General features: G+C 41.6%; 2 protein-coding genes across 3 annotated transcripts in view; one reads left to right on the forward strand and one right to left on the reverse strand.

Annotated features, from left to right (window-relative positions):
• Positions 1 to 5,177, reverse strand: part of dldh (dihydrolipoamide dehydrogenase) — an 8,380-nt gene extending 3,203 nt beyond the window's left edge. Inside the window, exons 1-8 of the mRNA XM_028015508.1 lie at positions 4,636 to 5,177; positions 4,225 to 4,527; positions 3,586 to 3,646; positions 3,010 to 3,267; positions 1,218 to 1,278; positions 454 to 584; positions 169 to 338; positions 1 to 82 (exon numbers count right to left, since the gene is read on the reverse strand). The exon at positions 1 to 82 is cut by the window's left edge and continues 135 nt beyond it. Of these exons, the coding sequence (XP_027871309.1) occupies positions 1 to 82; positions 169 to 338; positions 454 to 584; positions 1,218 to 1,278; positions 3,010 to 3,267; positions 3,586 to 3,646; positions 4,225 to 4,527; positions 4,636 to 4,689 (1,120 nt within the window). The 5' untranslated portion in view covers positions 4,690 to 5,177. The remainder of the gene's footprint in view (positions 83 to 168; positions 339 to 453; positions 585 to 1,217; positions 1,279 to 3,009; positions 3,268 to 3,585; positions 3,647 to 4,224; positions 4,528 to 4,635) is intronic.
• A 10,829-nt stretch (positions 5,178 to 16,006) lies between these two features.
• fam120b (family with sequence similarity 120 member B) lies at positions 16,007 to 49,747 on the forward strand. 2 transcript variants are annotated; one of them, XM_028015510.1, is made up of 15 exons: positions 16,007 to 16,114; positions 16,435 to 16,566; positions 17,198 to 17,388; positions 17,461 to 17,594; positions 17,693 to 17,815; positions 18,006 to 18,197; positions 19,090 to 19,354; positions 19,461 to 19,644; positions 19,796 to 19,897; positions 20,029 to 20,201; positions 24,265 to 24,357; positions 42,090 to 42,296; positions 43,269 to 43,395; positions 48,054 to 48,333; positions 48,422 to 49,747. In XM_028015510.1, exons 2-15 carry the CDS (start codon positions 16,437 to 16,439, stop codon positions 48,444 to 48,446), a joined length of 2,226 nt encoding a protein of 741 aa, XP_027871311.1. In that variant the 5' UTR covers positions 16,007 to 16,114; positions 16,435 to 16,436; the 3' UTR covers positions 48,447 to 49,747. The 2 variants fall into 2 exon arrangements, with proteins under 2 accessions (XP_027871311.1, XP_027871312.1); XM_028015511.1 differs by lacking the exon at positions 16,007 to 16,114 and having other exon boundaries at positions 17,198 to 17,384.
• Positions 49,748 to 55,695: the final 5,948 nt, after the last annotated feature.

A 55,695-nucleotide genomic window follows, 5' to 3' on the forward strand; every position in this document is an offset into this window, starting at 1 on the left:
CTGCACACGTATTGGCGCTTAGCTCACAGTTGTTTCCATAAAAACCAGGTGGACATGTGCACTTATAGCCATTGTCATTGTCCTGTGGACAACAATTCTTGGTTAGGCACAAGTTTAAGGCCGTTGCTGTACCCAAAGACATTCTCATGTCATTAAAGTGGTACTCACAATGCAGCTGCCTCCATTTCGACAGGGATTTCCTGAGCATTCATTGACTTGGATCTCACAGTTAGCACCGGTGTGTCCAGGAGGGCAAGAGCATGTGTAGCTGCCCTGACCCGTGTTGGTGCAGGTGGCTCCGTTAAGACAAGGCTTATGGTGTGTACAGTAATTCAGGTCTGAAAATACAAACAGTTGCACTTATGAGCCAAACGGATTAAATACAAAACAAGCAAGGACAGAAGGAATTCAAAGAGCAACGCAGCATTTTAGTGAACTTGTCTACAAACTCACCCTGGTTGCAGAAGAGCCCACCCCACCCCTCCTGACAGTTGCACTGCCAGGGTTGTTGGCAGGTGCCGTGGAGGCAACCTGGGTAACGGATGCAGTCATCACAGTAACGCCCACTGAATCCCACGCGACACCTGGGAACACACCAACCGGTTAATATCAAACTAAAGGAGACGGAGGTCAGGTAGCTTAGGTTAGAGAAGGGCTGGACAAGATGGCTGATAAACGTATTATGATATAAGCATTTCATATCAGTCGATATCGGTAATTATTGATCATTTCATTGCTTTAAATATCTGAAATGCTACCAGACTAGTGATATGACATTTACTCTTTTATTCACAGCTTTTACTCCAGGCTGTAGTTTTATTATTTTTAAGTAGTTATGAGGCACAGTGGCGAAACCTTAAACTGCTGCTGGGCAAGTTACTCAACGGGTTGTTGCTAGGTAACCAAACGTTCCTCAGCAAGTTGTTGCTAGGTAACCAAAGAGTGAGTGAGTTAGTTGAAGCCACCAATTCAATTCAAAAATACTTTATTGATCCCAAAGAGAAATTGCTTTGGTAAGTTTGAGAGGCTGAGTGGCTAAAGCCTTTAATCTGCCTACGTCTCCCAGAATGCTGTGCAGTTCTGGAGTTCAGTGAATATTCTATTAGATGTAATATCTATTTAAAGTTGATCATGAGTCTATCGCAGTATATATTGTTATTGATTTACTGTCCAGCCCTGGTTTAGAGACGCATAAAAGCAGCTTGTTTTGAACTTACTTGCATTCTCCTGGTTTGTCACAGAATCCATGTTCTTCATCACATCCGGGAAGACAAATAGCTGTAAAAAGAAAACAAACAGATCAGCCAAACCATGAAAAACAAGATTTTCAAACAGCAACCCTGAAAAAAACAGCAACATTTACATTGCTTCTTGCTTGTCTGCCTTCTGAATTGTGTGTTTACTCATCTGACTCCTCTTTCAGTCTCTCTGGTTCACGTTTTAGCATGTTGAAGGGAATCATTGTCATCGGGCCATGTGTGACCACCCTTAGGTTTTAGGTGTTTTGATGAAATACTACCTTTCAGCCAAGCTGGAAGCTATCACAGTTTGGGTCTCAAAGAAGGAGAACCAGCCAAGAAGCCCCTCTTTTAACAGGCTAGCTCCACAACAAAAAGCCCCCCACACAAAGCCCCCTTTCTCCCCTTGACTGTGGGTCAGAAGTCTCCTTTTCTCACCCCTTGCCTCTGTCCTCCTCCTTTTTATTTCCTTCATCCTCCATCCCCTCCCCTACTCCTTATCTCCTCTTCCTCCTCCTCTCCCCTTCTTTCCCTCTCTCCTCATCCCCCTCCACCTTTCCCCCCCAGGGCCAGCTGGTCTGTGAGGAGCTAACCACCAGACAGCTGCTCCATTGTCTCCTCTCACTGAGCAGCTGCCCCCTCCACAACAATACCCGACCCGGCTCGGCCAATCACCGGCCCCAGCCGCAACAATATAGGACCCCCACTTGGCCAATCGGGGAGGAGGTTTGGGGGCGAGGAGGCCCCAGCGGTCTAATGGAAGGCACGCGGCGTGTGAATTACTGAGGAGCCACCGCGGCTCATTAGAACCGAGGCCTCTGGTGCAATGGGATAACTGACTGACGCCTGTTGCACACGGGCCCTCCATTATGAGCTGGAAAAAGTCTCCGAGAATAAAGAGAGGCAAACGACTGCTGGAGAAATAAACTTCAGATTGAAAACACTGTTGTTCAAACTGTGCAGGAAAAAGAAAAACCCCAAAATCTTGATGATGATTGAAAGACAATTCCTTTAAAATGGAAGCGATTAGGTAGCAACTAATCAGAGTTTGGTGGTAACTACTTACATTTACCTCTGTAGGTTTTTGGAAAAAAATTACTTTTATAAGTATTTTTGCTATGCTTTTAATTCAGTATTATTAAGTATCTCTGCTCTTACTTCAGTAAAATCTCCGGATCTTTTATCCAACGAATGAAAAACAAGCATATTTTAACCAAACACTTAGTAAATACAAACACTTGGAGTTTTTGTTAAAGTTTTCTAAAGAAATAAGATTTTTAAAATTTGTGATTTTGTTATATGAGCAGGTTTCATTCTGGTCCTTAACAAAATGTACACATAACTTATATTTTGATCCGTCTGATGATGTATTTTTTAAATATTAAAATATTGATCAGTTACTCTGTACTTGAATAGACTTTTACCAAATACTTTTTTGAGTAATTTCTTGGCTGCTTTTTACTTTTACTGGAGTGAAAACATGTTGAAATAGTGCTACTTTTACTTAAGTACAACTTTTTGGGAACTCTACTCACCTCTGCATCTGACGTATGTGCTATTGTTGTGTTAGTCAATAATATACAGACTACAAGACACTGTGAGCTTGATGCACACATCAGCATCCTCTGCATGAGATCCAAATATTAGCCACTGCTTCACCACTAAGTTGGAAAAGCCTCCCTTCACTTTTTATCCCTCCTTCCTGCTCTTTCATTTAGCTTCCCTGCACCGGCGTAATGAAAGAGTTCGATCAATGAGCAAACCCACTCACGTTCAGTGCAGTACTGGCCCTTCCAGCCAGAGTTGCATATGATTTCCCCTCGCTCTCCGCAGGTAAAGTGTCCAAAGGCATCATCCCGGGGCCGGCAGAAGACGGAGCAGCCGTCGCCGTAGTAGTGCTCATCGCACAGGAAGCGGTAGGAGAAGCGCAGCTCCGTCCTGCTGGCCGTCTGCATGTCCTTGGACCATTCCTCTCCTACGGTCAGGTGTCGCTGCGTGGTGAACCTGCTGATCAGCCGCTCTGGGTTGTCTGCAGAAGAAGTGAATCACAGTTTGAACAAGGTCATTTGTTGTCACTCTGAAGGTTAAGATGCAATAGAACAATTTCTACTGTCATTGACTGTAACTCCAGAGCAATAAATGATGGGAAGATGCTAAGAGAGCAAAGGGCGACTTTAAAATAAAACCCAAAATAAGAGTCAAAATGACACACAAATGACCTTATTTTAGGTGAAATGTTGAAATGTAAAAAGCATGAGTGTATCCTGATGATATCTGAGTGGGAAACATGCCTCTGCACACCAACAAGACCACCCCTTCACACACACACCCCTATCCTGTCACCCACCTGTTGTCAGGTCGTCCAGGGAATCCGTGTGCAGAGCTTCAATGATCAGTGAAAACGTCCCCTGAGGAAAGACAGACAGACAGACAGAGTCAACAGCTGCTCTGCTTGCAGATAAACCTCCCCCTTACCTTTAGCCTCCAGAGCCACAGAGGGCCATTAGGAGCCCTCATAAACTTCACAGTCTAATTCTAATACTGATTAGAGGCCTAATAAGGCCAGGCTACCTGCTTCTTCTTTTTCTCACACCCCTGCTACTATCGCACTCACCGCTGTGAAACCCAAAATGAGGTGGAATTTCACGCTGTGCTGCAAATGATGTGCCAACTCAGAGGATGTTAGATTTCCCACCACGGCTGATCGGAGGGGGAAATCTTTTTGGCGACACCGCCCCTCTCTCCCTCTTTCTCACCCGCATCCCCTCCCTGTTTTATCCCACCAAAGAGCGCAGAGTTACTACAATAGCCCCTCTCACACGCTGCTGACAAAGACCCTCACAAGTGTTGAGTCTGGGAGCATCTGTTAGGGCTTTTTTCCCCCCCTTCATAAAATCCATCACAAAAGTCCAATTCCAACGCCAGTAACATAAAACGTGACGATAAGTGATGTGGAGGATAACAACTGTCATCTCCGGTTACTCACCGGCCACGTGAAGCCGAAGGAAAAGCGGATCGGGTTGGTGAAGCTGTCCGCGTTGGTCTCCGGCACCTGGAAGGAGTTGGAGCCGAGCACGGGAGTCACCGCGCCGCCGTAGGTGCAGGGAGGCTCCGGAGAGACGCTGGCCTGGTAGTGCTTCAGGCAGACCCGAAAGAAAGTCTTGCACTCGCACTGCTGGTGGCCCTGCGGGTGCGCGGCGCCTCCCGGGCAACAGTTGGTGTTCCCAGCTATTCCCTTCTTGTTGAGAAACTCCTGCAGTTTGAGCTCGAACACGCCTGAGCACAAAACCTACAACACAGGGGGGGAAAACAGTCATATGGGATCGATCTGAGATAAGAATCTCAAGAGTGAGGAAATTGGAATGAGATTTTAGGAGCCCTGGGTGTTGGGACGTACCTGGCAGGTGAGTGAGGACAGACTGACCATGAGGAGCAGACGCAGGCGTCCCATTGTGATGACAGCCTCCTCAACAAGCAGTGAAAGCTCCGCGGGTCCGAGTCTCACCACTCAAACACTCATGGAGAAAGTTTTCAAAGCTGCGCTCACGGTCAAGGCGACGCTTTTACGCACAAGGCTGAAAATTAGGAGACACTTTTCCTGGAGCGCGTCAGTCACCTGTCCATCTGCTCACTCCCTCAAAAGTGTCGGATTTTCCCCCCCGTTTCGTTTCTCAAAACGAATCGGACTTTCACAGATTCAAGTAAGATCCAGCGGAATAGTCCCCCTTAGAGAAATCCAGCGCGGAAATATGGGAGTTAATTCCAACTAGGTTGTAGAAAAGATGATCTTCTTCATTTGTTCCAGTTTATTTCTTTGTTTTCAGGATGTTTTCATCCTAAACACAGAAAACAACCTCCGCTCCTCTCCTTTGATGACATGTATCAGTGAGTAAGTCTGATAGGTTTTCTGCCCTGCGCAGGGTTTTATACAGGGCCAGCAAGCGAAGGGTAATAAGATGCAAATGAGGCCCTCTGCCTCTCTTCTTCCCCTCCTTCCACCACCACCACAAGTCCGCCCCGGGGCCATTACAAAGAAACAGGAGGAAGAGGAGGGTAGGAGTCCCCCCTCCAAAAAAAAAACAGGAGCCCCCCCCCCTCTCTTTTTCTCTCAAGGGGACAGACCAAATGGCTACTGAGCTGTTAAATGTACAACAACCCCTCGCTTCCCCTGATGGCTCCCTCCTCCACAGCGCGGAGCCTATTTACATTCCGACAAATTCTTTTACCTCCGCACGAAATCCTCAACTCTACCGGGAGATTTCTTATTTGCGCAGCGGCGGCAGCAGCCAGTTAGACGGTGGGTTCTCATATCTGAGCTGACTATGGTGAAGTCTTGGCTGGCCTGATGCTGGCTGGCTGGCCGCGCAAGCCAGCCGCTAACGACCATCTGCTCCATCGCATTCCTATGGTGTTACCCCGTTTTTTTGAACGTTCCCACCCAAAACCAGTCAATCTGTTCCTGTTGAAGTAATTTATTGACGAGTAGATCTGCTCCGTGCAGGCTAACAAAACTAAAATGTGCGTCCATAATCGTTAAATTTATTATATTTTTGCTGGCAGATGAACTATTTTGGTTAATTAATAAATAGTTCCCTAAGTATCTGTGACAACATCTTAAAAAGAGCGTATCTACTAGTTAAATCACAGCTTTCTATAAATGTTTACTGGGCATTTGTGTTTATCTTGAGTCGCGTAAGGCCAGTAAACATCAATTTCGCGTTCTCCAAACAAAAACAGCACGTCGGTGCGCAAATATCCCCCAAATTACGCACAAGGATCACAGATCAGCGCACCTCAAACGTTAATTTTTCTTCATGTCTGTATTTTCCTTACACGCTCTTTGGTATAGGCAGCAAAAAAAAAAAAAAGTACACGGTGGTGTGTCACTCGCGTGGCTGTCATTAAGGGACTTTGTGAGGAGAGGGCGGAGGGAGGATGAGGAGGAGGGGACTCACAGAGGGAGTAAACTTTTTTCTCTTTGAGCTTTCAGCTGTATGTTAATTGGGCCGGCAGCACCTGCTCTCTCACAATAATACAACACCAGAGACACACACACACGCACACAGACACGAAAAGCACGGCCAGTTTTATAAACGGTAATCTGAACGTGTGTTTATACTTATAAATAAATATTTTATCATCTAGAGACGCGAGCATGAGCTGGTTTTTACAGTCTGCTGCTAAAAAAGTGACCTGCAGGCCTGTTTGTCTCAGCCGGATGGCATCAGCTCACATGAATTCACAGGCTCATTTGCATATGTGTGTGTTGTTGTTTCTTTTTTATCCGCAGAAAAATGCGGGGAAGAATGCGCACCTGTTGCCTTGAAGTTATCATGAGCTGGCCTCTGGCCCTAAAGCAGCTTTAGATGCTAATGGTTCTTTGATCAAACTTTAAGTAAATCCCTCAGCATGCCACTCTTCTTCTGCTGTGTCACATTTGTAAAATATCTTAAGGCTTTCTCATTTCAGCCATCGGTTACAGCTAAAATATGCTAGCTGTGAATACGCGGGCTATGTTCACAAAAAGTAAATGAAAGGCTTTAAAGAGAGTTGCTGATTGGCCAGAACAGTTAATTGGTGTTTGGTGCCACACTTGTCAATCACCTCAGGCGTAAAGCTTTGCAGCAGAGACCGGAGAGACGGCCTCCTTTCTCAATTATTTATTTATTACTGTGTTGGCACAGCAGCAGCGGAGCAGGCGCGCTGCATCACAGCGCTATATGCCACTTCTTATGTCTATCAACATGCACGCAGGTTGGTGAGGAGGAGGAGGAAAAGGAGGAAGGAAGAAGGAGGGGCCTTAATTATCATCTCCAGTAGAAGCTGCGCTGCATAGCATCAGTGTTTTGGTCCACAAAAAAGGAGCTAATTCACAATCTACAGCTAACATATGGCTGGCTTTCAGCCATGTCAACACATACAGGGCTAATGCCTTTCAAGGTTTATAGGAAAGAGCAACAGAGTGTTCCCACAGCATGATGCTGCCTCCTCCATGTCTGGGACAGTGAGTACAATGAAAAGGAACATTGTGTAGCCTCAGCCTGTGTCACATGCACAGGTTAGAGTTTACTAACGACCACTCACATTTAGTCTTTTACATTTATTTAAGTAAAACTTTCAAAAAAATTGACTTTTATGACTATTTCTACTTTTACTTTTACCTAAGTGATTTTATTATTAAGTATTTCTACTCTTACCTGAGTAAAATTTCGAGATTCTCTCCCCACTTTGACCAAAATGTGAAGTTTGTTATAATCAAAAAATCACCAGAAATCACCTAACCTAAAACTAACCCCCCAGACCTGCAGCTTTATACTGAAAGAAATTTATTTTTCTTTTCTTTTGCCTGATTTCATTGTTTAGTGATGTTATTTATATGAATTAGTTTCATTTTTCCCCTTAAAATACCAACATTTACACATAACGTTATATTTTGTAATTTCCTTAAAGCAGTTTTATTAGTTTTGTGTTTTCACAAACAAACTAAAGAACACAGAATTGTGCACCAAGCTTTTATATCACATTTACTAAGTGGAGGAGAAGAAAAAAGGGGTAAAACTACCACTGCACTACGTCACAGTCATATCATTTTGTATCTTCTTTGGTCTTATGAATTACCTGCTGCAATAATGATCAATGATGTAACTTTTAAATGAATAATGTTTTGATCAGATATTATTAATTGAGTCGCCTTTTTATTTTTACTCCTACTTAGTTATGTTGAAGTAATGCTACTTTTACTTGACGACATGTTTTTGGCAGTCTACCCGCCTCTTTAGTCTCTTGGTGTTTTAAAAGTTATGTTGTACTTTAGAAATTGCAATGACAGTTATTGCAATTTTGCATTACACTTTTACACTAATTTCACAGCCTAGCATATTATTACCCATATGAACCAACGTTGACTGCACTTCTCTCTGTTAAAAATGCAAATAAATAAAAATAAGTTTAAGCTAAAGATATGTTGAAGCAGTGCTACTCTTCCTTGCAGGGCCGGCCCAAGGAAAATGCGAATTAAGCGGGTGATTAAGGCCCCTAGTGCTCCACTGTATAGCATTATAACATACATATTTAAAATGGCATTGAATAATACAAGCTGAATGCTGTTACACATGGAAAAACGATTTCTTTCTATCACTTTTATGATAAAAGGTTGCTGCCACTCTTGGGAAGATATCAAACTTGCTAACTGTAAATTTGGTGTTTATCCGCTGATCTAACTTTCAAATAGATAAAATAATATGGCACACTTAAATTCCACTCTGCTTTCCAAAACCCAAGTTTTGTTTTGTTTGTTTGCTACTCCTCTAGGGTTAAAATAACACTGGGTGATGTAATCCAATGACAAACAACGATACACAGCAGCGTAGCAACGATAAAGCATCTGGTGTTGACATGTTGGCGTGGGGGCCCCCCAAATAAGAATCTGCTTAGGGCCTCAAAAAGGTTCGGACCAGCCCTGCTTCCTTGAGCATAATGTTTGGGTACTGTGCAGTTTTGTTGCAGCATAAGCTTGTTTTGGTGTCTGTGGATTGCCTGACTGAAAGGCCTTTAACCTAAGAGCTGATGCCATTATGTTGCTGCCTGCCTCAGTTTTTCCACATTTACCCCCTGAGCTGCAGGACGCTGCTGATCTCTGATTTCAGCCCACAGTGTTGCTGCCACCGGTGCTCGTTTGGCATGCCGTAAAATCTGTGTCTTGAAGGCTTTTATTCAAACTCATCCCGACTTTCAGAGGTCCTCTGTGGTCTCTCTGTATCTACTATCAGTCACTCATCTCCATGACGTGGCGCACATTTCCTGATTATGGCAGCAAAGCGTGACTGAAAGGCATGTGAGATGAGCCCCCTCAGCTCAGCAACATCAAGACGACACTTCTCCCCCCCAAAGCATAATTTATGTCAGGAGATTGAGTGTCTTAAGGAAACAGCAGAAACTCCTCCCCTCTGATCCCTCTTCTTTTGCGTGCGTGCATGTAGATGCGTGGACGCGCGTGAGTGGGAGTGGGGGCGGGGTAAAAATTGTTTAAGTGGAGGTCTGATTGTTTAATTGAAGTGCTTTCCTGTTGTCTATCTGTGTGTGCGCGCGTGTGAGACAGAATAGCTGCATGTGAGCGCGTGCTTGTCGGTGCACGCGCGCTCGCTCAGCGGGAACAACAAAGGGAGAGGTCTCGCGCCCCGCCGCCCATTCATCTCTTTCTCTGGTGAAGTAATTCCCATTGATTCCTATTGAACGGCGAGTCGTGAGCCCCTCAGGGGAGAACTTGTGATTTGTGAAGGGTCGCGAGGACAGGACACGCCCCTCCTCGAGCCCCGGCCATCTGCTCACCAAACACCACAACACCGACCGAGCCGCCACCAAATGTCCTCTCATCACTGACTGCCTATACTGGCTCCTATAACGCATCATTTTCTGTGCCATCGTTTTTATTTCTCGGCCTAATCTGCAGCAGCAGCAGCAGCAGAAGAAGAAGAAGAAGAAGAAGAAGAAGAAGAAGAAGAAGAAGCCACGCCGAGCTGTGGATGAAGCTGCTGGCCTCCGGAGCCAAATCACAGTGGTGGCATGCAGGGGCTGTGAGGTGGCCATATGGCCTGTGAGCGTGTGTGTATGTGCGTGCCAAGAAATGGATGGATGGCCATCGTGGGAACCTCCACATCATCACCATCACACCAGCTACACACACACATGCACATTGTTGCACATAGCGTGATGGCCTTTGCTTCAGTCAGCTGTAGAAATCAAAGTTCAAAAGGACTCTGGACTGCATGGGTCAGCATAGCGCTGGTTCTGGTTTACATGGAAGAATACTCATTCAGATTAGCATCACTGCTAGGTGAGATAAAGCTCAACTGAGATGGATATTCAGTCATGCAGAAGTCTAGCTGTTAGAGAACATTGATAGATTGTAAAGGCCAACTGAGTGTAGCTACTTTTGTTTATTGTAACTACGACCTTTAGCACGTGACGTCACGCTCTTCAGAACTCTGCCCGCTCCGCCATGATGGACGTCAAAGCAACCAATGAGCTCCTGTAAAGCCTGTCAACAAACAGACATCTGGTGGCAAAATATTGCTTTGATTTAGTTGATTTCACTTTTAAAATGGTCACAGGGTATGTTTGTCGGCTGCACAAACAGACAAGGATGCAACCCAACACTTGTCATTGTATTTTATAGCTTTTAATGAGGATAAATATGGCGGCGACGGATAGCAGTCGTCAATAATAATGACTGGCAGCCCTCGGCGTAACTGCGGATCTGCAGTGAACATTTTTACAAGGTAAGAGTATTACCGTTAATATACTTTATAAGTATAATTAGAAAAATATCAAACATTGTGTTATGGAGAAGGTACGTGTGTAACCATTGGGAACCATGGAAACAATGCCGCACCATCATAGCAAGGGGAAACGCTGTTTATGACATAGTGACGTCACGTGGTGTGAATTCAGGCAAAGTCGGTAATTTGATGAACACATCAGAAGGGAGGAGGTACGGGTCGGTTTCCAAGCTAGCTGTTCTGTAAATACCGCCATCTATGAGCCTCAACCAGGTGTGTTACGTTCACAGACAAATTAGCTCGATCCAAACAAGTAGAATCTGTGAACAAACTGGCAAAAACAACTTTGGAAAACAACTTCAGTCGCTCTGTTCAGTACTGAAGTCTCTGACTTCCGACGTCCATCATGGCGCTTCGAATGATTAAGTGACGTAGTTGCACAGGGTCAATGCTTTTATTTTGGTAACTTCCTAGTTAAGGTAGCTATGGTAACAGAACACAGTTATACCGTAATAAAAAACCCCGGAAAAACTAATAAAAAGCAACTTAAAATTTTAGCTCCAGTCAATAAGGGAACAAGGCGATAGAAGTTTATTTGAGTAATTTCACATGTTTATGAAAATTAAGTTAGTGCTTGCATTAATGAATAAATTGTACCGATGTTTTATTTGTTCATGTCTAGCTCTTACAGTGGTTGATGGGTTTAATAAATCTTTATTTAACCATCAGTTCCGGCCTTCTCAAAATTGACTGGATGCCACAAAGAGATAGATAGACAATTATTTAACACTGGTGTCATACTATAACTCATATTAATCAATCAAGTTTGTTTGTATAGCATATTTCAGCAACAAGGAAGTTCAAAGTGTTTCACGTCATTAAAGAACAAAAATAAAATCTTAAAAACATCATATAGTCAAACCAGTAACAAACATATATTATAAGTTAAGATGGTTTCTTCCACTGGCAGATTATTTCTCTTATAACTAGAACTTTTTCATCAAGATTAAGGAATTACTGACTAAAAACAAACTCATATTTCTTGCTGAAAAGTTACTTGTAAATTAGTTTTTCTTATTTCAAGTGTACTTTGCTCTAGAAACTAGAAACAGACCCTCAGTTTAAAGTATTAATCTAATGTTTCCTCTAAGGTTTTGTTTTTTTGCAGTGCAAATATTATTTAATTTTAAGAAGTACTCATTGAATCCACAGAAAAGGTGTAACATTTTAACAGCTTGTTAATAGGAAGCTTTAGCAACACGTTTTGCCACAACTGGTAATCAAAAAAATAAAGTATAAAAAATCAGTGTGAATTTTGATACTGGATACGAACTAAAAACAACCAGACAAATCCGTCTCCCCTGGATTATGAACAAATCACAGAGAAGCTGCCCCTGGAGATGCCTGACCCGCCGCTCTCCAGGACTCCTTGGCCTTTAGCTTGAGAAGCAGCGGTCTCCAGCAGCTGGATTAGCCGGGCCAGCTGCCCGCAGAGACGCTGGACCCTGACACCAGGCCCGACCCCCAGTGTTCCTGCTATCAGGAGACCTGAGGGGATCTGGACAGGGCTTGGTGTGTGTGACTGCGTATCTGTGTGTGCTGCTCATTCAATCGGACAACTGTTGAGCTCTTACAGATTTGGGCAGCAGCGCTCTTTGTGTGAGTGTGTGCGTGCTTGTATGGCCGATTCTTTCCGGGGGTTAACTGCTGATCCAGTACAAATGGGAGGTGCTGGGGGTGGGTGGGGGCTTTCAGCGGGGCTGAGGGCAGTCGTGTGCTCCTGGAACATCTGCCTCTGTTACCCCCGAGTCAAGCTTTGGTCAGGACAGGAGAAGAGGGGGGGCTGCTGCAGGGAGACGGGAATCAAAGGGGATGCCATCGAAGAGGAGAAAGAAGAGCAAGTGTAGGAGGAGGAGGAAGCTGAAAAGATATAACGTGAATAGGCAGCAGACCCAAACTATGAGAAATGAGAATGAGATGCAGGATTATAGAGTTTAAGCCCCACTCTGGACTGGCCACTGTGTAGCACTTTGTGGGGGGTTGTGTATGAATGTATGCATGCAGATGTGTGCAAAAGCAGGTGTTCAGTTCACTGGAGCAAACACGTATTTTACGAGCAGGTGTTTATTTATAGGCTGGTGTTTTGATAAGACTCAACATTAAAGCTGCAGTAACTTTTATAAAGAATGTTTTTTTTTTACATATTTGTAAAACTGTCAGCATGTTGTGACAGTTTGAGACAGATAATCTGTGAAAAGATCAATCTCTCCCTGAGCTACTGTTGCCGTCTGATGAAATGCACTGATCCCAACCAATAACAACCAATAACCGCAGAGAGGAGGGTCTAAATGCTGTCAATCATCCTCATGTATTGGCTGCTAAATGTGGTGGGAGTGGAAAAACAGGTTACAGTTACAGGAAAACCGTCATTGGTGGCTATGCTAATTAGCATGAACATCCATAACAGGCAATGCAAGCTGCAGTGTAGCAGAGAGCAAGGGAGGAAGCAAGAGAGAGGATGAGTAGCACCTCATAGAAGGTGATTGACAGCGCTAAGACCCTCCTCCTGGCTCTGATTGGTTGTTTCGAGTTTGCACTGGAAGAAGGCAGAAGAGCTCGTTTTTCACAGATTATCTGTTTCGTACCAACATGTAACAACAAAGTGACGGTTTCAACAAATATGTAAAAAAAATACATTTTTATAAGTTACATACTGCAAATTTAAGACATTTTATGACATTATTAAACTGAAAAATGGATTAGCTCTTATAGTTTAAATATGAATGTCAGCCAGCTCTAGTCTACTTTTTTTAAAACAAAATTAAGAATGCATTGGTTCTCTAATGTTATATTATTTCAATAAAAAAAATGTAATGCAAATTTATTTCTCTTCTTGCCTTATAAATGAATAAAAAGTTTCAATTCATTTTCACCCAACTTAGAAATTTCCAATCTTAAAACTGAGAGGAGGAGGAGGAGTCCTGCTGCTTCCTCTCTCTCTTGTTTGTGACTAAAATTTACAACGCTGCTCCTCCTTCCTTGGATAAAGTGTTTGAGAAGAATACTGGTTGTTTGGGAGGATTGTCCACTCAGCCCATGCAGCATCTGGCTGAGAAACAACAGATGCTGACAGCTGGACTGACTGCCAGCATATGTTCCCTTCCTTATTATTGCTCAGTGCGGACAATAGAATGGACGGGATGGGGTTGCTTTGTGTTGGGAAGGTAGACCTAATAGCTTGTGACTCCAGAGAGGAGGACCACCCCCCTCCCATTCTCTTTGAGTGCAATTAGACCCTTACTTACTCTTGCCTGGAGAGGTATTATGAGGTCTGACTGAACCCACAAAACCACAATTGTTCATTCTCATTCATGACATTTTAGAAAGTGTATTTGTAATTACGGTAGAACCAGAGCACTGGCAACCTCGGTTACGTTTTCTAAAAGCCTGCATATTCATTAACCTTCTGTTTTGGACATATTATTTCACAAAGATGTACTCTTAAACATTAAACATTGAAATTCAGTGCAAGAAATGACTAAAAACTTCCACAAACATTTAGGATTCAGACAGTAGACTTTATTTATTGTACAGGAGTTATTCACTAGTTTGGCCCAGTAGTTAAATGGACCATTGGAGACGACAGAGAAATAATTCAGAGTCCACTGCAACAACAATGAAAACTTCCTGGTTATTCCACCAAATATTGATTTCTGAACTCTTCCTGAGTTAAAACATCAGCATTGTTGTTTCTAAATGAACATAAACTTGTCTTCTTTGCTTTATTTGAGAAAGCTCTGCATCTTTTTGTTATTTTGACTATTTCTCATTTTCTGCAAATAAAAACAAAACTTTTGCTTGGATTTTCAGATACATGTTGTTAGTAATTTATAGAATAAAATAACAATCTTCATTTTACTCAAACATATACCTATAAAGAGTAAAATCAGAGAAACTGATCATTTTAAGTGGTATTTTTTTCCAGAGCTGTGTATATGTGAATATATTGTAGAGTAATTTAAACATGGATTTCTGCAGGATGATTTCATTTTTTGTCTGTGGAAAAAAACATAAACAACAGAATTAAAAATGACTATTACACAGCAAAAACACAAAATCTTACTAAGTATTTTTGGTCTAGATTCTTGTGCAAGCAAATCTAACTTAGAAGTAACGTTTCAACCAGAAATATGAGCTTGTTTTAAGCTATTAATTCCTTAATATTGATGAAAATGTACTAATTCCATTGGCAGATTATTTCACTTATACCATGGTACAAATGACATGGCAAGGAAGTACTTTCAGCCTTTGTATTCTGCTCTCCTTGTGTGTTTGCCAACACAATTTAGCAGTAAGCTCAACTCCAATGAAATGAACACTTGAGTCCGGATGCAGGTTCTTGACTCCCACTTTATTTTTGGTGACCCAAGTACTCGTATGACATGGAGTAAACTGTAACATAAATAAAATAGCTGCATTTATTATGAGCACAAAAAAGTCACAACAAAGAACACACTCCTGACTAATAAGGCATTAAATAAAATCTACTCTTAAATACTAAATGAAAACTTACAGACGGTGATGTCGATGGCATAAACAAAAGGCGGATTGTGATAGATTCACCTCCTCATGTGTGACTGAGCAAAACAATCCCAACAAAATGGCTGACTTCCTGTCCCAGACCCACCTTGACCTTCAAAATAAAAGCCTTACTACTCCAACACAAAAACCAAACTCAGAACCTACTTCACAACAAATTAAAGAGCAGAACACTTTGTTTGTTTGTAGTTTTCAAGAGTTGCAAGATAGTTGCAGTCGAGGACTGGCGATTCAGATCCCTGATTTAGAATATATAAATGCCAGAATGTGCTTTTATTTACGTCCCAAATCTATTAGTTTAGGTCAAGTACTACTACTTGAGAAAAAAGGTGCAGGATTGTAAATACCTGTTAACCAGGACAACAGGCTGGACTAGACCTGCAACAGTAAGGGCATCTACAAGAAGAGACAGAGTAGAGTCCTTCAGTGTTTGATGAAGATTCAGCAAATCTTCTACAAGTCTATTATGGAGAATGTAGTCTCTTACTTGTTGTGGTAGCATCGTGAGACCCAGGGACTTAACAACACCAACTTAGCAACTCTTTATTGTGTAAAATAAAAATTAAAACCATGTGCTCTTCATGAGACAACAACAGATTGTCTTCAGTCAGAGGCTTCTTCAGATTCCCTGTGATACAGATACCTACAGGAGATCCATTCTGCCTTCGGTCACCAACATCTCTAGTAACTCTTTGAAGAAAACTGCATGAGTTACAACAACATTTAATTTCCTCTCTGAGATTAATGAAAATTTTTTAAAAATAAATGCAAATACTTTCAAGAAAATATTTTATATTCGAACACATTATGTACAAAGAAATAAATTAAACCTTTCCAGAAACTTACCTACGTTTTGTTTCGAAACTGCAGATTCGTTCCTCGCCTTGGAATGGAACGCGATGACGTCACGCGCACACCACCGGAAGTAATTTGAATTTTCGTCACGTAAACAGCGCACCGATAAAAAAAACCCCCTGATAATCACCCAGAGGTTTCATAGTAAGTTTAACCTTTTGGCGACAGCAGATAATTAAATATTTCTCGCAGATTCTTAAGTGTTGTAAAGACGTGACACGCAATTGTGAACAGTTCTGTGACTGGTAAAAATAAAAATATCCGTATTTTTATGTAAGGAAACTGCAATACTATCTGTTGTGACAGCTTCAGCAGATATACGCATGCTTCGGTTTCAAAAACCTGTTATAAATAACATATCAACAAAAACAATGTTATTTTAACGCTACTCAGTAAAGTTTCGACTTATTCAGAGGACATATTTATTCATCTACTTTATGGAGGTGTTTGTTTGCGCTCTGCAGAAATGGGTGTGAAAGGTCTGCAGAGCTTCGTGGAGCGATGCTGTCCAGAGGCGTGTGTTACCGTGAACCTGAGAGACATGGCCAGGCAGCATGTCACCAAAAACCAGCAGCGCTGCTCTTCTAACATCACCAGCTGAGTTTCTCTGGGTTTCAATGTGGCGTTGTACCGTAACGCTGAAACGATTTTGACCTTGTTTTCACTAATAAAAACTGAGGGGTGATGCATCTCTCTGGACATGTGTCAAGCCTACTCTTTAAATATTTCTTCAACACATAACCTTTAGATACTGTTAAGGTGGACACTTTCTCTTCTGTTTGTTTCTTGTTTTAGTTTATTTCCAGGCAATGCAAATCTCACTGAGATATGCCAGGTTTTAAATTAATCTATCACTGAAAGTAACATTGTTTTGTCCAAAAAAAACTATTTTACATCCACCAGCCTTTGACTTGTTTGTAGAAACAAATAAGAAAAATTCCAACAAAAATAATAAAAAATGCTGCTTATGCATGGAAGCATGGGAATTAATTATTTAACCACTGATTAGGCTTTTCCTGGCTCACATTAGTTTATGATATTTATTTTCAAATAAAGAAGAAAAAATGGACTTCTGATGTTTTGATATGGATTTCTTATAATGTTAACTATTATTATTGAATAAATGTTTTTCCAAATCATGCACTTATCCAGCTAAACATTTCTTCCCTGCTGGACTTTACTTTGGGTTTGCACTTTGTTTTATTTTCCTGTTTTGTTGTTGTGCAGGTCCCACACTTGTTGTTGACGGCATGTCCTGCCTCTGCCACTGGTACTCATGTATGAACTGGGTGTGTGGAGGCCAGTGGACGGAGTATATGGAGGTTCTGAAGAAATGGGTGGAGGCTTTTACCTCTGCAGGCATCAAATTGGTTTTTTTCTTCGATGGAGTCGTGGAAGAACAGAAGAGACCAGAGTGGGTGAGGAGAGACACAGATTTATTTGTTCTGCTTGTTAGGCATAGCAAACATGTCCTGCTTGTGTTTTCATAGGTGAAAAGGCGACTCAGGGTGAACAAGGATATTCTAAAAATATTCAACCACATTAAGCAACATGGAGAACAGCCGGGTCAACAGTTCTCTTGTCTGCCATCCGCTCTGGCAACATTCACTCCTTTTGCTCTCAGGTTAGCGTTTCCCTAACTGAAGTTGATTTAGCTTTTTAATTGAAATCTTAATAGAGTTTTGTTGGATGAAGTTTGATTAGGTGTTGCTTGGTCCACAGGTCACTGGGTCAGGACGTGTTCTGCTCAGTGAGAGAGGCGGACTATGAAATTGCCAGCTATGCTTGTTGCCATGGTAGCATGGGGATTCTGGGACAAGACACAGACTTCATCATATATGACAGGTCTGTAAAAAAAATTATTACATTGGTGTAGCTGGATATTAAAAGTGCTTTGTAATGGCTGCAAAATGGCAGGTGCAGCCTAAATTGCTGTGTTGGACTACATGCTGATCTTACACGAAGATGATAATAATAAGTGATGCAAAACGTGGACAAACTGATCTGAACACCTAGTTTTATCTCATCTCTTAAGTGCCCCCTACTTGTCCGTGGCAAAGCTGCGAATAAATGGCCTAACGACAGTCATGTATGACCGGCAGAGGCTCTGCAGAAACATCGGGCTGAGCGTGACCCAGCTGCCTCTGCTGGCCTGTCTGCTGGGTAATGATGTGGTTTCAGAGGAGCTCATGCAGCACATCAGGAGTAGTGCTGTGGCAGCATACAGGTATCAGTCGCAAACCTGTAATGTACTGTGAAAAAATGTCTTTGTATTCAATTTAAATCCAAATAAATCTAGTTATTTTATTTAAAGTTGTTTTTATTTACAGAGAGGAATGCAGTCAATATTGGTTCATATGTATAACATATACAAGCCTTTTGAATAAGCATAAAAGTTATAAAAAATTGTAACTGCAGCTACTGAAATACAACATAAATAACTAAAATATTAATAGACTAAAGTGATTTGCAGGAGTAGTGTAGCAAGTAAGAGCAGCTCTGCTTCAACATATTTTTACTCAGGTGAAAGTAAGAAGTAGCCGTCCAAGAAATTACTCAAGAGTAAAAAACTATTTGGTAAAAAGTACCTAGTAACTTATCAAAACATCAATCATTTAATATTTAAAAATTACATAATCAGACAGATCAAAATATAAAGTTAAGTGGAAAGGTTGACATTTTAAGGACCAAAATGAAAAACTTACAAAATCAGGCAAAAGAGAAAAAAATCCAAATCAATTTCTTTCAATATAGAACTTATAAAACTTTTTAAAAAAACATCCAAGCCTGTGTCTTTGTCTAGTTAAGTTTTGGTTTAAATGAGCTACTCACTCACAGTGAGTAGAGGATTCAGAAATTATTCTCAAGTGAGAATAGCTATACTTTATAGTAAAATTACTCAAGTAAAAAGTACTGTGTAGTAAAAATACTCCCAAAAGTAATTTTTGTCCAAATATTACTCAAGTAAATTAAACTAGTTACTAAATAACTCTGGTAATTTACACTTAACAAATGTAGGAAGCTGTGCATTCACTTGGGATTTTCTGGAAACAGTTGAGTGATGAATATAAATTTGTTGGTGATGTTTGAAAACGAGCTAAGATCTTTATCATTCGCAGGAGAACAAATCCAGCACCGTATTCTGGTCCTCCTCAGGGTGAGGTAGTCCTGGCTGTAGCCCAGTTTGTGAGCTCTTTGTCTGCTTCTGCAGAGGAAAAAACTGGACTTATCCCACATTCCCTGAATGTAGCATCTTCCCAAAGAGAGCTACTAAAGAAGGGAATCTGTTCCTACTTACTTCCTGGACACAAAGATTATGAACTGGTTGGCATTTCTGTTCCACCCTCTGCCTTTGAGAAATATGTTAGTCCTGAGATTTTAAAGGTATGTTATGATTCATAATGTGCGTTTTAGCTGTAAATCTCCCTGCAGCTTGTAACATACTGAATGCCAGAAGAGCTAAATATTTTTGCTGTGTGGTTTTCCGCAGGCATGTAGAGAGAAACATGTAGCGGCGGAGGGTTTCATGGTTTACAGTGTTGTGTGCGCTGGAGTCACCGAATGCAGCAACTCTCTGGAGGACGAAGAGGACGAGGAATTGCTGCCTCAGGCCCTCGTCTTCAAGCCGTGCAGACAGCGCATCTATGGTTTGCTGCTGCTGCTAGGAAAAGATGGTACGATAGCAAAAACACATAAAGGTTTAAGAGGATTCATAAAAATGCGCCGAAGACACTGATTCACTTTAAGCTGCGTCTGGAGAAGAATGGTTTGATGTCACCAAACAGTAAATTTGTTTGAGACATGTAATTTTCTGTGTGTTCTCAGGCAGCTCTGTGGATGCTCCAGCCATCAGGGAATGGTTCGTCTTCCCTGGAAACCCTTTGAAAGAAGCTGACACGGTCCATCCTGTCCCCATTAACATCCCATGTACGCTTCACTCCTGCTTATTTACTGGAAACGACTGTCTGAAACCGGCCTAAAAACAAAAACATCTGTTATCTTTTAAATGGTGTGTTGCGTCTATCTCATATTGTGTTCTCTTCTGTCTTAATTTGTAGGTGGTCAACCCAGTCTTGACCTGTTATGGTTTAGCTCTGGTCCTGAGGTTTCTGCTCTTCGCCTTGCAGCCTTCCTTACAGTCTTTGACTGCCTTCACTATTCTGACTTGCATGGCGAGATTGGAGACTCTCTCCTGGCGGCTCTTTGTCTCGTCACATACATCGTCCTTCAGGTACCGGCATCTTGCTTCACTGATGATAAAACACTGCTTTTGTTCTGTCCATCTTAAAGGGGACTTATTACACTTCCCTGAATAGATTAGCATCAGTCAATGAGTGATACAGAACGTGTTTGTTACATTTTTTGCACAAAATTATTCTGAGATAATGATATTTTAGTCTGCTCGGTTCTGCCTATTTTGAGCTGTTCTAGGGTCTCTTGTCACTTTAAATCCAAATAAGTCACTGATGGCCACCCCTCCACCCCCTACTCAATGTTTACACTGACACATAAAAATGACTGCAAAGAGATGCACAATTATACAACCGTACATATTTGAAAAGCAGAAGTGGAGCCTCCTGCACAACCAGCAAGAATGCAGCGAGTGTTTTCTGGATGGTAAGTCAACAACAAAACACTTGTCTTTTCCAGCAGCCATTATGCAGCGCATATAGCAGTAAAACCAGCTGACCAAATGTGCTGGAGCTCATCTTGGGTTGCTAGGTGACAGGCTGGGCTCAGCTGAGGTTTCTAGGTAACGGTGCAGTTCCTGTCGCATATGACGTGACAGTCTGGAGGTTTGTTAGACACTAAAAAACATTAACTTACTGCCAAAAACCAGCTGGGTGTTTTTTTTTAAGTGCTTGGTCTGAAACTAAAATGGAAATATAAAAACATCCAAAATGTGAATTTTACATAAAAGGTCCCCTGTAACCTTTGTTAATAGTAGAGAAAATCAGTGAAGCATATCAGTTGTATTCTCTGATTCTTTGTCTAAGTCACATTAATCATTAATCAATGGCAACTATACTACTTTCATTAATCTGCTTTGTAAAAATGTTCATAATCTTTTCAAGGTTTTTGTACATTATTGGGATTTCATGAGGCAGACCAACACAGAATAGGCCATTATTAAGTGTAAGGGGACGGATACATGATTTTAAAAAGTTTTTCAATTAAAACACAGAGATGTATTGTCTCATTCAACCCACTTTACTCTGTTACCTCTAAGTAAAGTCCAGTCCAGGTTGGTGAATACAGTTCACCTGTTAATCTCAGTAGGAACGCAGCAAAGAGGTTTGTTAGAGAACATTAGAGAATAAACTGTCATTCAGACCAAGGAACACAAAAGAACAGTCAGAAATAAAGTTGTGGAGAAGTTTAAATGTGGTGTTAAGTTATGAAAACAATATTCTTTGAACATTTTCACAGAGAACTGCTCAATGTATCAGCTGGAAATGGGAAGAGTGCAGCAAACATACCAAACTACCGTCCATGCAGGGGTTGGACACAAATTCCTGTCACACTTTTAAGATTTTTAATTGTAAAAAATTAAGAACCATGTATCATTTTCTTCTCTGTGCTGCCATGTATTGATCTATACGTAAAATCCCAATAACAACTCAGGTCAGTTTTCATGCACTCATCATAATTCATGATTTGTTCACTTACATAAAACACGGAGACATTGTGATTGAGCGGCGCTTCTAAGTGCTTACGTCTCCACCTTGATTAATACGTCTGTTGTGGGTTTCCGTGGTCAGGCCTGCATGTTTGGCGTAGCCTCCACAGAATACATTCTGCTGGTAATGAATGGGTGGTAAAGCTACACCTGCTGATTTACGTAAACAGTAAATGAAAGACCAAATTTATTTGGTGACATGTAAACAGACAAGTTGGCTTTGGATTTGGGATTCACATCACTAACATACACAACAATTATTCTGCTCTTTTGTCAGCATGTGATGTGAAATTAAACACTGCTTGTTGACACGAAGCGTTGTGTTGCACTCCTATTGGCTGAGGGCCGCTTTCATCACCCACAGAGTCCGGAGTTAAGCTGCAGACACCGGTCTTTGTAACTTCCGCTCTTACGTCAGCAGCAAGTCTTCAGAGCATCAGAAAGCTTTGAATATCTAATGTCAAAATGGCCGTAAGTTGTAAACAAATTCATAATATGTGAAAGTGGAAGACTTTGTGTGTTTTGAGTCTGCAACAACGTCATCTGGTTATCTGAAGGATCACGGCATCAAACCACCTGGATTAACTTGCGTGCATCATGATGAAGAAGCAAAATAAAAATTAGAAAGCAGTTTGATGCTTTGTTAGTCCTAAAAGACATATAATTATGTCCCTCATTATGAGGTTTTAATTAAACTGCTGTAGTTAATCAAACATGTATACCATTTGATGTTGAGTTTAGTTTGTTATGTGTTCAATTAAATTCCATTTAAAACTACTTTATTTATCCCAAAAGGAAATTATATGTCATCATAACTCATATTCAGATATACAGCTCTGGAAAAAAAATGAAGAGTCCACTTAAAACGATCAGTTTCTCTTTATAGGTGTATGTTTGGTTAAATGAACATTGTTATTTTATTCTATGAACTACTGACAACATGTCTCTCAAATGCCAAGCAAAAATTTAGTTTTTATTAGCAGAAAATGAGAAATTGTCAAAATAACGAAAAAAGAAGCAGTGATTTCAGACCTCAAATAATGCAAAGAAAACAAGTTGATGTTCATTTAGAAACAACAATACTAATGTTTTAACTCAGGAAGAGTTCAGAGATCAATATTTGGTGTAAAAACCAGGAGGTTTTCAATGGGGTTCAGCGCAGTGGGCTCTTAGTTTCCAGAGCTGTATTTGGTGATGCTGCGGGCAGGAGGGATCTCCAGTAGCAGTCTGTGTTGCAACGAATCTGATGAGGCATCTGACTGAAAACTGTTGGCGTATGACAGTCTCAAGACTGTTGTAATAAGCAATAAATCAACTAATCACATAATAAATGATACAAGGTCAGTAATTTCCATCAGTATGATTGGTTTCCTTTTTCTACCAAAAACTGGGTGACAAAAGTCTTCGGTCTGGAGTTTTGGCCTCAACTAGCAATTTTGTTTACAGAGACTTCAGTATTCTTTTTTTTTTTCATTTCATTTGTTGATTCTGTTGTTTTGTTTATTTTGGATATTTTAATTGTCTTCCATTTCAGGTGTTAAATGTTTGTTAGAAATGAGAGGTTATTGATATTTGAGAGGCTGTACTTTCATATTTATGCTATTACTATTATATTACTTGAGTCTCAAAACAACAATATAATTGTTTTTCGCTATAACCTCTGGGGCAATTTGTTGTCCATCAATATTTGTTATTGTGACAAGTCTGTTAAAAACTCAGTATCCAGGCAGCAGAGACAATATTCCACGGTAACGTGTCCTGAATGCTAATCCACGTCCTTTCCTTTTGCAACTTCTTCGTCAAGACAGAAAATTTAGAGCTTTAACGGCAGATTAAAGTCTGATTTTCTTGTCAGCATGCATATCATGAGCCAAATATCTGTTGAAGCTTGACGTTTTGTTAAAATATGTAACTTAATAATAAGCTACAGGTAACTTAAGCAAAAATAAATGTCATTTTACACTGAAAGGTTTGCTGAAATCAAAGTTTTAATTCGTTTTCCCGTGAACTTCTCCAATGTGTTTTTAAGCTCCTGTACACCAAAATCACATTTTAAGTAATTTAAACAACAATACTTCTCTTTTATGGAGGTTGAATTGTAGTTTATGGAGTCGTATTAACATTTCACGTCAATACTTGAAGTTGGCGTCATGAATGGACAGCTGAGCGACTGACGGGCCGTTTTCCAGACACGCTGATTTCAGTCCCACAGACAGACGTTGACTGGCAGCCGCTGATTTAAATGGATGAAGGAGCAACAGACAGACATGAGAGCAGCTTGTCAAACAGACCATTAGACGAGTAGATAATCAGAGATGAGCCGACGGTCTGACACACAATAGTAGCCGTTGTCTGATCTGTGCTGCATTCACATTCCCCTCTCACTGCTCTATTTAAATAACTTCGGGGTTTGTTTGTTTTGCTCACACAACCGGGCAGCTTTGTTTCTGCTGTCAGCATTGTTTCTTTCTCTGTTGAATTGTTGCGCAGCGAGCAGACCAAACAAACGCACCCACACTTGGATGTGATTGAATTTGCAAACCATATATTTTCCTCTCTCTGTGTGTGGCGTGTTTCTTATTTTTACGTGTTTGTTTTTTTGTTTGCGTGTCAGGTAGAGACCTTGTCTGAGGAGGACGTGGATGCGTACCTGAGTCAGGCCGTGTGTCTGAGGCTGAAGTCGCCCTTGGAGCTTTGGCAGATCGAGGTCAGTCACACACGGATTATCATCAGCATCATTTAAAAAAAAAAAATGATTCAGATTTTTTCTCTCTCGTTTGTTGTGATAAACTATGTTAGGCTTTATGCGGCCGAAAAGACAATGCATGCTTGAATTTACAGTAAACAAAGTCATCTTGTGGTAAACACAACTTGGAAAGAGCTTCCATTATTAGAAAGTTTAGGGAAAAAAGGAGAGGAGACGGCAAGAAAAGTGCTGACTTTCCTAGAAATCATGGAACAACTTTAAAAAAAAGCTGGAGGAAAATGCGTACAATAAACTACTCTGGTTGTATTTTGAACTATGGGAAAGTTTTAAGAAGGCTGGAGATAGGCACCACTTCAAAAACACAAACTCTTACAAATAACTTTGGTCCAGTTCCCAGTGCAAATATCTTTGTACACTTGAACAAAGACAAAACTAACTTGCAAATAAATGTTCAGCCACACATAGAAGCATGGTTTAAGTCAATAATTCCTTAATATTGATGAAAAAGTACTAGCTCCACTGGTAGATTATTATTAATACATTTTAAGGGAAATAATCTGCCAATAGAGCAAGTACTTTTTCATGAATATTAAGGAATTATTGACTTAAAACAAGCTCCTATATATTGCTGAAAAGTTACTTGTAAGTTAGTTTCGTCTTATTTCAAGCATATTAAGATATTTGCACTACAAAGAAAGAAAATGCACTACAAAGAAAGAAAATGATTATATTATGCAGTTTCAGATTTTCTCTTGTAGCCTTTAATTTCTTTTTTTCACAATTACTTTTGGATAACAATCTTGGCTGGCGGTTGTCAAACCTCATGTTGAAAAGTCCAGAACAACGAATGACAAATAAAATAATAAAAATGGATCTTTATCCCTACAACTGTGTGTTTGTGAGCCTAACTTGTTTTTATTTTTTACAGTAAAGTTCTATGACCAACTAACTCGCTCACTCTTTGGTTACCTAGCAACTCACTCACTCTTCTTTAGTTACCTAGCAACAACCTGCTGAGTAACTTGGCGCAGCTGCAGTTTAAGGTTTCTCCACTGTGCCTCACAACTGCTTAGAAATAAAACTGGGTAAAACATGACGGGTCGCACCTCCAGTTTGGGAGTATTTTAGATATTTAAAACAAAAAACTAATAAATAATTATTGATATAAGACACTTATATCGTGATACTATTTTCAGCCATAACGTACAACTCTACCAGGGCCATAAGGAATTATTTTCCTTTTCCTAAATTCATTTTTTTTTCTTCTGTTATTTTTTAGAATTTAAAGTTTCGGAAAATAAACTAGTTCTCCAATCTATAGAAAATAATTATTTGGTTAATGTCTTAAGCTTTCAACGGTTCAGTTAAAAATTGACACGTTAATGCAGTGGTTCCCAAAGTGTGGGGTGCGCCCCCTAGGGGGCCGCAATGCCATTACAAGGGGGGCGCAGGAAGCGGTATGGATGAATGAAAAAAAAAAAACAGTTACACAAAAGCGTAAAGATGGTTTGTAGTTTGTTTTGTTGCAACCTGAAGTGTGAAATAAACTTCAGTGGAGTTTGAAAACAAAATATGTGTATAGGTTTATGTCTGGTTGAACGATGTGTGTGCCCAGTTGACTTTTTTTTTTTCTTTTTTGGGGGGGATTTTATTGTAATCCATAGAGGTGCCCAGAAAATCTTTGGGAACCAGTGGGGGGCCCAGAAGAAAATATTTGGGAAATGTAAATGTGTTTAAAGCTGCTTAAACTTATCCATTGATAATCTTGTCGTATCAAATATATTTTATATGAAAGTAAAGAAGCTTTTTTATCTATCTGGTGTGAGAATACTCTATAACTTTATATTTAATTTCAGTTTGCAGGGAGTTTAGTTAATCTAACGGTGAGATCCATCGGTTTCCTGCAGATGAGTGTCTTCACTCTCAGGAAAAACAGCCGCAGTGTTTCCTCCCTTTTTTCCTTTTTTTTGTAGCCCCATTTATTTTTACAGCTTAATTACTGTACTCACGTCAAGTAATTTGTATTTTTTGCAGCTCGTCTGTTCTCCACACAATAATTAGGGCTGGGTGTTGATTTGAATGCGACGGTGAGGAGGAACTGAAGAGGGGCTTTAATTCGCTTACTGATTTTAAACTAAATGCACCACGCTGCAGTCTGACACAAAAAACAGTTTCTAACAAATAGGTGGTTTATTAAATGAGAGTTTGTTTTTAACTGACTGTGTGTGTGTGTGTGTGTGTGTGTGTGTGTGTGTGTATTAGAAGGAGGTAGGTTTTCAGTGTAGACAGGTTTTTGTTGCATTCCTCCCCATGGGACTGTGATTTTGGTGTGTGTGACAGGGAGGCTACGCTGGCGACAGTAGGCCGCCTGTCCTGGCTGACGCACACCACATGGAGCTATTTACACCACACACACTCCTCCCCATTGGACACACACACACACAGGGACAGACACATTTCAGTCTTTGTCTCTGGCCTTTGTGTGTTCTCATGTTCTCCTACTCTAAGCATCCGACCACTTTCTCTTTTTTCTGTTTCTCTTCATGTTTCTCTGCGTCTCTTTTTCCCCTCTCCGTGTTGGTGTCAGTGTGTTTGTGTTCCCCTTTGGGCCCTTTGTGTCTCAGCTCAGTGATCCATTGTTTTCAGAAGATGAAGCTGTGTTTGACTGGAAGCAGGTGGCAGGCAGGGCTGTGTGTGTGTGTACATGTAATCACTGTTATCAGGGCTGTTTGCCAGAGGACAGGTGAGAGCAGACACACACACACACACACACACACTGGGGGAACATCTGCCTGCTGTTACCGACCGCTGTCCTTACCGTCTGCGTGTTTTCAGCTCTTAGTCGTTATTGTCTCCTCCAGTTTCGCCTTTTCTTTTTCCACAGTACACTATAAGTGTGTTTTTTTTTATTTATGAGGGGTTCTGTGGAGTACTAATGAGCAGTCAGTGTCTTAGATGCAGTAGACAGCTGTCCAAATTGGAGAATTTGGGAGAAGTTACCATTCTAAGACATTCAATCAGTCAATTGGGTTTATTTGTGAAGCACATTTCAGCAGCACGGCGGTTTAAGGTGCTTTACATAATAAAATTGCAAAATTACCATACAGTTAACAACTGATTTTGATGTTTGCCATCCCCAAAATCATACACATCAAATATTTTGGTCAGTGTTTCATTTATTATAGTTCAAAAGCAATTCTAAACATGTGAAGTTTTAGTCTTGATTTAAAGGAACTCAGTGTTTCAGCTGTTTTGCAGTTTTCTGGAGGTTTGTTCCAGTCATAGATACTCTGAGCAGAGGTCTTCATTAAGTGTTTTCATTTAGAGCGGGAGCTACAAACTCTAAACAAAAGCCATCAGAAAAAAAAAAATCTGGTCGGATGAAAGTCACCGTAATAGCCCTTTTTTTTTTTAACAGAAACTCATTTTTGATTATTTTCAACCTCAATCTGTCAGCTGAAATTGAGTCACACATTGTTTGTGGTGCCAAACACGAATAGACGTAGTCTTGGCGGCTAACCACATCTCATCGTTTCTCCCATGTAAAACATGAACTAAGGATAGGAACAGACTGATATTACTCTGATGTTAATGAATACATATCAAGCTGCGTTCACACTGCAGCCAGAAGTGACCCAATTCTGATTTTTATTTTTTTTTTACGTAATTCGACCTGTATCTGATCTTTTCATGACAGTCTGAACACTGAGCACTTCTTTTAATGGCGGTTGGGAGAACACTGAGACCGCTGACGCTACTGCTCCCTCTACTGCAGTAGAGGGCGACCTAAAACGACACTTTTAGGTTGTTTGCCTGTTCAGACTGCAGAACACAATTTCAGGAGTCAGAGGCTGAAGACTTCTGTGACTCCTGACGTCACAAAGGCTGAAATCTTCTGTGACATCAGGAGTCACAGAGGCTGAAAACTTCTGACGTCAGGAGTCACAGAGGCTGAAGACTTCCGACGTCAGGAGTCACAGAGGCTGAAAACTTGTCTGACGTCAGGAGTCACAGAGGCTGAAGACTTCCGACGTCAGGAGTCACAGAGGCTGAAAACTTGTGTGACGTCAGGAGTCACAGAGGCTGAAGACTTCCGACGTCAGGAGTCACAGAGGCTGAAAACGTCTGTGACGTCAGGAGTCACAGAGGCTGAAGACTTCTGTGACTAATGACGTCACAAAGGCTGAAGACTTCTGTGACTCCTGACGTCACAGAGGCTGAAGACTTCTGTGACATCAGGATGCACAGAGGCTGAAGACTTCCGACGTCAGGAGTCACAGAGGCTGAAGACTACCGACGTCAGGAGTCACAGAGGCTGAAAACGTCTGTGACGTCAGGAGTCACAGAGGCTGAAAACGTCTGTGACGTCAGGAGTCACAGAGGCTGAAGACTTCTGACATCAGGAGTCACAGAGGCTGAAGACTTCCGACGTCAGGAGTCACAGAGGCTGAAGACTTCCGACGTCAGGAGTCACAGAGGCTGAAGACTTCTGTGACGTCAGGAGTCACAGAGGCTGAAAACGTCTGTGACGTCAGGAGTCACAGAGGCTGAAGACTTCCGACGTCAGGAGTCACAGAGGCTGAAAACGTCTGTGACGTCAGGATGCACAGAGGCTGAAGACTTCTGTGACTCCTGACGTTACAGAGGCTGAAGACTTCTGTGACGTCAGGAGTCACAGAGGCTGAAGACTTCCGACGTCAGGAGTCACAGAGGCTGAAAACTTCTGACGTCAGGAGTCACAGAGGCTGAAAACTCCTGTGACGTCAGGAGTCACAGAGGCTGAAGACTTCCGACGTCAGGAGTCACAGAGGCTGAAAACTTCTGACGTCAGGAGTCACAGAGGCTGAAAACTCCTGTGACGTCAGGAGTCACAGAGGCTGAAAACTCCTGTGACGTCAGGAGTCACAGAGGCTGAAGACTTCTGACGTCAGGAGTCACAGAGGCTGAAGACTTCCGACGTCAGGAGTCACAGAGGCTGAAGACTTCTGTGACGTCAGGAGTCACAGAGGCTGAAGACTTCTGTGACGTCAGGAGTCACAGAGGCTGAAAACGTCTGTGACGTCAGGATGCACAGAGGCTGAAGACTTCTGTGACTCCTGACGTCACAGAGGCTAAAGACTTCTGTGACATCAGGATGCACAGAGGCTGAAGACTTCCGAGATCAGGAGTCACAGAGGCTGAAGACTTCTGTGACGTCAGGAGTCACAGAGGCTGAAGACTTCCGACGTCAGGAGTCACAGAGGCTGAAGACTTCTGACGTCAGGAGTCACAGAGGCTGAAGACTTCCGACGTCAGGAGTCACAGAGGCTGAAGACTTCTGTGACGTCAGGAGTCACAGAGGCTGAAGACTTCTGTGACGTCAGGAGTCACAGAGGCTGAAAACGTCTGTGACGTCAGGATGCACAGAGGCTGAAGACTTCTGTGACTCCTGACGTCACAGAGGCTAAAGACTTCTGTGACATCAGGATGCACAGAGGCTGAAGACTTCCGACGTCAGGAGTCACAGAGGCTGAAGACTACCGACGTCAGGAGTCACAGAGGCTGAAAACGTCTGTGACGTCAGGAGTCACAGAGGCTGAAGACTTCTGTGACGTCAGGAGTCACAGAGGCTGAAGACTTCCGACGTCAGAAGTCACAGAGGCTGAAGACTACCGACGTCAGGAGTCACAGAGGCTGAAAACGTCTGTGACGTCAGGAGTCACAGAGGCTGAAGACTTCTGTGACGTCAGGAGTCACAGAGGCTGAAGACTTCCGACGTCAGGAGTCACAAAGGCTGAAAACTTCTGTGATGTCAGGAGTCACAGAGGCTGAAGACTTCCGACGTCAGGAGTCACAGAGGCTGAAGACTTCCGACGTCAGGAGTCACAGAGGCTGAAAACTTCTGTGACGTCAGGAGTCACAGAGGCTGAAGACTTCCGACGTCAGGAGTCACAGAGGCTGAAGACTTCCGACGTCAGGAGTCACAGAGGCTGAAAACTTCTGACGTCAGGAGTCACAGAGGCTGAAAACTCCTGTGACGTCAGGAGTCACAGAGGCTGAAGACTTCCGACGTCAGGAGTCACAGAGGCTGAAAACTTCTGACGTCAGGAGTCACAGAGGCTGAAATCTCCTGTGACGTCAGGAGTCACAGAGGCTGAAAACTCCTGTGACGTCAGGAGTCACAGAGGCTGAAGACTTCTGACGTCAGGAGTCACAGAGGCTGAAGACTTCCGACGTCAGGAGTCACAGAGGCTGAAGACTTCTGTGACGTCAGGAGTCACAGAGGCTGAAGACTTCTGTGACGTCAGGAGTCACAGAGGCTGAAAACGTCTGTGACGTCAGGATGCACAGAGGCTGAAGACTTCTGTGACATCAGGATGCACAGAGGCTGAAGACTTCCGAGATCAGGAGTCACAGAGGCTGAAGACTTCTGTGACGTCAGGAGTCACAGAGGCTGAAGACTTCCGACGTCAGGAGTCACAGAGGCTGAAGACTTCTGACGTCAGGAGTCACAGAGGCTGAAGACTTCCGACGTCAGGAGTCACAGAGGCTGAAGACTTCTGTGACGTCAGGAGTCACAGAGGCTGAAGACTTCTGTGACGTCAGGAGTCACAGAGGCTGAAAACGTCTGTGACGTCAGGATGCACAGAGGCTGAAGACTTCTGTGACTCCTGACGTCACAGAGGCTAAAGACTTCTGTGACATCAGGATGCACAGAGGCTGAAGACTTCCGAGATCAGGAGTCACAGAGGCTGAAGACTTCTGTGACGTCAGGAGTCACAGAGGCTGAAGACTTCCGACGTCAGGAGTCACAGAGGCTGAAGACTTCTGACGTCAGGAGTCACAGAGGCTGAAGACTTCCGACGTCAGGAGTCACAGAGGCTGAAGACTTCTGTGACGTCAGGAGTCACAGAGGCTGAAGACTTCTGTGACGTCAGGAGTCACAGAGGCTGAAAACGTCTGTGACGTCAGGATGCACAGAGGCTGAAGACTTCTGTGACTCCTGACGTCACAGAGGCTAAAGACTTCTGTGACATCAGGATGCACAGAGGCTGAAGACTTCCGACGTCAGGAGTCACAGAGGCTGAAGACTACCGACGTCAGGAGTCACAGAGGCTGAAAACGTCTGTGACGTCAGGAGTCACAGAGGCTGAAGACTTCTGTGACGTCAGGAGTCACAGAGGCTGAAGACTTCCGACGTCAGGAGTCACAGAGGCTGAAGACTACCGACGTCAGGAGTCACAGAGGCTGAAAACGTCTGTGACGTCAGGAGTCACAGAGGCTGAAAACTTGTGTGACGTCAGGAGTCACAGAGGCTGAAGACTACCGACGTCAGGAGTCACAGAGGCTGAAGACTACCGACGTCAGGAGTCACAGAGGCTGAAGACTTCTGTGACATCAGGAGTCACAGAGGCTGAAAACTCCTGTGACGTCAGGAGTCACAAGGCTGAAGACTTCTGTGACTTCAGGAGTCACAGAGGCTGAAGACTTCCGAAGTCAGGAGTCACAGAGGCTGATAACTCCTGTGACGTCAGGAGTCACAGAGGCTGAAAACGTCTGTGACGTCAGGAGTCACAGAGGCTGAAGACTTGTGTGACTCCTGACGTCACAGAGGCTGAAGACTTCTGTGACATCAGGATGCACAGAGGCTGAAGACTTCCGACGTCAGGAGTCACAGAGGCTGAAGACTTCTGTGACATCAGGATGCACAGAGGCTGAAGACTACCGACTTCAGGAGTCACAGAGGCTGAAAACGTCTGTGACGTCAGGAGTCACAGAGGCTGAAAACGTCTGTGACGTCAGGAGTCACAGAGGCTGAAGACTTCCGACGTCAGGAGTCACAGAGGTTGAAGACTTCCGACGTCAGGAGTCACAGAGGCTGAAAACTTCTGTGACGTCAGGAGTCACAGAGGCTGAAAACTTGTGTGACGTCAGGAGTCACAGAGGCTGAAAACTTGTGTGACGTCAGGAGTCACAGAGGCTGAAGACTAGTGTGACATCAGGATGCACAGAGGCTGAAGACTACTGACGTCAGGAGTCACAGAGGCTGAAAACTTCTGTGACGTCAGGAGTCACAGAGGCTGAAAACGTCTGTGACGTCAGCAGTCACAGAGGCTGAAGACTTCCGACGTCAGGAGTCACAGAGGCTGAAGACTTCCGACGTCAGGAGTCACAGAGGCTGAAAACTTCTGTGACGTCAGGAGTCACAGAGGCTGAAAACTTGTGTGACGTCAGGAGTCACAGAGGCTGAAGACTACCGACGTCAGGAGTCACAGAGGCTGAAGACTTCTGTGACATCAGGATGCACAGAGGCTGAAAACGTCTGTGACGTCAGGAGTCACAGAGGCTGAAGACTTCCGACGTCAGGAGTCACAGAGGCTGAAGACGTCCGACGTCAGGAGTCACAGAGGCTGAAGACTTCTGTGACGTCAGGAGTCACAGAGGCTGAAAACTCCTGTGACGTCAGGAGTCACAAGGCTGAAGACTTCTGTGACTTCAGGAGTCACAGAGGCTGAAGACTACCGACGTCAGGAGTCACAGAGGCTGAAAACGTCTGTGACGTCAGGAGTCACAGAGGCTGAAGACTTCTGTGACGTCAGGAGTCACAGAGGCTGAAGACTTGTGTGACGTCAGGAGTCACAGAGGCTGAAGACTACCGACGTCAGGAGTCACAGAGGCTGAAGACTACCGACGTCAGGAGTCACAGAGGCTGAAGACTTCTGTGACATCAGGAGTCACAGAGGCTGAAAACTCCTGTGACGTCAGGAGTCACAAGGCTGAAGACTTCTGTGACTTCAGGAGTCACAGAGGCTGAAAACGTCTGTGACGTCAGGAGTCACAGAGGCTGAAGACTTCCGACGTCAGGAGTCACAGAGGCTGAAGACGTCCGACGTCAGGAGTCACAGAGGCTGAAAACTTGTGTGACGTCAGGAGTCACAGAGGCTGAAGACTACCGACGTCAGGAGTCACAGAGGCTGAAGACTACCGACGTCAGGAGTCACAGAGGCTGAAGACTTCTGTGACATCAGGAGTCACAGAGGCTGAAAACTCCTGTGACGTCAGGAGTCACAAGGCTGAAGACTTCTGTGACTTCAGGAGTCACAGAGGCTGAAGACTTCCGAAGTCAGGAGTCACAGAGGCTGATAACTCCTGTGACGTCAGGAGTCACAGAGGCTGAAAACGTCTGTGACGTCAGGAGTCACAGAGGCTGAAGACTTGTGTGACTCCTGACGTCACAGAGGCTGAAGACTTCTGTGACATCAGGATGCACAGAGGCTGAAGACTTCCGACGTCAGGAGTCACAGAGGCTGAAGACTTCTGTGACATCAGGATGCACAGAGGCTGAAGACTACCGACTTCAGGAGTCACAGAGGCTGAAAACGTCTGTGACGTCAGGAGTCACAGAGGCTGAAAACGTCTGTGACGTCAGGAGTCACAGAGGCTGAAGACTTCCGACGTCAGGAGTCACAGAGGCTGAAGACTTCTGACGTCAGGAGTCACAGAGGCTGAAGACTTCCGACGTCAGGAGTCACAGAGGCTGAAAACTTCTGTGACGTCAGGAGTCACAGAGGCTGAAAACTTGTGTGACGTCAGGAGTCACAGAGGCTGAAGACTACCGACGTCAGGAGTCACAGAGGCTGAAGACTTCTGTAACGTCAGGAGTCACAGAGGCTGAAGACTACCGACGTCAGGAGTCACAGAGGCTGAAGACTTCTGTGACATCAGGAGTCACAGAGGCTGAAAACTCCTGTGACGTCAGGAGTCACAAGGCTGAAGACTTCTGTGACTTCAGGAGTCACAGAGGCTGAAGACTTCCGAAGTCAGGAGTCACAGAGGCTGATAACTCCTGTGACGTCAGGAGTCACAGAGGCTGAAAACGTCTGTGACGTCAGGAGTCACAGAGGCTGAAGACGTGTGTGACTCCTGACGTCACAGAGGCTGAAGACTTCTGTGACATCAGGATGCACAGAGGCTGAAGACTTCCGACGTCAGGAGTCACAGAGGCTGAAGACTTCTGTGACATCAGGATGCACAGAGGCTGAAGACTACCGACTTCAGGAGTCACAGAGGCTGAAAACGTCTGTGACGTCAGGAGTCACAGAGGCTGAAAACGTCTGTGACGTCAGGAGTCACAGAGGCTGAAGACTTCCGACGTCAGGAGTCACAGAGGCTGAAGACTTCTGACGTCAGGAGTCACAGAGGCTGAAGACTTCCGACGTCAGGAGTCACAGAGGCTGAAAACTTCTGTGACTCTTGACGTCACAGAGGCTGAAGACTTCTGTGACATCAGGATGCACAGAGGCCGAAGACTTCCGACGTCAGGAGTCACAGAGGCTGAAGACTTCCGACGTCAGGAGTCACAGAGGCTGAAGACTAGTGTGACATCAGGATGCACAGAGGCTGAAGACTACTGACGTCAGGAGTCACAGAGGCTGAAAACTTCTGTGACGTCAGGAGTCACAGAGGCTGAAAACGTCTGTGACGTCAGCAGTCACAGAGGCTGAAGACTTCCGACGTCAGGAGTCACAGAGGCTGAAGACTTCCGACGTCAGGAGTCACAGAGGCTGAAAACTTCTGTGACGTCAGGAGTCACAGAGGCTGAAAACTTGTGTGACGTCAGGAGTCACAGAGGCTGAAGACTACCGACGTCAGGAGTCACAGAGGCTGAAGACTTCTGTGACATCAGGATGCACAGAGGCTGAAAACGTCTGTGACGTCAGGAGTCACAGAGGCTGAAGACTTCCGACGTCAGGAGTCACAGAGGCTGAAGACGTCCGACGTCAGGAGTCACAGAGGCTGAAAACTTCTGACGTCAGGAGTCACAGAGGCTGAAAACTCCTGTGACGTCAGGAGTCACAGAGGCTGAAGACTTCCGACGTCAGGAGTCACAGTGGCTGAAGACTTCTGACGTCAGGAGTCACAGAGGCTGAAGACTTCTGTGACAACAGGATGCACAGAGGCTGAAGACTACCGACGTCAGGAGTCACAGAGGCTGAAAACTTCTGTGACGTCAGGAATCACAGAGGCTGAAAACGTCTGTGACGTCAGGAGTCACAGAGGCTGAAGACTTCCGACGTCAGAAGTCACAGAGGCTGAAAACTTCTGTGACGTCAGGAGTCACAGAGGCTGAAAACTTGTGTGACGTCAGGAGTCACAGAGGCTGAAGACTACCGACGTCCGGAGTCACAGAGGCTGAAGACTTCTGTGACATCAGGAGTCACAGAGGCTGAAAACTCCTGTGACGTCAGGAGTCACAAGGCTGAAGACTTCTGTGACTTCAGGAGTCACAGAGGCTGAAGACTTCCGAAGTCAGGAGTCACAGAGGCTGATAACTCCTGTGACGTCAGGAGTCACAGAGGCTGAAAACGTCTGTGACGTCAGGAGTCACAGAGGCTGAAGACTTGTGTGACTCCTGACGTCACAGAGGCTGAAGACTTCTGTGACATCAGGATGCACAGAGGCTGAAGACTTCCGACGTCAGGAGTAACAGAGGCTGAAGACTTCTGTGACATCAGGATGCACAGAGGCTGAAGACTACCGACTTCAGGAGTCACAGAGGCTGAAAACGTCTGTGACGTCAGGAGTCACAGAGGCTGAAAACGTCTGTGACGTCAGGAGTCACAGAGGCTGAAGACTTCCGACGTCAGGAGTCACAGAGGCTGAAAACTTCTGTGACGTCAGGAGTCACAGAGGCTGAAAACTTGTGTGACGTCAGGAGTCACAGAGGCTGAAGACTACCGACGTCAGGAGTCACAGAGGCTGAAGACTTCTGTAACGTCAGGAGTCACAGAGGCTGAAAACGTCTGTGACGTCAGGAGTCACAGAGGCTGAAAACTTCTGACGTCAGGAGTCACAGAGGCTGAAGACTTCCGAAGTCAGGAGTCACAGAGGCTGATGACTCCTGTGACGTCAGGAGTCACAGAGGCTGAAAACGTCTGTGACGTCAGGAGTCACAGAGGCTGAAGACTTCTGTGACTCCTGACGTCACAGAGGCTGAAGACTTCTGTGACATCAGGATGCACAGAGGCTGAAGACTTCCGACGTCAGGAGTCACAGAGGCTGAAGACTTCCGACGTCAGGAGTCACAGAGGCTGAAGACTAGTGTGACATCAGGATGCACAGAGGCTGAAGACTACCGACGTCAGGAGTCACAGAGGCTGAAAACTTCTGTGACGTCAGGAGTCACAGAGGCTGAAAACACCTGTGACGTCAGGAGTCACAGAGGCTGAAAACGTCTGTGACATCAGGAGTCACAGAGGCTGAAAAGTTCTGTGACTTCAGGAGTCACAGAGGCTGAAGACTTCCAACGTCAGGAGTGACAGAAGCTGAAAACTTCTGTGACGTCAGGAGTCACAGAGGCTGAAAACGTCTGTGACGTCAGGAGTCACAGAGGCTGAAAACTTGTGTGACGTCAGGAGTCACAGAGGCTGAAAACTTCTGTGACATCAGGAGTCACAGAGGCTGAAAACGTCTGACGTCATGAGTCACAGAGGCTGAAGACTTCCGACGTCAGGAGTCACAGAGGCTGAAGACTTCTGTGACTCCTGACGTCACAGAGGCTGAAAACTTCTGTGACATCAGGAGTCACAGAGGCTGAAAACGTCTGACGTCATGAGTCACAGAGGCTGAAAACTTCCAACGTCAGGAGTCACAGAGGCTGAAGACTTCTGTGACTCCTGACGTCACAGAGGCTGATAACTTCTGTGACATCAGGAGTCACAGAGGCTGAAGACTTCTGTGACTCCTGACGTCACAGAGGCTGAAAACTTCTGACGTCAGGAGTCACAGAGGCTGAAGACTACCGACGTCAGGAGTCACAGAGGCTGAAGACTACCGACGTCAGGAGTCACAGAGGCTGAAAACTTCTGTGACGTCAGGAGTCACAGAGGCTGAAAACGTCTGTGACGTCAGGAGTCACAGAGGCTGAAGACTTCTGTGACGTCAGGAGTCACAGAGGCTGAAGACTTCTGTGACGTCAGGAGTCACAGAGGCTGAAGACTACCGACGTCAGGAGTCACAGAGGCTGAAGACTTCCGACGTCAGGAGTCACAGAGGCTGAAAACTTCTGAGACATCAGGAGTCACAGAGGCTGAAGACTTCTGTGACTTCAGGAGTCACAGAGGCTGAAGACTTCTGTGACTTCAGGAGTCACAGAGGCCGAAGACGTCTTTGATTCCTGACGTCAGGAGTCACAGAGGCCGAAGACGTCTTTGACTCCTGACGTCACAGTGTCTGAAGTCACTGTGAAGTCTCTGTGACTCCTGAACTTAAACTTTCATGTTCAACTAAAGGTTATTTTAATTATAATTCTAATTACTATCTTAAAAAATATATTTTTTATTTAAGACTTTTTCATGCAATCAGAAATACACTGAAATATACAAATAAGGAATTAATTCAAATCATTTTTTAAATAAGAAAATATTAATTTTATTTCCTTAATAGCCTGCTTAATCAGCTGTAGCAAAGGATGCATCTGCAGCTGAAAATGATCTCTAACATCAACATTTGAGAAGCTGTGTCCTTTGTGCTTGACTTAACGTTAATGCGCTGTAGAGTTGAAAATGTGTTTTAGTGTGAGATTATTTTTTTCACTGAATTTGAACCAGGTGAAGCTAAAACTGCCACTTGATGAGTTTTGGGCAGAACGTATTTACAGACAGTTTTTCTTATCTCAAATGCAAAATGTATATATTTTTGTACATTTTGCCTTGAGTACTGTTCTGAGGATGTTGTTCTTTTATCAAATAACTTTTTTGAGTCTGTATACTCCAGTTAATGATTAATCAGTTACTAAATTAGTTGACAATCACTTCAATAATTGATTAATCACCATTAACCCCATTAAGTATTTCAGCTCCCAATATTTGCGTCTGTTTATGTTAGCATTTAATTTATAAAAAGTTTTAGTTTTGTCTTCTGATTTATAGCACTAAATCAGAAACTCAATCCGATTGTTAGCTTTTATTTATATTAACAGTACCGTATTTTCCGCATTATAAGGCACATAGAATAGACACTACAGTAGAGGCTGAGGTTACGTTATGCATCCATTAGATGGAACTGCGATAAAGGGAATGTCAACAAAATAGTCAGATAGGTCAGTTAAATTTTATTAATAGATTACAAACCAGCGTTCTGAAAACTCCGTTCATTCCCAAAATGAATAAACAGCTGTTTGATTATTTTCCCCGAGGTAAAGTCAGTGACGTGGTATTTTCGTGACACAGTTTATCTTTTAACAACACCAAGGTATAACATATAGTGGAGGGGAACTTTTCCTCGATTCAATAAACACGTAAAAAACAGTCTGATACTGTTACGGTAAATCAAACATTAGTGCAATCACAATATATATCCACTTCCGCACCATTGATTCGTTCATGTTAAATTCTCTCGCTGCTGCTCTGTTCCCATGTTCTACTGTGTGACTGATCGCCTTGAGCTTAAACTCTGCGTCGTAAGCGTGTCTCTTAATAGGAGCCATTTTGGGGTCTTTACACAAAACCCACCGTGCACCGCGCTCTTCTTCTTCTACGGGGGAAAATGAAGTCGGCGGCTGCTTACCGTAGTTGCGAGACCTGTTGTGGTTCATTATTGGTCCATATATAAGGCGCACCGGATTATAAGGCGCACTGTCGGCTTGAAGGTTTTTAGGTGCGCCTTATAGTGCGGAAAATACGGTAGTTTTATCATAAAACTGCAATGTTGAGATAAAAGATTGTAGATTTCAAAGGTATTTTAATGTGCATGTCGAATTTTTTCACAGCTGGAAATCTCTGAAGTGCGTCTTGTGTGTTGTCTGTATACACAAGTGCAGCATCAACTGTTCAACTGTTGAGAGAGTAGAGATTGCTTGAGTGCCGGCAGTTTTTAAGATTTAGTATTAAAATCACTCGGTTTTGACATGTAATTTGTTTCTCTTTAACGTAGCTTAGCATGCTATTTACCATCATGATTGTACTTCTGGATAAAAGTAAAACTTGGTCAGGGCGCTCACATTCTTGGACTGTTTTGTTATCTTGACCTTATCTTTGCTTGATAGTCCCAACTCTTCAGGAAGTAGGTAGACAGATAGCTGGATGGATTTGTCCTCGCTATCTGACAGCTAACAGGGCAGCGCAACAGTGAAGTGGGTGGCTTCAGCTGGATGTAATTGGCTACTTTATGTCAGGGAAGCAGATAAGGTCGGGCAGTTGAAGTTGCCAAAGCAGATTTATTGTGGTGTATTAGGGCAAAAGTGTATTTGTGCCAAAAAACAGAAATTTTGAGTTTATTTTAGAAAATTCCTGGAATTAACCTAAAAATTCCCAAGTTTTTTTCTTGCAAATTTTTGACTTTTCAAATGCAGAATTTACAGGTTTTTTACAAAACATTCCAGAAATTAAACAAAAACTTTCTGAGTTTTTTTTTCTAGCAAATTCCTGATTTGGAGCTCACAAATGTTCACGTTTTTTTCTAGAAAATTTCAGTTGTTTTGGAAGAAATTTACTCCTTCCTTTTTTTCTATCTATACGATCTAATACGCCGTTGTACTGATTAGCTTTGCCACCATGTGGGTTAAGTTTTTTCTGCAAGTTTTGATTCCTAACAAAAAATAAAAACATGGATGAAAACAACTCATTACTGGTGCTAACGCTGTTGTGAAAACCCCAAAAAGCAAAAGGAAAATCTAGTATTTTGTATCGAAACACAACCACATGCCTCACAAGCAAACAAACAGATGTGGTGAGTTGATGTTGAAGTTTTAATGAAAGAATAATTAAGAACTTACAACACAAGTAGGGAAACACAAGGAGCAAGAGCAGAAACAAGCAGGCAAAACATAACACTAATGGAATAAAGGTAAATAAACAGAAGGAGTAAATAATAAACATGGACCAACAGGGTCTCACATTGTTTAGATAGCAGGAATTAGACTACTCATAGGTTCTCCTCAATCAAAATAACAAAACTTAACCAAAACAGAGAGACGTAGACTGACTCAGAGTAAATTATTGTCCTGGAAAAATGGCTCCACCACCAGAGCACAGCTGATAAACAAACTGACAAATACTCCGAACTAACTCATCCATGAAGTGATAATGCAGTATGAAGCGAAACACATTAAATACCTGACCACACAACCAGAAAACCACCTTCTTTCCACACAGTTTGGGTTATATAATCAGGTTCAAAGGCTTCCTAGGTGGTCTCTTGTTCATTAATTTGTCTTGAACACAAAAAGGCGTGAAGGATAAATTGCCAGAGAAGATTATCCATTGTTTAGTTCTTGTAGTCTCTGCAGTGGTTCGTTATTCAACATGTTCCGAGGAAATGGATCGTTTTTGCAATGAGACCGTTATTACATTGCATTCAGCGATATTTGGCTCTGATTGTAAGAGTAGTTTTGTGATTTCTTGAAACAAGTTGCTTTGCCTGTCTGTCTGTTATATCAGCTTATTAGTAAAACTTCCTTCTAAAATGTTATTTATTTGTTAGATTATTTATTTATTTAGTTATTGTTATTAGAAATTGACGATATATCTGAAAAACATATCACAATATCAGCATTTCACATCAGTCGATATCGATGACAACGGTAATTGTTGAGTAGTTTTTTTGTTTTAAATATCTGAAATACTGCCAAACTGGTAACATGACCTTCTCTGTTTTGTCCAGTTTTCACTCCAAACTTGTTTTTTATTTTGATTTGTAAGCAAACAAAAAAGTTAAGTGGTTCATTTAAAATCTTTAGAATGTGCCAATTTCTTAATCTTAATCTGATTAAACGTCAGAATAATCAGTTACTAAAATAATCTTTAGTTGCAGCCTTAAAATGATAATAAAAGAAGATAAAATTTAGGAGTAAATAATTCTAATAAAGTCAAGCTAAGATAAAGCTAGACAATATAGCTAAAAAATGTGTCAAAAAAAGCATTTCATATTGATAATTATTGATTAGTTTTGTTTTAAATATCTGAAATACTGCCAAACTAGTGACGTGACCTTTACCGTTTTATCCACAGTTTTCACTTCATGCTGTTGTGTTTTTATCTTTAAGCAGTTAGAGGCACGGAGGAGAAACTTTAAACTGCTGCCGTGGCAGTTACTCAACATGTGGTTGCTAGGTAACCAAAGAGTGAGCGAGTGAGTTGCTAGGCAACCAAAGAGTGCAGTGAGTTGGTTAAACCCACCAACTTTGCTTAGCTCACCGAGGAGGGTTAAGCAGATAAAGTCTATATCTACCAGAATGCTTTGCGGTTCAGTGAATATTCTACATATTGAGTATTAAATATCCTATCAGATCTATTATGTATTTGTTAACAAATTTGTGTCTTTGTTTTTTTTTATTGTCTTGCCTTTGTGAAGCACTATGTGATCTATATGTCTGTGAAAAGCACAAATTTTTTTTTTATTTTTACTTACCTACTTATTTTAATGCTGATATTTATCACGTGTCTTTTGTGATTCATATATAATGGAATTGATTTATTGTCCAGCCCTAATTGTTATTAAGGGGCCCAACATCCAATCTTGAAGAGTTTTCACTTCTTGGAAGTCAAATGAGTCCCATATATTGGTGCTAAAAAAGTAAATTACTTGAAAACAGAATCCCTTCAGAGCATGCAGGCATGACTTTGATCACCAATGCTCTGTTTCATATTTTTATGCCTCCTAACTCTTGCACCCGTTAGTAAATCAAATAGAAAAAAAACAAATGTGGTGGAGGCAATCCAAAATGAGAACCAGAGAACTTTCTCTGTTCTCAGCTGCCTGTCCTTTCGAGTCGAGCCGTGCAGCTGGGATCGCTCTACGTCCGAGGACTGAGCCACCTGCTGGGAGCCAACAATGCCAGCGGCTGTGCGCTGCCCAGCGCCGCTCTGATGCCTTGGCACGGCTTTGACGGACGGCTGTTCCACTCCAAGTACCTGCTGGCACACAGCGGCGCGGAGAAGTCTGAGCTGCTGGACAGAGATGTGAGTGCAGACTTAAGAGAGCTTGATTGAGTCAACACTAAGGCAGAGGAAAAGAGGATTCATTCACATTTAAACATCATACTCCTGACTGTTTGAAATGTGAGGTTTTAGATATTGAGATAAGTGAAATCCTTGAAAATGCTTTTCAGGGTTTGGAAAGTGGTTTATTTTAATATGAAGTCCTTGAAGGTTTTTAAGGACTTTTTATTAAAGTGTAGTCTAATGTTTAATTAAAAGCCTAAATTTACACACTGTTAAAAAAAAGTCTTTAAAAAAGACTAATTTAAATTAGAGAGAGTTGTTTTTACAGTGCAGTTGGAACCAGATATTTAAAAATAATAAAAACACACTTTTTATTTCACTGTCTGGAGTTAAATCAGACTAAAAATTTCTTGTTTTATATTAGTTAGAATCAGCAAAATTATTCCTCTTTGCTAAATGACAGAAAGGCTAGCAAGAACATTTTTAAAATATACAAACTTTCTTTGTATCTTGTGCTTTAAGCATTTAATTTGAACAGGAAGGTCATTTATATTAACATGATTTGTTAGGATTTTTCCAATGTGATGAATATTTATTGTTCCTAATGGCTTAATGACTTATTGATCTGTGTAGTGAAAATAAAGTTTGACTTTTATTTTACATGTAATTATGGTCATTGTTAGACTTTTTGTTCATGTTTTGTTCTTGGACCAATCAAGTTTATATTTAGTTGAATTTATATCCTGCTGTGGAATGCAGAATACTACCACAAGACTTTATTAATAACAGTAATAAATAATATATAGTAGTGAACTGAAACTGTCTATTTTTTTTACTTCATTTGGTGCTGTAGAAGTTTGAAAACTTACTTTTAAAATGCTTGAAAAATAATTGAATTTCATTGTGGGAAAAGTGTATAAACCCTGTGAATTACTGTATATGTGGCCTTATGTTGGTATAAACTCTAAATAAATCTGCGTTTCTTTCTAGATGTTCTGCCTTTCTCAGTTTGTTCAGCTGAAGGAGAAACTTCTGGAAACCTGCAGGAAGAGAGGCAGAATCCTCCAGTCCAGACCCAGAGAAACACAGAGAAACCTTCGATACTCAAACACTTCAGGTGAGACTGCAGACTCACCATTTATTTCCTGTTAATATACAACGTTCGATAAAGTAGATGTTGATTCAGCGGGATGCATAAAGCAGCGTTTTGGTCCTCAAGTTTTTGTTTTCCAAATCAAGAAACAAACCTCAGAATTGCTGGAGAGAGATTACATTCCTGTTTTACTCCTGATGAAAACATAAACTGGAAACCACACATCAGTAATTTAAAGACAAACATATCAGAGACAACTGGGTTATTATATAAAGTGGAAGACTCACTGAATGATGAAGCGCTGGTGATATTATACAATTCACTGATTGTTCCTTGCTGGACCAATTATGTAGAAGTCTGGGGGAAATGCTTGTAAAAGCAAGTCATATTTTTATTTTGACAGAAAGCTAATAGGATTATGATCAGATAATGATACAAAGACCGAACAAATCCGTCGTTCCTGAACTTGAAATTGATAAAATCTCACAACTAATGCACAAGTAACGTTTAAAATACAAAATATATGACCGGTAAATTTGCACAAAAGATTTATTCAAAAAGATTGCATTTATAGTTATATAAAGTATAAGAGATTTTTAAAAAATCTAAAAAAAAAAATAAAAAAAAAACCCCGACGTATTTCAGTTGTATTTCCAAAAATGGAATAAATGTGCTGAATATGTCATGAAGTGCGGGTGGTGAGGGTTGGTGAGGCAGATGCAGCGGACCCAGGTATGATGAATAATGATGGTTTTAATGACGAAGCACAGTCCAAACAACGAACAGCAGGCACATGGAAACACTGACGACAACTAGACTCGACATTGACGACAAATAAGCTAAACATTGACGAGGACCCGACAAGGAACACAGGTGGAGTTAAATACACGGGAGGGTAATCACAGAGACGAGACACACCTGGGAACAATCAAGGGGAGGACAGGACAACGAAGAAACTTAAGGACACAGAAAACTCTAAATAAATACAGAAAAACACAGATCCTGGTGTCTGAAGAAACCAAAGTATATTAATTTTATAATATCACTATCTGTACGCTATAACAATCAAAATAACTTTTTTTATTTCATTGAGATTCTCCTGCATATTCTGTAAAAATAATGGTTTTTTTTGTTTTTCTGTAAAGGTGTTGTAAGAAGGTATTACAGTACATATGTATCTACATGTTTCTGTCTTGAAGAAAAACATTTTATTAACACAAAAAAGAAGTTTATAAATAAAACTACTTGAAAAGTGTGTCTGAATCTATAAAACTTAAAAATCCAGAGCTGATTGAATGAAAATAGAAATATTAGAAGTTCTGAATATTTTTTTAATAACCACCTCTAATTTAGTTCACGTCCCTTTAGAATAAAGAAATACTTTTTATTTTTCTTTCTGTGCTGTGGATGTTTATTCTCTATTGCTTTTTGTTTGATGTAATGATGCCCGGACTCTTTGGAAGAGATGTTTGATCTTGAAACCTTCCTCGAGGGTCAGAAAGGAAAAAAATTAAGAGTCGTTCTGCTGTTTTTAGGATCCTGTGGCTCAAATGCATTCCAGATAACCTCAATGTCCTCGTTGAGCCATGGGGACCCTAAACGTCAAACCTGCTTTCCCAATCTGTTTCTTGTTTAGTAACTTTCTACTGCAGCAGGATAAACAAGCTCAGATATTGAGCAGAAGAATCACTGTGAAAGCTGTTCATATCATGCACTTCAGAGGCTGAAGTTGGAGTCTTAAGAAGATTTCTAAGTGTATTTATTTACATCTTTTCAGATATTTTTTAAAGAATGAACAGAAAATGTAACAGTTTATTTGCAGGTTATACAGACAAACCTCAACTCATTAAGGTAATAAACCAAAACAAAAACATAAAATAACACCTGAGCCCAATAAACTGAAATAAGGCAATTATAATAATATTTAAAAGAGAGTTAATTAACAATATAAGCTCTTTTTGCTGAGTGAAAAATAAGGATGGAGTTCCTTTCTCTTAATATACAGATCTGGAAAAACTGAAGAGTCCACTGCACTGAACCCGATTGAAAACCTTTTGGTTATTCCACCAAATATTGACTTCTTAACTCTTCCTGAATTAAAACGTTAATATTGTTGTTTCTAAATGAATATTAACTTGTTATCTTTGCATTATGTGAAGTCAGAAAGCTCTGCATCTTTTTCTGTATTTTGACCATTTCTCTTTTTCTGGAAATAAATACAAAATTGTTGCTTTGAATTTCAGAGACATGTTGACAGTAGTTCATAGAATAAAAGAATAATGTTCATTTTACTCAAACATAAACCTGTAAAAAGTAAAATCAGAGAAACTGATCATTGTAAGTGGTGAGCTGAGCAAAGTTGGTGGGATCAACTAACTCACTCACTCTTTGGTTACCTAGCAACTCACTCACTCTTTGGTTACCTAGCAACTCGCTCACTCTTTGGTTACCTAGCAAAAACATGTTGAGTAACTGCCGCAGCAGCAGTTTAAGTTTCCCCACTGTGCCCCAATTAAGTTGTTTTCTTTCAGCATGCTTCATCATAGCTTGAAAGAATGTTATATTTTATTATTTTCTCAAAAGTAGTTTTGATCTATAGACACATCATATTTTATTATCTGCTATTTTTCTCACTTGGAAGCTTAATGTAAAAGGTTTTATATAAACAGAACGATACAGCAGCTTGGAGAGTCAGAAAAACATCAACATAATGTTTTAATATTTCAAGAAAAAATGCAGCATTTTGTCTGGACTAACAGTTTATTGTACCGACATAGTGAAATCTAGAAGAGTACAGAATTTATTTAAAGAGAAAAAGTCAAAATTTAAGAGTTGTTTTCTTCCTCACTTCATTTTTTTTAAATCATAAGCTTTATGTTTCACTATAGTGCTCTAACTGATCTGACAATTGATCTACAGTTGTAGTTCTCTTAACAGAACCACATTACCCAGAGGGCCGTGCTGTAATGAAGTCCATGTGTCCTGTGGTGGTAATGCATACTTCTTTTTGTGTGCGGACACTCACACGCCCACACATACACACACACACACTCGGTGCTGTGCGCGGCTTGGTGGTGGCTTGCTTTGTCAGGGCAGCAGTAATAGCAGGTTTCTGTTTATAGGCTGGGAGAGCTCTATTTTAAGACACACAACAAGACGAACTGATTACAGACTCCTCACGTCTGTCTCTCCCCTTCCCCTCCACGGCTCCCCTCTCCTTCACTCTTTCACTCCTTCACTCCTTGTCCTTTCAGTTTCATGCTTTTCTTTTCTCTTTAAATCCTGATTCACCTCTTTACCTTCAGGTTGCATGCTGATTTTTAGCGCCACAATGCAGCTGCAGCTTTTAACCGTAACATTTCCAACCTTCGTCTTTGGGTGCCATGTTGGCGCCGACTCTCGGATTTGCGCCGGACTGTGGGCTTTTTGCCCAGGGCGACCCGTTGTGGGTCTCAGTAGGATGTTTCTGGTTTCATAGATGAATGATATACACTCCTCGTGTCTCAGAGCTTCATTTCTGTTGGACACAGACACCAATCATTACTACAGAACTGTGGGGAGATGAAGTGTGTGTGTGAGAGAGTAGTGGTGGCGCTATGTGGTATCATTGAGAAGCCCGGTTTGGTTTTTGTTTGGAATCGGGCCTGATGTTTAGTCTCCTCAGCGAATATCTCCTCTGCCTGTCTGCCCTCGCAATCACGCTCCGACATTGAGTCCAGAATAGCTGCTCTCCCACGTCCTAAAGGGAAACAGACGCTAAATTGCAGAATATAAAATATGACCAGAGAGCTGCGATCTTCCTCTAATAACAATCATTTTAATCCTCACAGATCCAATCTCCTTGACAGGTTTTAGAAGATAAAATAGTCAACAAAGTAGAGCCTAAAAATCTTGTGTGGTTGTGGCCTAACATGCCTTTCACCAGCACTTGGCATCTATCCGTGTGCTTTTTTTACTCACTTAACACTCAGACTTTATATTGTGGCCCCTTTCAGTTTAGTAGACCACATGTCTCTTTTGATAAAGTCTAAACCCGGACTTGGATGTTTTTGTTTTTTTGTAGTTTGTAATAAAATCACACACAGCTTCCTGATTTGCCTTTGTTAAAAAACAAACCCTACAGACTTTTTCTTAACTTTAAATGCGGAGCGTCAACCAGCATGTAGTGGTGTTTTTTTCTGACGTGATCTCAGAAAAATAAAACTATGGAGAATAAACTAATTGTCGATGTTTGTTCTTGACCTGTAATCTACGACCAATCGAGCTATAACTACAGAGACGGGAATATAGACCTGACTTGGGAGAGGATCAGCGAGGAAGTTGGAATGTTAATAAGTTATAACTTTTACTATTTATATTTCCCCACATTTGAGCTATCCAAATCCATCCAGCAAAAACATTAAACGTTAAATAAATGTTGTATTTAGTTGGACGAAACATGCAGGAGACGGTGGAAGAGTTTGAGGGAGTCTCCTCTCAACACCCGACGGTTTTGACACGTCTCACATGAAGCGTCGGACGCGTTTTTTGACACGCGAAACGTTTTCGGTGTGAACGCAGCATAATGAAAATGCAGCTATAGATTCAGCAATCCCTCATTTCAAAGCGTCAAATCTTCCATTTCCTCTGTTTTTCTAAAGTTTTGTTATTGTTTTCACCATCTGTTTTCCTCTCACTCTCAGGTTTCCCTTCAGGAGCTGATCAGGCCTGGAGAGGAGAGACCAGAAGAGACCTTCAACATGGACAAACATGGAGGCAAAGAGAGGCGGCGTGTGGAGAACAAAGCGGCTATGAAAACCCAGAAACACCGCAGTGGAGAGCAGATCACAGAGGGGGAGGTCAAAGTTTCCATTCACATCGCTCTAACTCCTACGAAGGTCAACCCCTGAACCGGAATCGGCTTCCCAAACAGAACCGAGGTCGGCTGCATCACAACAGAGGGAGATACCAGCTGGCTCCCAGGTAGGAACCGTCCGGCTCAGAAATATCAACAGATTGTCCTTTTTTTAAAATAAACAAAAAACTGATTTCTTCTTTCGTCTCGGCTCAGATGGCAACACCCTCCTGCTCCCTGAATATAACAGAAGCTTGAAGAGAGAGGAACTAAGGATTAAAGAGAAGGACTTGATAAAAAAAGACGTGATGAAAAGGAGGAGTGGATCAAATTCCTCTGAACAAACTGATTAGTGGATGATCCGTTGGGAATGTTTGTCCAAAGGATGGAGCAGGAAGAGAAACGGAGCCTAAACAGGAAACACAATGGTGATGGTGCCATGGTATGTTTAAAAGAAATCCTGTAGTCTCTACTTTATACCAGCAAAACCTTTTATATTTAAGGACAAAAACATTTAAACAAGACGAAGAACTAATAAAAATAAAGCTTACTTTAGCACGTAAGTTTATGGTTTGACTCCGAGTTTGGCTCTGTCTCTTATCTGTTACAAAAGGAAAATCTGTGTATTCAGGGAAATAATCCTTCCTACAATAATGGGCTTTAGAGAAAACATAATGCTGGTGTCAGATATCAAATCCACCACAGCTGATATTTGGCCAAATAAAAGTGTCTTGAATGCAAATTATTTGTTCATACTCTGAAAATAAATGACAACATGCCAAATTTTATCCAAGAGTGTTTTAAATTACAATATATTTCTAAATTTGATAACAATTTGAATGAGTCTCAGTCCTGCAGGGGCTCCGCTGGAGATATCATATAAGTTATTCTATTGGTCTGTGCAGCTAAGCTAATGTTTTTAAATACATTTCTTAAAATCTATTCTCAAACATTTTATATTTCCAAAGTGGAAACCATGAAATACAGACACTTACAATAGCTTCAACCAAACACTCGTGCAGATACCAAACAGTTAGTTGTTTTTGTTGTTGTTGTCAAATTGGTTATAAAATTAACTATTAATTTTAATTTGCTGCTGCGAGTCATTTTTGCACAATAGAAACTTTACTGGGATTTTATGCGATTGACCAACAAATGTGGGTAAAGTGGAATAAAATTTATACATATTTTTATTTTCTTTTACAGGTAAAAATGTGATGTGGTCATCTTATGACGCTCCTGGAGGCGTCATTATTATTCATTGAGTCATATCAGCAAAACCATACAGTTTCAATGCAGGATGAGTTGGAGTCTGTCACAAAATTGGTCGTAGTGCCCTTATTCTTATCTAGTTTATAAAAAGATGTGTTTTAAATTAAATCTGAGAAAGTTACCAAAGTTTCACTCAGTAAAATATGTATCTGTCTGGATATAAAGCTATAAACTGTTCGGTTTCTGTGAAGTGAATTTCTCTTATATATTGGCCAATAATTTAATTTTACATAATTGCTGCCAGTTCTTATACTTCATAAAATATTTCATCCTATCTGATGATTGTTATGAATGTTTTCTACAAAAACGAGGCAATTCGTCCAGTTTTTGACACTTATTGTACTTTTAAAAATCACAGCGCCACAACGAAGGGAAAATAATGCAGAGTTGAATTGTTTCGTGTTCATGAGGATGATCGACAGCACTAAGACCCGCCTCCTGGCTCTGATTGGTTGTTTCTAGTTAGCGCTGGAAGAAGGCAAAGGAGCTCGATTTTCTTCATATGATTATCTCTCATATCAAACTGTCGCAGCATAGTGACAGTTTCAACTAAAATATAAAAAATATTTTTAGAAAAGTTACATACAGCAACTTTAAGCACTGTTTTGTGCTAGGAGTGTCACTGAAAATCCTGGCCAACATTATTATTCCTATGCAGTGAAAAATAAAGCAGGGAAAGTTTTCCAGCTGAAGCGTTTTGTCTTTGTTCAGTGTGAGTGTGTCTGTGTGTGTTTGTGTTTGTGCATGTGGCTGTAAGCAGATTAGAGAAGAAACGTGAGAGCGATTTACTTAACAAACGGAGGGAGGTCAACTGTTGACGGAGTGATGGTGGCTCTTACAGATCTGAAGCACAGAGGTTTGGCTTTACAGAGGCTTCTCAGACACAGAGAAATGCATTTTTAGAAAATAAATATGCAATAGTTGGAAAAAAGCATGTGTCATACCAAATTTTCTGAGAGAAAATAAGAAAAAAACAGTACTGTAGTAGTCAAACTAAAGGCCTGGGGGCCAAATCCGGCCTGCAGTAAGTATTTATGTGGCCCTCCACATAAATAAAACTTTCACTATAAAAGTTGTGTTCTTAAATATTACTTTGATCAAATCAAGGGAGTTTTTATTTATAAGATGTGGGGGAAAAAATTATAATATTGTTTAATTTCAAGACGTTCTCATCGAATCCAGTGACAACTATTTATTATTTTTAACAGTTAATCGCATAGCTTTATAAGTACATCCTGCCACAACGGGCCTTTTGAGGATATTCAAAGGTATTTTATTGATTCCAAAGGGAAATTAAATCAATTAAACTAATTTTGTGATCCTTGTGTGGCTCAAAAGGAACATTTTTGTGTGCCTGATTGTGTCTCAAATAAGATACAGTGGTGTCAAAACAATCAGAAACAAATTAGATTCAGCATTAGAGTTTTATAAGAAACCATCTATAATGTTTGTAATTTTTCATGTCAGTAAATTTGTAATAAAACTGATTTGGATTCTTAATTAACTGAGTTCCTGTCCTTATGCTGTAAATGTTATTTTTTATGCTTATATGACATGTAAGGCAAATAAAATACACAGACGTTTGTGATTGTAATGTGACAAAATGTTTAAGTTAAATTTTTTAACTAATTAATTAGAGTTTAAAACTGAAACGTGTTTCTGGTCAAGATACATATAAATACTACAAACACAAAGGAAGCACTCCAAAAGCACAAAATCTTACTAAGTATTTTTGGTCCAGTTTCAAGTGCAAATATCTTAGTGAACTTGAAATAGGACAAAACCAACTTTCAAAAAACTTTTCAAAAAGAAATACGAGCTTGTTTTAACAAAATAATTCCTTAATATTGATGAAGAAATAATAGAAGTGAAATAATCTGCTACTGGGATGATTACTTTTTCATCAATATGAAGGATTTCCTGCTGAAAAGTTAGTTTTGTCTTATTTCAACTGTCCTAAGATATTTGCACTAGAAACTAGACCAAAAATACTTTGTGTTTTGGCCGTTTTCCCAGCTTTGTTGGTGATCTGTGAAATCAAATATGGTTTTAAAGAAGCAGTAAAAAGTTTGCGTATTTACTGTGTTTGCTGGAGTTATAAAAGGATGCAGGGGCAGGAGTCTGAACCTCGACAGAAAGTGACTGATTTACTCATAAAACCTTTTTTAATGGGATGTAACCACACACTCCACTCCCTGCCTTTCTTCCCGGGCCAGTGGCAGCAGAAGAATCAACAGAGCGTGTGGGTGTTGTGGGGTTTGTAACTGCGGTGAGTGCAGTGGGTGAGTGTGGGTGGGTGCGTGGGTGTGTGTGTGTGTGTGTGTGTGTGAGAGAGTGAGTGAGAGAGAGAAGGAGGCACCTGGGTGGGGCGCACTACATGCATACACAACCCATTCTAGATAATAACAACAGCAGGAAGGAAGACTTCTGTGGTGAGAGGATGGAGGGTGAAATAAAAGGCGAATTGGAGGAAAATGGTTGATTTTAAAAACTAAAGGAGACAGGTTGATGTGTGATGATGTAAGGGGGGAGAGAAGAGAGGAAGACAAGTTTATTTGTATTGATCCTGTGCAACTGTCAACTTAGTCATTCGAGGCGCCATGATGGACGTCAGACATGAGGATCTGGAGTATTGAACTGAGCGACTGAAAATGTTTTTCCAAAGTGTTTCTGTCAGTTTATTCGCGGATCCACTTGTTCGAGTTGAGCTAATTTGTCTGTGAACTTAACCCACCTGGTTGAGGCTCAGACGGAACCCGGACCTCCTCCCTCCTGACGTGTTGATCAAATTACCGATTTTGCCTGAATTCACACCACATGATTTATATCACTACATCATAAACGGCATTTCCCTTCACACCATAGCAGCCTTCAAAGTGTACAAAACACGACATGCAAACCAGTTTTACCCGTACATGCTAGGCTACATGACAGTGGGGCACAGTTTCCATGGTTACCAATGGACACGTATGTTCTCCATAATGCGATATTTAATATCTTTGTAATCATACCTACTGGTACTCATAAAGAATATGACCGTTAATCTTCTTACCTTATAAAAAGTGTTCTCTGCAGATCCACAGTTAGACTGAGGGCTAACAGTCTTTATGATTGACGGCAGCTATCCACCGCCATATTTCCTCACTAAAAGTTATACAATAAAACGACAAGTTTGGTTTTCACCTCTGTCTGTGCATCCGACCAGGCAGGATCCTATGGCCAACTTTAAAGTGAAATCACCTAAATAAAAGCGATATTTTGCTCCCAGATATCCGTTTTCTGACAGGCTTAAAGGAGTGCATTGGTTATTTTTTACGTCCATCATGGCGGAGTTCTGAAGGCCGTGACGTCACTTAAAAAGGGTCAGTAGCACATTTCAGCAACAAGTTTGTTCAAAGCGCTTTACATGATAAAAACACAAAAAATACAAAGATGTAGAACACAGTGAAAAATCGAGGCATTACATTTTGTCAGGTGAAATCATTATACATCAAAATGTTGGTCTGGGTTTCATTTATTAGGTTTCAAAAGCAACTCTAAACAGGAGGATTTTAGTCTAAATTCAAAGGAACTCAGTGTTTCGACTGTTTTGCAGTTTTCTGGAAGTTTGTTCTAGATTTGTGGTGGACAGAAGCTGAATGCTGCTTCTCCATGTTTGGTTCTGGTTCTGGGAATGCAGAGCAGAACCAGAATCAGAAGACCTGAAAGGTTGATACAACAGCAGCAGATCTTTAATGTATTGTGGTGCTGTGCCGGTCACTGATTTATAAACTAACAATATTTTAAAGTCTGTTCTCTGAGCTACCGGGAGCCAGTGTAGGGACTTTAGAACTGGGTCAATGTGCTCTATCGTCCTGGTTTTAGTGAGAATGCGAGCAGCAGCGTTCTGGATCAGGAGAAGGGAAGATGAGCTGCAGGGAGTCTGCCATCAGCCAGAGGAAACCCAGTTGGCAGTCTGACAGATCAGCTTCCTGTGTGTGTGGTTTAGGTCCGGGCGTGGTCCCTCCAGCAGCAGCGACACAGACAGACAAACTTTCTCCAGAGGCCTCCTCCCTGAGACCGCCTCAGACCTCCTTCCTTTGTGATGGCGGTCTTATCGAACCGCGCTGAGACTTTTCTCCAGCTGAGGTCATTGAAGACACTCTCATGGTCGACTGTTTATGGAACTTTTCACGTCACAACCACAAATTTAATCGAGATTTTATTTGAAAAATCATTATGAGGTGGTTAAAAAACTGAAAGAGGAAATATTTTTTTGGGGGGGGGGGGGGGGGGGGGGGGGGGTGCATGGAAAAAAAGGATACATGATTGTTTTGTTTTTTTTCAAACACAGCCACTTCCTCCTAAAATTTTACCGTTATTAATATTCGGCCTGGACGACATGGCTGAAAAACATATCAAGATACAAGCGTTTTATGTCAGTCGACATTGATAATTATTGATTAGTTTTTTTTAAATATTTGAAATATTTTCAAACTGGTGGTGTGACGATAACTCTTTTATCCACAGTTTTCACTCCACGCCATTGTGTTTTTAATTTTAAGCAGTTATGAGGCACAGTGGGAAAACTTTAAACTGCTGCTCACTCAGCAGATGGTTGCTAAGTAACCAAAGAATGAGTGAGCTAGTTGTTGCTAGGTAACCAGAGAGTGAGTTAGTTGAAAGTCTTCCCAATTCTGGATCTGAGTTCAGTGAAATTTTTTAATATTCTATTAGACGTATTATCTATTGATACCGATCACACGTCTATCGCAATGTATATTGTTATTGATTTATTATCTAGCCCTAAACTACCATTTTAAAGACGTAAATGTGTACATTTTTGCAAATTTTTTCTTTGCATCTCAGCTTAGGCTAAGTCAGATTACTGTGACCAGCAATTTTTACGTTTTGCCACAGATTCTGAATTGTGGCAAAGAAGAAAAATAATCAAAAATAAACATAACTTTACTCCTCCCCATAAATTTGTTTTAAAAGTCCTTGAAATTACCAAAAAGTTAATATTCCTAGTTACTAGACTAATAAACAGCTCAATGCAATATTATTGGGACTGCAGTTACCCTCATATTTGGTGCTGATAATTTAACTTTCCTTGTGATCAACCAGCAGTGCTGCAGTTTTACCCCCAAAAACGTTTTAAGACTTCATCCTGAATTGCTGGTTTGTCCCAAAGCATCTGTGCACCCATACTTCAGACACAAAAGAATCCCGGGGGCAGAAATGACTGTTATTTTGTTGTTGTCGATTTCACAAAGGCACGCAGAGGGACACAGGCATCCAGAAATACACAGAGCCATGGTGTACAAATATAACCCTCGTGTATTTACAAAAGTCTATAAATACAAACTGCTTTCTTTAGCTGAGGCCAACACAGAGAGAGAGTGTGTGTGAGCCAGTAACCAGTTCAAACACACTACAGTCTGCTGCCCTAATGCCATGTGGTCAGTGGAGTTGGACACACACACACACACACTGACAGAGGCAATGATTTGAAAGGAATAAAGTAATGAGAAGCAGGGAGAGAATGAAGAAACAGATGATGAAGTTTGAGCTCATTTTGAGATTTATTAGCGGACGATAAAACTTTCTCGCTGCCACGCCGGTCCAGTGAAGCTTATCAGAGTCTGAAGGTGATTATATAGGCTCAACTCTGTTTTCATCAACTTATTTCTCACATATCAGGCAACAAAAAATATATTTTTGTACACTTTGTTCAGTTTTAAAGGGGACCTGTTACGAACTTGAACTTTCATTTGGGTTTTTCTGTTTCTAAAAACAACCCAAGTGCTTGAAAAACACAGCCAGCTGTTTTTTGGTAATATGTCAATGTTTTTTGGTAATGGTCAGTGAGAAGCACTTCCCGTCACCTAGCAACCCCAGCAAAACCCAGCCTGTTACCTAGCAACTCAAGCTGAGCTCCAGCATGTTTGGTCAGCTGTTTCTACTACTGTATGTGCTGTACAATGGCTGCTGGAAGAGATAAGAGTTTTGTTGTTGACTTTGAATTCAGAAACCTCTTTCTGCATTCTTATTGGTTGTGCGGTAGGCGCCACTTCTGCTTTTCCAGGATGTACGATTGTGTAATTGAACATCTGTTTTCACACGAGAGTGTAAACCCAAGACCTACCATCTGGTTTGAGAAGCAAGGTTTACAGCTTCTGTTTGTTTGGACTTTGAATTCAGGTTAACTCCCAGAAGAGATGATTGAGATAAAAGCC

The sequence above is a fragment of the Xiphophorus couchianus genome, chromosome 4 (assembly GCF_001444195.1).
Source record: "Xiphophorus couchianus chromosome 4, X_couchianus-1.0, whole genome shotgun sequence".
NCBI classification, from domain to species: Eukaryota; Metazoa; Chordata; class Actinopteri; order Cyprinodontiformes; family Poeciliidae; genus Xiphophorus; species Xiphophorus couchianus.

Coding starts and splice junctions, on each gene's coding strand:
- fam120b (XM_028015510.1), top strand. CDS start 16,437: ATGGGTGTGAAAGGTCTGCAGAGCTTCGTGGAGCGATGCTGTCCAGAG. Junction 19,355..19,460: donor TTAGTCCTGAGATTTTAAAG/GTATGTTATGAT, acceptor GGTTTTCCGCAG/GCATGTAGAGAGAAACATGT. Junction 43,396..48,053: donor TCGATACTCAAACACTTCAG/GTGAGACTGCAG, acceptor TCTCACTCTCAG/GTTTCCCTTCAGGAGCTGAT.